A 72,089-nucleotide genomic window follows, 5' to 3' on the forward strand; every position below is an offset into this window, starting at 1 on the left:
CCTCTTTTCATGCCGGGCTGACAGGATTGCGGGCGGCGTGGAGCGCGGAGAAGGAGGGACTGGATGATGAGGACTGGGAGGATATGTGGGACAGTTCGTTTCAGCCGCTTATAGCGACCAGGGATGTTTTGATTCAATTTAAAATCCTGCATAGAATATATTATACTCCTCAGTGGTTACACCGTATTTACCCCAGTGTCTCGGCTTCTTGCTGGAGATGTTCTTGTGCTTCTACAGGCTTTTCCCATATTTTCTGGAACTGCCTGCAGATCGCCTCCTATTGGTTGGAGGTGACTCGCTTTATCTCTACCCTGACTTCTGCATCGATTCCTTTAATGGTGGGGGTTTGTCTCCTTGGCATGGTAGACCAGTTGGCGACAGCCAGGGCAACACGCACCCTTATAGGTATCCTGTTGTTCTATGCAAGGAAGGCGATAGTTCTCAAATGGAAATCGCACCTCCCCCAGCCATGGGTTTTTGGAAGGGACTGGTTAATGCTGTAGTGCCATTGTACAAGGTGAAATATATCTCCAGGAATTGCCCTAAGAAATATGAAAAAGTCTGGCAGGTATGGGTTACTTCTACATCTACGGTAGACAAGCAGGACTTGGAGCCGGGCATGGCCTGAGGCTCCGGTGGGGTGGGCCACGAGGGGAGAGAGAATAAGGATTCCTGACTTAGTTTTTGTATCACTTTTCGTATGCTGTCATCCTAGGATGGGCACTGAGCAGTTCATTTGTGGGAGGTCCTGGTTGGCCACCACCAGTCTAAAACGACACTTTCATTATCACTGTCCCCTTCTTCATCAATTACACTTGCAGATTTTGGGCTAGAGCTTCTGGAAGGTCGAGACCGTAGTCTAGGGGCCTTAGGAGCATCCTCCTTTTCATTCCATTCAGACAAGGTTCTAACTGCTTCAGAAATAGGCAATAGAGGATTCCTGTGCCAAGTCTTAAGCGGTCCTACCTTATCCTCTGGGTGAATTTGGTAGACAGGTAGCCCAGGTAGCTTCCTGTGAATGACAAAGGGCTGAGAACGCCAACAAAGGGCTGAGAACGCCAGCTATCAGCCAACTTATGCTTCCCAGGCACCCACAAATTTCTCAGAAGCACTTTATTACCGGGCTGCAGAGCTTTCACTCTCACTTTCAAATCAAAGTTCCTCTTATTCCGTTGTTCTCTACCTGCCAAGGCTTCCATCGCCTTCTCATGAGCAAATTTCAAATTTCGCCGAAGTCTGTCGACATAGCTCCTGTAGGAGGCCTGCGATGTATGATCCACAGAGGTACTAAAAGCTAAGTCGACAGGCAGTCGAGCTTCTCTCCCAAACATGAGGAAATACGGGGAAAACCCTGTGGAGTCGTTAACAGTAGTATTGTAAGCCTGAATTAGGACTGGAACATATTCACTCCATTTCTGCTTCTTTTCCAGAAGTAGTGTCCCCAACATATTCAGCAATGTTCGATTGAATCTCTCCGGCTGAGGATCCTCCTGAGGGTGATAGGGAGTAGTTCTGGATTTTTGTATATTCAGCAGCCCGCACAATTTTTTTATCAGCTTACTTTCGAAGTCTCTTCCTTGATCAGAATGTAATCTTTGTGGCAACCCGTAGTGGACAAAGAATTTCTCAACTAACACCTTGGCCACCATACTAGCCCTCTGATCCCGAATTGGAAAAGCCTGAGCATATCAGGTGAAATGGTCGGTCACTACCAAAATATTTCCATGCCCACCCAAATCTGGTTCGAGACACAGGAAGTCTATAGACACCAACTCGATGGGACCATGACTTCGTAGATGACCAATGGCAGCCGCTCGATGTGGTAGAGTCTTCCTCTGGATGCAGTGTATACACGAGTGGCAGTAAGCTTCCACTTCCTTTCTCATGAATGGCCAATAGAACCTATCCCTGACCAACTGAAAGGTCCTGTCAGGCCCTAAATGTCCATGTGAGTCATGTAGAGCTGCAGGAACAGTCAGCCCGTATTTTTCTGGCAGGAATAGCTGACACACTCCATCTGACTCTTCTACAGCGTTTATCCGATAAATTACTCAGTCGCTTAGCTTTATTCGTTCCCAGTCCCGATGGACTACCTTGGCCTCCACTACAAGACTCTCAAATAGGAGTTTGGGATTATTGGCCTTCAAAGCTTTTTGCATTACTGCTCCCAAAGGATCTTCTCTCTGTGCTTTCCTCACATCCTCTTTTGATAACTGAGGAAGTTCTTCACTTGAGTCAAGTCACAATAACTTGAGTCAAGTCACAATAACACTTGCGCACCCCTGAAGGGGAAACTCCAACTACTTTGGCTCCCATGGCTCCCTTCATGCGGTACTCAACTCCTTGGCAGGTGGCTTGCACTCCCTCAGAGGTGAGATGCACCCACTCCTGTTCTTTGTTCTCAGCAGGATGAGGCCGCCTAGACAAAGCATTGGCATCTAAGTTTCCTTTGCCAGGTCGATACTTTAAGCTAAACTGGAACTCAGAGAGGGCAGCTAACCACCTATGGCCGGTGGCGTCCAACTTGGCAGTCGTCGGTAAGTATGTCAAGGGGTTGTTATCAGTTTTGACAACGAAGTAGGCCCCATAGAGGTAGTCCCTCAGCTTATCCACTACAGCCCACTTAAGGCAACAAAAATAGTGAATATGTGTATATCTGGTGACCACTGAATCACAAACATATGGATAAGTAAATAAATGAATAAACCTAAAACAGTAAAAACACTAGATGACCAGACAAAAAATAAAGTGCAATGATTGTGACCGTAAATCACAAACACATGAATATTAGGTGAACAATAAATCAAATAAGGTTAGTCCATAATAGAACTTAGTAGAGTCCCAAAAATAAATTCCAGAATCAAAGTAATGAGTGAAGTGAATGGAAATGATCCTGTAATGCAAATCACCATGGTGCTCCCACACAAGTGACATGCATGTCTCCTTACCAGATTCTGGTATAAATGAGCCTCTATGTATGGTTCCTCACAGCGCCACTCTGAAGAGATCCCAACTCCAGCAAACCCCCAGGTTACGGCCAGAAGTGGATAGTAGTGCCAGTATTGTCCACAAGATGGAGCTCAATACACCATAAAGAAAAAGTGGACTAGATAGTGTGATACCGTACAGCATTTATTAAATAAATATAAAATAACACTCACATGATACAGATAAAAACTCGCATGTTCAAGAAGCCGGCCGGCTCTCGTGTAGCCCGTCCTCAGGGCAGCGCAGTGACGTCAGCACGCCGTACCCTACGCACTCGGCTGCAAAGACTTCATTCAAAGGACTGGCTATCTGAGAGAAATTCTTAACAAACCTCCGGTAGTAAGAGCAAAAACCCAAGAAGGACCGTAACTCCATCACATTTGTAGGTCTAGGCCAAGTAGTAACAGCCTCCAACTTCTTCAAATCAGTGGATACTCCTGCAGTGGACACCACGTGTCCTAGATAGGTGACAGAAGTCTGACAGAATTGGCATTTCTCCAGGGACAACTTCAACCCTTCTTCATAAAGCCTTTAAACACCTTCTCCAAATGGGCTTCATGCTCCTCCAAAGTCTTCCCAAAGACAATGATGTCATCGAGGTAGACCAGAACATCAAGTACATGTCTCCCACTGTATTCTCAATGAGCCTCTGGAAGGTCGCTGGGGCCACGGCCAATCCTTGGGGCATACGATTAAACTCGAAGAAGCCTAAAGGGCTAATGAAAGCAGTCTTTTCTCTTTTTTAAGGATGCATGGGTATTTGAATATACCCACTCTTCAGATACAAAACGCTGAACCATTTAGCTCCTGACAGGTACTGCAAAGCATCTACTATCCGAGGGGTGGTATATTGATCTGGGATGGTTCGATGGTTTAGGGCAGTGTTTCTCAACTCCGGTCCTCAGGGCACACTAACAGGCCAGGTTTGCAAGAAAACTGAAATACATCACAGGTGATATCATTTGCTGCTCAGTGATTGCAGTACTCTAGTCTGCATCTCCCCAAGGTGATACTTAAAATCTGGCCTGTTAGTGTGCCCTGAGGACCGGAGTTGAGAAACACTGGTTTAGGGTAGGGTAATCAATATACATCCTAATGGTTCCATTCTTTTTGCGTACCACAACTATGGGGGAAGCATAGGGACTACAGGACTCCCGTATAACTCCTGACCTCTTCAGTTCTGCCAACTGTTCACGGTATAACTCCTGACCTCTTCAGTTCTGCCAAATGTTCACGGAGATCTTCTAAGTCACTCAGAGGTATTCTTCAAGCTCTTTCTCTGAAAGGCTTGTCCTCACTGAGGCGGATCCGATGTTGGGCACTTTTAGCACAGCTTACATCGTAATCGTTTCTTGAAAATAATTTCTCCCACCAAGACAACTGGGTCTTCACTTGCTCCCCCCACTTGAAAGGAACAGCTGGGCAAGCAGGGGAAGTACCCTCTGACTTCTTCTCTCTACTCCTCTCTTCCTTCAGCTCAGAAAGGCTAAGTGGGGAGGCAGCACTCACATGTCCTAACACCATCCTGAGCTTCGAACGCACAGGCTGAGTGGTAACATTTCGGATACTTACAGGGATCTTCCCACCATTTTTCTGTAGCACTTTGGTCGGGACCACTTCTGGCACCAGCTCAATCCCGCTGTCCTCTGCCAACAGATCCCCTTCCACCATCACAAAAGGCCCCGGTTGATTCCGTGACAACTTCACCACAGCCTTCATGCAGGTTCTTTCTCCTGGCTGTAACACCCGCTCTTTGGTGTCCAGCCTCCAAAGCTTCCCCACTTCTTCAATTGGGGTCTTCTGCTCCTGCAGCACTAATTGGAAAGCTGTCCTTAGCTTAAGATGCACCTCTTCCCCTGTAGATCCTTGGGCCGCTAAAGGGATGAACATCCGTCGAACCAAACCTGTGTTTGTGCCAATTATCAAGGACTTTTGTTTAGAACCTGGGGGTCGAGGGCACACCACGGCCAAAGTATCGAACACTTCCATCTTCGCCCCTTTTGTTGGTTGAAGTGATATCTTCAAAGTAATATACCCCATCATAGGGGAACTTTTGGGCCCCTAAACCCCAGATCTGCAGTTCTTCTAACTTGCACAAGGGAATGTGTCTCAAATGCTTCCGGTAGAAGTAATTGTATAGCAATGTCACTTGAGCGCGCGTGTCCAACAAGGCCTTAGTATAAATGCCTTCCACTTGCAGTGCTACCACCGGGGATGGCCCCACTAGGTTCTTGGGTACCACTTCTCTGCTGGGCTGGAACAGTTTTCGACAGACCTTGTTACTGGAACTCTTCGCCTTCTGGGGTCTGGTTCTTTCAGGAAGCTCGATGGTTTGCACCTTGACAGATCTAGTCTTTGGGGTTCTAAACTCTCTCGGCGGTAGGGGAGTGGAGGTACCGACCCCCTGTGTCTCTTTACCCCACTCGAGGGATCCCCACAAAAATATGGAGGTATTGGGGACAGATGGGGGGGCACATCCCATCTGATTGTGACCGTAAGTACTCTGAAAACTGCTGGAACTCGGACTTTTAGCGGGACTCTCAACTGGCTCCTTCACTGAGGTCCCCTGAAGTTTTCCGCCTTCTTGTTAAGAAAGAACTTCTGTATAACCCTCAACAACTCCTCCATTGTTTCATGACTAAGTCCTGGCTTCGGGCATTGGGCCCTGAAATGCCCCTTCTCTCCGCAGGCAAAACACCCTCTATCCCGAGGGGAGAAAAGATTGGATCCTTTAGATCAGTGGTCCTCAACTCCGGTCCTCAGGGCCCACTAACAGGCCAGATTTTAAGTATTACATTAGGGAGATGCAGACTAGAGTACTGCAATCACTGAGCAGAAAATTATATCACCTGGGAAGTATTTCAGTTATCTTGCAAACCTGGCCTGTTAGTGGGCCCCTGAGGACCAGGATTGAGGACCACTGCTTTAGATGTAAATGATCACAAAAATCGGCGCTAATTCATAAATCATAAAAGATGTGAACACAATAAAGTGTATATAGTGCAAATATTCAAAAAAATTGGCACTAATTCATAAACAATACAAATAAGATAGATCCAGCAATGAATATATGGTGCAAATAGATCCAACAAGAAGCATAATGTGTCAAAGTATGAAAATAAAGGACACCTATGATACTGTGATTACAATAACGTATAAATTGTGCACAAAATATCAAACTTGCAGAAAAAAATCAGAATACAAATGGTGACATGTGATATGTGTGCTCCACAAAGGTGATGATAATAATAAGTGCACTAAATCCGGTAATGTCCAATAAATAATAATAAAGGTGCACAGAAAGTAAATCAGCCAAGAAATGACTTGAAATAAAGCTAGAAAAAAAGTCCACAAAAATAGTGAAGAATGTGATGTAAAACAACGTTGCCAGAAGATGTGTCACTGCAAAGGGTTACAGTGAATGTGTGCAATGGCCTCTATGCACACTCACAGAGAGCGTGTTAGAACCTCCTAATGTATATCCTGGACCTCTTATGATGTAGAATGGATCATGGATTATGGGATACAACACCTCTCCCCCCTCCGTGGGAATCACTCCGCTATTAAGGATAATCAGCCTCTGGATATATCCGAGATCTCTTATGGTGCAAGATGAATGATGAACTCTGGGATAAAGAGCCTCTCTCCCCGTGTGGCTAACCAGATAATCAGCTGCTGGTATATTTCCCAAGTATATGGATATTGTCATGTATGGGGGAAATCAAAAAAAGGCCATCATGGTGCAGTATGTAAGGTATAACGATGTTTAATAATAAAAATACACTTACAATAAAGTAAAGGAACACAAGCAAGTAAATGTAGACCGCCTATGCGTTGTAAATCCCGACTTCAGGTTACGGCCGTAAACCGGAAGTGACGTCACCTGGCTCCTCCAGACGCGTTGCGTCACTACACACGTGACTTTGATCCCTTCAGAAAGTCATGTGTGTAGTGACGCAACAGGGATCTCAGTCTCTGTGTGTTCATATCCTGCAACTTCCAGGACCACACTTTGATCTAAACCGGCTCCTTGATACTGTTCTCAGGACCGAGCAAGGGCAGGGTTCATTGCTGCTCCGGCTGCTGGCCCTCTGGGAGGGGCATCCAGGACGAGCCCCCAAATATAGCCCTGCCCCCAAGGGGGATGGCTTATTGCATGGGTATCCTCTTCACTTCTTCGGCCCTGAGCCTGCTCCAACCCAACTGACACTATTTGTTCTGTCATTCTGAATGATTGAGACCACAAGTATTGCAGTGAAATATCTGCTTTTGACTTTTGAAATAAACAAGAGTATACAAACAGAATCAAAGATAATGCAAATGTTGCCAAGGAAGTAGATCCTGAATTCCCAACCAAAGATTTAGGTTTAGTTCAGCACTCAGGATCTGGAACACAGGCCGCACATACATATGCAAATAAATTCGTATGTATGCTAGAGGACTGCATTCAGTACAAAAAAGATACATCGAATTGTATTAGTGTACTTGGAGAGTGACCACAGATTAGAACAACTACACTTAGTAACTTAATGTAGAATAAACAATATAACAATGCTAGATTACTATCAGGGTGCACTATGTGTACTAACAGGGGCCCCTTTATGCTGAATTGCAAGAGTCTCCTGAAGAGTGAGGCCTCACTAGTCTTCACCAGGAAGGAAATCCCAACAATCCCAGGAAAGTAATTTTAATCCAATGAAGGTAATGATGATTAACTGTATTCCCCAAAGCAATCAATAATTGTAATCCACAGAGATGTAAGCAAACAGACCCTGATGCGTCCCAACAACTAACAGCCTAGGACTGAGTGGAGGGCTTGAGGCCTAGTTTACCCACCTTGCACTATATGTATAACTGCAGTGTCCAGTGGTTTAACTGTATGTCAGTATGGCCTTGTTGAAGCAAACAGTTTGGTAGTCCTGCCCTAACTCAGCCTAGGTCTGTGAGTAATGCAGATGTAGATACTGGATGTCTCTCACCCAAACCGGGAACTCCACTCTGCTCAGTGTCTCCTTCTGCCTGCCAGCCACCTTCCACTCGGTCACGCTACCGAAACACACACTCACACCGCCCGCTTCAGCTGTCCGCCACTAGGCCTCGGCCTATTCTCCTGCGATCCGCAGCGGCTCTTCCCCTTCCTTCCAGTGTGCTTTCCTCGAGGCAAGAGAGCGAGAATAGATCCCGCCCCCTTTTATAAAGACACTCCCAGCAAGCTCCGCGCATCCCATTGCTCCCTGGGAGAAGAGTCTCTCTCTCACAGCAGTCTATGATCCTGGCTCCTCCCGGACTACATCTCCCATAATTCCAAAGTCACTGTCTTTGCAGAACTTTAATAACAGATAACAGCTTGAACAATGTCAGCCAAGCGATACGGCTACATTATACTTATCTTTGCATGTGCACCTTTTATTTGACTTAAACACGCTGGACAGTCCATCACGCCAACCACGTTTGAAGATAACCTATATACTCCTGGAATAAACGCAACTGACCAATGATGGTCCCCCTCCCACCCTCATATGACCAACTCGAAGCATACTAACGCTCAAAGGGAGTCATTGGAGTCAGATAAGTCAAGCTTAGGGAACCCTACCTCTTTATGTACTGCGAAAAAACGTAAGGTCAAGCTAACCCTATTGTTACGATCCGGCCACATATATTATTGTTATGTCTTTGTTAACTCGCGGCAGTGGCAATCATTCAAATGTTACTGTTTTACTTATTCTCTTCCTGTTTTTCCCTCTTTATGATATATGTGATGAAAGGATTTCCCGGATATATTGTTGTTCCTGTGTGATACTGTTCTATGTTTGACACTTGTTTATAATGTTCTATTACGATCTTTTCAATAAACTTTACTTGATGGAAAAAAAAAAAAGAATACTGTGCGCCTAGCTGTGAAATACAGGGCACTGTACACCTGAAGGAGCATCAAGAGAAGCATCACAAGTCTGTGTCTCCTGAGAAGCACCAAATATTTGTGCCCCTTGCAAAGCACCAGAAGGCTGTGCCTCATGCACCGGGAGAGGTGCCTGACCTGCAACATTCTGTAATTGCTGGTTATTCTGAAAAGCACCTGCAAAAAGAGCCCTGGCAATGAGAGAGAGGGAGCCCTTTGTTCCCCCTCTGACAGACAAGCAAAGGCATTAGCTAAAGAATTAAAAATAAAGCCTAGGTCGGATAAAAAAGAAAAGGAGTTCTCACCAGATGGGTTGTCCGAGGCAGCACTCTGTACTTGAGGAGATGCAGAGCTTGGCTATTGTAGAGAAGCTAAGGAGGGTAAAGCTGAGGCACCTTTCTGGTATTTAGGACGAGAACCAGAGGCACTGAAATCTTCCCTGGGATAAGGAACCGCTGGGGCTGCTGTCTTCTTCCTTCCTTTTCCTCCTACAGGTGGGCAGGAGCTGCTTGCAGAATCAGAATCTCAGAGTCCTTCCACAGGACCGGCATGGGTGTCAGAGAGGCGGGTCGACTGGATGAGAAAGGGGGGTCTTCAGCTAAGCAACACCTTAGCCACTCCTCACCACCAGAGCTTTCAGCATTTTCCAGCAGCCTATGAAGGAGAGAAACCATGCTGACAAGCGGCACACAGGAGCACTCTTCAGGTGGCTGGCAGCTACAGCAGAGTCCGGCTTCTTATAGGCAGGCAGAGGGCGCAAAAAACAAACTGCCAATTCCAGCCAATGGGAAAGAGAAATGGACAGAGGGCACACCAGCCTAGCGCATTTTGGAGGTCTACATCCTTCCATGGCCTGCGGCAGCTGAGGATGCCCAGTGGAGACCCCTGGTGGTCCCTCATTGCTTATTGCCCGTGTTTCATAATTGTTTTGTGAGTATAATGTGTATATATGTCTATCATTGTTTTAAAGATAATGCGCTAGGCTGGTGCGCCCTCTGTCCATTTCTCTTTTCCAGTATCTGCTTTGGGTTACCACGACCTGTTGAGAGTGGCAGCACAGCCTGAATTTACTACAATTTGACCTGAATTGCATTTTCAGGATTCCAGCCGCAAGGCCACCCCTCAAGCGCAGGAGTCATTTGCTCTTTGTACATTTCCAGACAATGGGAGCCGGTTGCTAGGGAAGATTCCCCCAAAAGTACCTGCCGAGAGAAGCGAAGAAAACACCCCTTTGCCCTGCCCATGAGGACCCCCGGGTAAAGCCGGGGACCAAACATTATACTGGTTCTGCAAATAATAAAGCATCCCATGTTTAGTCTCTGCACATAGCAGAAAAAGAGCTGAAACCATTACTCTTACTTTAGATTGGGATCACCAAAATCCTACCTTTGCAAATCCGGTAAGATGCACTAACCAACACCTTCCATCCTCCATTTCAATGAGTTTGGGTGGGAGGAAATTCCTGAGTGTCCTCTAAGGTATAAAGCTAAGATCTAAAATCAGACCTGGGTCAAATCTGAGCAATTTTTGTGGTCTGTGAAAGCTTGTGTGCCAGTCTGCTGGAAAGCAAAGTGTATTAACAAAGGGTGTTGATTCCGATTGTTTCCTGTGTCTGAATTACGTATTTTTGTTATTTTTATGAACATTTGTCAGTTTACTGATCAATTTCTAAGGACAATCAATTGATGATGATACCTTGTGCATCATCTGGCCTCCCTTATGTCTGTACCCTTTATACCCCAATCTGTGACACTGAGAATAGATTACGCTTTTTTCTTACTGTGTCTGAAGGACAGAAAGTGAGCAGAAATTATGTTTGGGGGATGAGGGGAGTGATAAAAAAGAAAAAACTCTATTTAACTTCCCACACTCTATGATAAATTAGAAAACCTTTTTTCTGTAGCTCCACTTTAAGGTGAAGTATAACAGACATTTTTTTCATAATGCCAGTAAAGATATATTTGGCTAACACATTTGTGATTTATTATAGTATTCCATTAGAAACTCTAATAGGAAGGCATGGGTACTCCACAAACATGTGCCGTGGCTTGTTCAAGACTTACTACCCAGAATCCTCCTCTGTAAATCAGTCAAATTTTAAACCTTTCATTAGTTGATCAAGAATTTTCTACTTAATGTTATTTTGACACTTATAGATGACAGCATTAAATTATAACCATTAGCCTCTTTGCCGCAACAAGTAAAAGTTTTTTTATGTCAAGCTGTGAACAAATGGTCAAGTGACACTGTGACTTAAGAATGTCATTTCATAATCGGTCAGTCATTTGTGTGGGGGAGAAGAGACTATTACTGAATACTCATCTAGGGAATTCTAGGAGGTTATGATTTAGACCAACTGATATTATGAAGTTACAAGAGCAATTTTCAGAACATTAAGATTATTTTCTTCACAAAATAACCTTCATGTAATGTAAGGTCAATATCAGAGTTCTTTGTATTTCATTTTTTTCATTGAAATTTCTCATTTTTTTCCTTATTAAATAATATCTTAAAGCTGCAGGAGAATTACTGATACTAATAAATGTTTCGAAAGTTGACACTATATTGTCAAAAGTATTAGGACGCCTGCCTTTACATGCACATAAACCTTAAAGTGGAAGAAACCTTTCCATTTAAGTGTTTCAAAAAACAGTTACATTTCTGGAACGTGTCTGGAATGTAACACTCACATTGGTTGTGCTCTCAACCAAACTGTCAAACCATCCAATGGCTGGTGTCATAACTGATCACATGTGCAGCATTATGGCAGTTGTAGATTAAACAGAGGCCAATATGGCAGCTTCCTTGGCTGAAAACAATTGGAGGGTTTACTTCCACTTTAATGGCATCCCAGTCTTGACTGTAGGGTTCAATATTGAGTTGGCCCACCCTTTGCAGCTATAGCAGTTTCAACTCTTCCAGGAAGGCTGTCCACAAGGTTTGAGTGTGTCTATGGAACGGTTTGACCAGTTTCTTTTAGAAACGCATTTGTGAGCTCAGGCACTGATGTTGGACGAGAAAGCCCGACTCGCAGTCTCCACTAATTCATCCCAAAGATGTTCTATCAGGTTGTGGTCTGGACTCTGTGCAAGCCACTCAAGTTCCTCCCCCCCCCCCCCCAAATTTCTCATCCATGTGTAGCACTACTCCCAAGGGAGCTGCTGAAGAAGGGTTCCCCTGGGTTACCATTCGCAACAACAGAACAGTCAGACATGTTTCCAAGTGATTTTACCTCAGACAAGGACTAGTCCAGTTTCTTGGTTTTTAGGTTTTATTAGGAACTTGGATAGGAGAAGGGATGAGTGGGATACTCCAACAGAACTAAACTATGCACAATGAGCAGGACGATCTGATAAATGCTGATTAACACTGGTTAAATGCTTATTAACGCTGGATAAATGCTGATTAACGCTGTTTGAGCCAGTCACGGCTAGGCCGCTTACTGTACTTCACCTTTGACTGTGAAAGAGTCCTAATAGCTTCCCAAGGTACTCCTTTCCTTAGGTAGCTGACTTTAATTGCAGACTGCACTGCTGATCAACTTCAGGGCCCTTTCTGGTGCCCCCTTTAACCCCTAATCTTCAGGGCTTCACAACTTGGCACCCCTTTACTACAACACACTGGGTTAGCTGGCTCCTTGATCCCCTTGACCTCTCTGGAGTGGTCCCCTCTCTTAGGCAGACCCCTGGGCAGGTGCATAAGTACTAATGATACTGTTTTTCCAGAAGAATCCTGCCCAGCAGCTTCACTCGGTCAGCACACACTGGATCCTCTGCAGCACAGCTCTTCCCCTGGTCCCTAGGCCGACTGCCTGGACCACCTTCCTCAGCAACAGGAGGAGAGACAGCTGTCACCCTCCTCTAGGGACCTGGCTTCCCATCCAAAGACACCCTGTCACATTCTCCCTTAATATTTATGTGCAATCCCAGGATGCATTGCAGGAATGCCCTCCCACTGGAACTGACATAAAACAGGGTGTGCCGCTGGCTAGGTTTCTTCCACTGTCCAATACGGTCCCTCATTGGCTGCAGTGGGGACACTCCCTCAGACCCAGTGAATCACATTTAGAAACATGTGACAGGCTAAACTAGTAGATCAGACCCTCCTGATAAGCAGAACAGGGTCACAGATATGTTTTACCTAGCACCTACCTAGGAGGGTGCTACATATGTCTTTATGGACCTTGTCTCATGCTCCGCCTTCCACCATGCTGCCTTCACTGCCTCTCTCTTAGCCTGATCCCTCTACACTGGTGAGTGTATCTCCCCTGCATTCTCCTACCTCTGGGCTCTCCTCCTGACACTGATGCAGAGGGTGGCCCCGATTCCCTGCCTGCTAAACCACTCTGGTTCTGCTGAAATGGCAGCCCTTAAGGCTAAACCGGATGACTTAGGCCGGCCATACTCAAAGCAAATTTCTTTCCTGCAAGCACAGGTTGCCGGGACATTGTCTTCTCCCGGTGGGTGGGGGAAGCTGTCCCCAGTGGGAGAGGACAGTGATTATTGCTAGAGGCTATAGTAGCCACTAGCGATAATCACAAGACACAGGCTGTTTGTACCCAAGTTCATTGACCTATCAACTTGGTACATTCAGCCTGCCCATTAACAGTTCCAATCTCAGCCGATTTCTGCTGAACTTGCCGAGATTTGAACAGTGTATGGGCGGCCTTAGAGAACCGCTAATGATCTTTGCTTTGTTGGCTTCTGGGAACACTCAGAGGGAGCTCACCCAAAACAATTTCTCCAATCATGGCTATGAGAGGTACTTGGAACTGATTCCCTACCCTCCACTTTTGCCATCAAAAGGGTGCACCGCACACCCTCATGCCCTCCTCCATTGGACTCCTCTCCATGCTCCATTATTGCACAGATCATCCACTTCCAAAATAGGGTCAGTATTCTTTGTCTGGCAAAAGAAAAAGGAGTGCTTCATTACAATGGTAATACCATTTCTAACTATCCAGATTTTTCCGCAGAAGTTCTGCGTCAGCGTACTTCTTATGGCTGTAAAAGATTGCCTTCAAATAAGGTCTTCTATTCGCTATGCTTTTTTCATCCAAGTTATGTGTTACTCATGAGGGGAAGGCTCACTTCTTTACCAAACCAAAAGAAACCATGTCCTGGATGGATGATCATTATAGGCCTGCACCTCGCCAAAAGCCGTACTGGGTCCTTAACTTTTCAGGCACATGCCTCATTTTGTTGTCCTGCTGGTTGGCACTACCTGTATTACTCTGCACCTGTTGTGCCCTTACCTATTGATATGCCTTTTTAATGGGACGGTTATGCTGCATGCTTTGTGGCTCTGGGATATATTGGCCCTCCAGATAAGGGCCTTGATGTTGGAGTTGCCTAACTGCCCTCTTACCCTGCTGGTCACCTTACTGACACCCGACCTGTGATCTGCACTACTATCAAGCGGTTTACCATTCTATTGAAGGACTCTCTGGTCTAGATGACTCTGTTTGGCTTTCATGCACTCCCTGACCTGTTTGTTCGATGGACACTGAGCTTTTTGTTTTGTTCCTGGGACTTAGGTTCTTCGTGATGGAAGAGCCGGGTGGGTCAGGAAAGATTTGGGGTTCTTTTTTTTTTTTTTTTTTTGCAGGCAGTTCTTCTTTTTATGCTTTTTTTTCCCCTTTTTTTTTTCCTTTTTTTTTTCCTTTTTTTTTTGTCTCACGTGTTCTGCTTTTGAATAACTTGCTGCTGTTTCCTATGTTAAAGGCATTCCAGACAGTGTTGCACTGGTAATGTGTGCTTCCTTATGATCGTACTTGTTTCTCTTTCATGCTACCAATGCCCCTTATTCCTGAGGAATATCTATCCTGTTAGCCAAATCTCTTCCTGGTGATGTTGTGCAGATATCTACAAGACCCAGAAGGGAAATTTATTATACTGACTTTACAGATTGCCTCTGTTATAATTACATTAGTGAATTTATATGTTCCACCACCTTTTTTTCTTGGATCTGTTAACCAAGTTTTTCCATAAAAAAACAAAGGGACCACAAAAAAGTGCTGAATGGAACCACTGATGGCAGCTATGTGCAATGTAGCCAATTCTTGCGACACCAGCAAGGATGGAGTTCCTCTAGCGCGTGGTCAGCTGTATGTCTGCTGGGCTAGATGGTGCTTCGGTGGTTACTGCCGTTTTGCTCAGCAACAAATGGCAATAGCCAGATGGAGAGGAAGCCTTGATGGAACGGAGAGGGGAGTCACCGTGCTTGTCTGGGGGAGTGCTGGAGGATAAGTCAAGGGATCACAGGAAATGAAAGGCAGCTATGCTGTGGAGGACAGTGGAGCTGATGAGTGGCTTCGTTGACAGCGGGGAGACAGCCCGGGCATGATGTCATGTGGAACCATTTACTAGTGCCCTTTATTTAAACATATGGAGGGACTTCCGGTTCCGGCGCCTGATGCGATGACGGGGAAATGGCGGCTCCGGTCTCATCGGCATATTAGGCCCACTTGTATCACCTTCTAGGCCGGCAGGGACACTCTTCTGTGCTCCCCGCACCTCCTGCCTGCATTGGTATGGATCGCTTCGTTACTCACGGCAATCCGCCGCCTGGAGATCCCCGCTCAGCAGCGGTCGCTCCGGCGCTCCGGCGCCGCAGGAATCCAATATGGCGGATGTCTCCTCCAGGGCTGATGCCTCACTTTCCCTCCGCTCTACCACAGGAGGAAGAACAATATGCCAGGATTGCTCAGGCAGTGGCAGCGATCCTATCCCCCACCATCACATCAGCCGTAGATAGAGCTGTCACTGCAGGAGTCATACAGCTCCGCAAGGAAATGGGAGAACACTCTAAAAGAATTACTGATATCGAATCACGTTTATCAGATGTGGAAGAAGAGATGCAGGCCAATATGGCTAACGATCAACGCTGCTTACAGACTCAGAACTTTATTTTGGAAAAACTTGACGATTTGGAAAATCGTTCCCGCCGGAATAACCTCCGCTTTATCGGCATTCCGGAAACTGTCACCACTGCTGCTTTAGAGGACTATTGCTCTTCCACAATTCCCCAGGCCTTGGGGATCTCTGCTAAATGTGTTGTGGAACGGGCACACCGCCTGGGTCCCCCCTCCAATGATAGGCGCTCCCCGCGCCCGGTTATTGCCCGCTTTCTTAATTACTCCGACAGGGTTGCTGTTCTGAAATCCTTCAGGAATGCAAAATCTTTACAGCTGGATGGTCACAAAATTCTGCTTTTCGCGGATTACTCTCAGGAGGTCGCAAGGCGGTGAAAGGCGTTCCAACCAATCTGCTCCGCGCTTTTCCACAAAGGCATTAAGTTCACTCTGGCCTATCCAGCTGTTCTCCGTTTCACCACTTCCACGGGAGAAGCTAAATCTTTTTCACACCCGGAAGAAGCGACCAATTACCTGCAGGCATACCTGCATATCCAATTGGAGACTCAGGCCCCAATGTCTTCTTCCCGGTCCCCGGGATCCAGAGACTTGCGCAACCCCAGAAAGGACTCCCCTAAGAGGCCTCGTTATGCTCCTAAGTAGCGTTGGGGCAACTTCTAGGATCTTCATATGGATCTTACTATCCTAGCACAATAATTACCGCACCCGGTGCTGATTGGCCCTTTCGGAGCGAATTTATACTGCCTTACCACATATTATTATCTGTGTTGAGTGCCGGTCCGCACTCTCCAGACTGTTGTTATAAGCGATTCTGTATTTCTTTATCTGTATTTGGGATACACCCAGTTATGCTCTCCCACTAATGTTTATGTTCTTTCTTGCTTTCGTCCCCACAGCCTTACCGGAGCTGCAATGGTATGTGTAAACCTCCTCAGTTCCCCAATTGAATACCATGACTTGCAAGTTTTCCGTTCCTGGCACTGCAGTCTAAGCGGAGGAGCGGGAGGTGTCACATCCGATCCTCTAACCACATCTGCCAGGAGGTGGCCGCCTCTGCAACTCCGGTAACGTCGTTGGGAGATGACGCCCCATCAGGAAAAAGGTGAAGTCCACTAGAATGATGGTATGCGATGTTCTGATTTTTACCCTTTTGTTTGCTAGCTTTGTTCTGCTAGCTGTAGTTGTACCCTCTTACCCCTCAGGGAATACCACCTGGCCCTATACACCTGTCGAGACTCGGTGCGCTTTTTCACTAGATTCACTACTACTGACACACAGCTTACTCCCTACCTCTTACGCTCCCCACCTATGCAAACTCTATCCTCTCCTAGCCCTCCCTGACGATCCAACATAATATGAAAATAGTGTCCTAAGACACCTGAAAAGATTACGAGCTGATATTGCCCTACTCCAGGAGACGCATTTAGCAGCTGTCGATTTCCACAGGATGCGCAAATTATGGGTGGGCCAGGTCTATGGCTCGGCCTCTGAAAAGCAAAAGGCAGGGACCCTCATACTCATCCACAAAAATTTCCCTCATGAGGTGCTGTCGGAGGAATCTGACACTTCAGGGCGTCTGACGATCCTCAAGCTAAAAGTTAACTCATCTACTCTAGTCCTCACCAACATCTATGCCCCCAATTCCCCTACAAAATCCTACTTCTCTGAGCTGTCGTCCACATTGGCTCCGCATGTGCACTGCCCCCTCCTGTTGGGAGGCGATTTTAACGCGGTCATGCACCTGGTGGAGGACAGATGGAGGGGCTCGCAATCCAAACCACCGCCTCACCCTGACCACACTCCCCTTTCTGAATTTGCCTCCTCTATCCACCTTACCGATGTCTGGCGGCTGTCCCATCCTCTCGGGAAGGACTATACCTTCTTCTCCCCTCCTCATGACAGTCTCTCTCGAATAGACTACTTCCTGTGTAACAACCTGTTTTTAAAACACACTGCCGACCCAACCATTGAAACAATTGCCATATCTGACCATGCACCCATCACTGTATCCTTCACCGACCCGGCTATATCCCCTTCCCAGACGATTTGGCGATTTCCCTCTTACCTCTCTGACAATAAGGAATTACGCGACATTCTAGACTCCACATGGTCCTCCTTCCTACTAGATAACACAGCACACTCTGAGAATCCCATTCTGTTGTGGGAGACGGGTAAAGCAGTGCTCAGGGGTAGGATCATCGCTTTCGCGGCGGCCCACAAACGAGCTACCAACGCTGGCTTCCAAGCTGCCAGCAAGGCTCTACGCATAGCCCAAGCGCAACTGGCACATGACAATTCCCCCTCCACCCGACAGGCCTGGAAAGAGGCTAAGTCCAAATTTGATCTTTGGGCGGAGGCCGGGGAGAGGTTCCACCACTCTCTCCTCGACCTCCGACTCCACAAATTCGGCAACAAATCTGGGAAACTCCTTGCTCATTTGTGCAAAGGTCCACGTTCCTCTACACATATATTGTCCGTCAAAAAACCGGCCGGGGGTCTATCCATGGATTCCAAGGAAATTAATTCAATTATCAAGGGTTATTTTGCTTCCCTCTATGGTCCCGACCCCATCGACCCATCTAAGGCCAAATCCTTTTTGGACAAGGTACAACTTCCCACTTTAACCCCGTCTGATCTTCAAAAACTCAATGCTCCCATTTTGTTGGAAGAAGTCCAATCGGTCATCAATTCTCTGTCCACTGGAAAAGCCCCGGGTCCGGACGGGTATACCTCAGATTTTTATAAACTGACTAATTCCTTCACCCCCCCCGCCCTCACCAATGTTTACACTCACATTATGAACGGAGGTCCCTACTTACCCACGGGCTTTCAAGCTCACATTAAACTTATACCTAAACCGGGGAAAGACCCTTCGGAACCTAGTTCGTATCGCCCAATATCCCTGTTGAACCTAGACACCAAAATTCTTTCCAAACTAATAGCTAATAGACTGGCCGATATCATGCCTTCCCTGATCCTGCCCTCCCAGTCAGGTTTTACTAAGGGCCGCTCGGCTACTTCTAACATCAGAAAGGTTTTGACAGTCTTGCACAAGGCCCACATGGATCCCGTAAATGACATGGCTATAATTACATTAGATGCAGAGAAGGCCTTTGACAACGTCAGTTTTTCTTGGCTCCGGATGGTCCTGGAGAAGCTCGGCTTTGGTGGCTCTTTTCTGCATCTGATCTCTGCCATGTACTCTGCCCCTCGAGCAAGTGTAGTAGCCTGCGGCCATGTCTCGGATTCCTTTCCTCTCTACAAGGGCACCAGACAGGGCTGCCCGCTCTCCCCATTGCTCTTCAATATTGCCATTGAACCCCTCTCTCGCTATTTGTCCTCACACCATTCCCTACACGGTATACATATGGGTGACCAGGAGATTCGCACGGCATTGTTCGCTGACGACATACTGATATTCACCACAGACCCGGCATCCGATATCCCTCTTATCCACAATATATTTACGAATTTCCGTGACTGTTCTGGACTCCGCATCAATTTCGCTAAAAGTGAAATTCTCCCATTATTCCATTCTGCTAACCAACCATGGTTTAAACACTCAGTATTTTCCATTGCTAAATCACACATTAAATACTTAGGTATTAAAATAGGTAGATTGCCATCTTCTATATACACTTTGAACTTCCCCCCAGTGGTGGAGGTAATTAGGAGACAACTGGAGTCTTGGTCAGAATTGCCCCTCTCCCTCCTGGGCCGATGCCACTTGTTTAAAATGGTCAGCTACCCAAAATTACTTTATCCCATGCAGACCATCCCCCTTCTTCTAAAACATAAAGACGTCCAGATTCTCTATAAAGCACTTTCACAGTTTATTTGGCACAACAAGCGTCCCCGCATTTCAATGAAAAAACTCCAGCAGCCCAGGAGGGGAGGGGGCGCCAATCTTCCAGATGTGAGGTTGTACAATCTGTCTTGTCTCTTGAGGGTGGGGATTGATTGGATAACTGAGATCCCTAGGTTTTCGAATGTAGCCCTTGAAACACAAATGGTAGCACCCTATACTCTGGGAGCAATCCTCCACTGCCCACTATATGCCTTACCAACCAGCATCAGAACCAACATTCTCTTACGGGACACTATAATAGCCTGGCGTGAAGTCAGCAAGAAAATAGGATTATCCCCATATTTCTCCCGACATCTGACCATCATGGGACACCCACTATTTCCACAATCCAGACAATACCAGGCCTTCGCCAAATGGGCACTTGGCGGCCTTACTCACTTTGCACAACTTTTTGACCCGCTTTCTGGTCTCCCACGCCCCCACTCGGACATCTACACCACCTACAGCATTCCACGACAGCACTTCATTCATGTGCAACAGGCGATCTCCTTTGCCAAAGACCTCTTGCCCACGTCAGTTCAAACGTTTTAGAGACTCCTTGCTGGATGTGCTGTTGGTAAAACAGAAACTTAAACTCTCTGACGTATATAAACCTTTGCTGGACCTCCGATCACCACAGCCTATCTCACCAACCGTTTCTCCATGGAATAAAGACTTTGATGTCCCCAACATAGGGGAGCACATCCTACGGGGGTATAACTCGACATGCAAATACATTGTAAACGAATTCTGGAGGGAACAACAACTAAAAATATTACACAGAGCCTACTCTCCCTTTTCTTTCTCAGCAACTACAACGGCCGCCCAGTCTTGTTCTTGGTGCCTAGCCCACAGGCCTACCCTGGCTCATAGACTGTGGTCCTGCCCACACATCTCTGCATTCTGGGAGGCAGTGCAACACCTGATCTCCACCACCACAGGCTTATCACCGACGAATAACCCTCTCCTCCTGCTCTTTGTAAACTTACATGGCCCTACTCTGGAAGTGGACCCCTCCCAAACACAAATCCTCAATGCCTTCAAGGCCTGGATATCGACATGTCTTATGATAGCAAGGAGAGCTATACTTCGGAAATGGACAATTCCTCACCCCCCTACTACTCAGGATGTTATTCAGGAACTCGCCAGGGTCTATGCCAGGGAACTTTTGGACTCCAAGCTCCTAGCGGGCCCTACTGTTCGCTTCATGTCCAAATGGTCCCCGTTCCTGACGGTTTATCCTCAGGCCATCCCCAACCCCAACTGACGCTTGAGAGGTATTATGTTAGCTGTGTCACCCTGTGAATGTCTCCAGGTTAACAACTTGGCTCATCTCTCCCTGCCAAGGTATTCCCCCCCCTCCCCCTTCCCCCCTCTCTTCCCCCCCATTTTGGTTTGTAATATGGATCCCCCAAGTTATAGCCCAAGGGCTTTAGTGTCTTTAACATCTTATGTATAGTAAGGATTCATTGAGTGTCCTGTATGTTTATTCTTTGTGAAACTGTTAAACTCACATAAAATTTGGTTAAAAAAAAAAAAACATATGGAGGAATTACAAGCTGCCAGGCTGAAAATAATTAATACAGTCCCTACCCAGCCTAATCCTGAGACCTGGTTACATAAATGTAGGGAGTATGAGCTCCTCCTCTTAGATCATACTAAAAAGTAAATGCTTTACACTGCCCAAAAAAATCTTTGAACATGAAATCTTTGAACAAAATGTTGAATATGTTTACTTTATTATCTGGCTAGATTGATTTGATTCCTACTTCTATTCCCCATATCCAATTATGGAATGGTCTAATTGGTACAACTCTGCACAAGGTTCTTGATGCTTTCATGTCCTTCTACTCCTCCCTTTATACCTCCATGGTTCACTGTACTGATAAACAGTTGTTAGATTATGTGACTCCGATACCACTTTCTTCCTTGACCTATCAAAAACAGGAGGAGCTGGACACTCCCATCCCCATTGAAGAGATAGAACTTGCCATCTCGCAACTACCTGCTCAAAAGGCTCCTGGCCTAGATGGCTTTCACAGCCAAATAGTACATTGAATTTAAACACTTTGTCACGCCCCTCATGGCTGAGCCTGATGTGCAGAGGGAAGCCTCTCATAAGCCCCAATTTGAGTGCCACAGACGAACCGTGGGAGCCACATAGGATCCAGTGGAGTAGAAACACAGATAGGTCACCTTGGCAGAAGACGCAAGATAACCTGAGGTGCAGAATCTAAGCACTCACAAGTGTTCACCAGAGCTCCTGATGGTGGAGATGGACTTCGCTGCGTGTTAGCACCAGGTCACGGTCCTCAGGGTCGCCCCACCAGGGGTTGAGCAAGTCCAGATGCGTTAGCGGATGAACAGATCGGGATAAGGCAAAAGCGTAGTCACAGGAGACAAGCTGGGTCTACAATCAGGATACAACAGGTTCAGGTTCAGGAATACAGGAGCAGCTGCAGAGAAAACAGCAAAGGGAAAGTGCGCCTGCTGCCCTTACATAGGCCACTAGGCACCAAACATAATGGTTATTGTGTGTGTGTGTGTGTGTGTGTGTGCGCCTTCACGCATACGCATGCGCACTGGCGAACGTTTGTTTGCGGCTAAACGGGCACCTCTGAGATGTTTCAGAATTATGCCTGGTGTGTTCCTGACACCCTTGTTGAGCCCCTTTCTTCTTTGTACTTTTACAGCAACACTGGATGTTCACGTTCTTCCCCCATCTATGAAGGAAGTGCTGACTATTCTTCTTTTAAAACTGCAGAAAAACCCCTTATAAATGTGACTCATGAAGGTCTATCTGCTTAATCAATGTAGATGTTAAAATTTTACCTAAGGTCCTGGCGAATCATCTGAGTGCAGTGGTTGCGAGATTGGAGAAGGGTGACCAAGGTGGTTCAATTCTCAGTCATTCAACCATAATTAATATTCATAGGCTTTTCTAAAATTTGCAATATCCTCATGAATGCCCATCCCCTCGAGTTCTTGTCTCATTGGACACTTGCAAAGCCTTTGATAGTGTAGAATGGCAGTATCATTTTCAATTACTGCAACGGTATGGATTTGATCCTCGTATGATTGCCTGGATACAAGTTTTATATACTGCCCCTTTGGGCAGAAACAGAGTAAATTCCTGTTTTACGGAAGCCTTTCACATACAGCGTGGTACCCGAAAGGGTTGCCCACTATCCCCCCTGTTATTGCAGTGAGTATTTGCACTTTTCCATTTATTTGAGGTCTTCCCATTGATACGATTAAAGAGCATATCTCTCTCTGTGCTGATGATACTTTAGTTTATTTAGCTGATCCCGGTGATTCCTCTCCTCTTTGTTACAGGGAATTCAGATTTTTGGTGAATACTCTGGAAATCCAAGTGAATTGGGAGAAACCCTTTCTATTTGCTTTGGGCCAAGCTGCTACAGCAGTGACACATTTCGACTCCAGGTTTCAAGTGGTTACCTCGTTCCAGTGTTTGAGTGTTAAGGTTCAAATGCCCTTGCATTCTTACATTGCTAATAATTTGTGTCCTTTTGGTATCTCAATTAAAACATCAAACTGAGCAGGAGATAGACCTACCATTGGACCTTAAGGACATTTAATATTCTTAAAATGATTTACTTACCTAAAGTGTTATACTTTTTGGCCATTTCCCCCAGTAGAATACCCAAATCTATTTTTAAACAAGTTGACACTTTTTGTACAGCATTTCTCTGGTGCTGTAAAGTACCTAGAATTGCATTTGAGGTTTTAGGACTACAGTACCAACCCAATTTGTAGGACCTACTACTACGGAAGCGGTTATTGCCTCCTCCATGGAAACCCTTCATAATATTATTCATAGAAATCAGGTACCTGCTTGCCCGGGCACTAGGATTCTAAACACCTCACTCTCCTTGTTCGCATTATACTGACCCGCAATTCTAAGGACCCTTGGTCAAAATCGCCCAATAATTTACTTTGGTATAATCTCACCTTGGATGAGCTCTGCTCCTTACTAGACCCACAAAAGGTGGGCATCACACGGGTTAGATTTCTTTGTTAGCTTTTTACTACACAGGGCTTTAACTCATTTTCTCACCTGAAATAAGAACTTCATTTACCCCCCCATTATCTTTTTTTAATATTACCAGTTAAGACATGCCATACAACGCAATTTGGTTCACTGGATAATTCTTTGTGTACCTCCTTTGGAAAAATTGTTACGTCGCTCTGACCCTATTAGGCTCATGTCTGGGTATTACTTGATGCTTCAAACTGGATCCAATCCTAGGTTTACTACTGTTTTTTTTTTTTTTTGTTTTACTATGTATGTTTTTTTTTTTTAAACTCAATACAAACTCAATTTTTGTATTTGCAGCTGTAAATGAACATTGTGTGGTCGATTTAGTTCATCGTTAAAAACTAATATTTCCAAGTCCTTCACTAAATGTGTTTTCACATAGAGATATTTATCAGTGCATGTATCATGTATCTATGATATGTCTCATGTTACCCATTTATCTTCAAATCTGCTCCTCTCTCACTACCTGGAGTGAAATTTCTGTGGGTCTAGTGCAGGCTCTACAGTTATTGCAGTCTCTGCATGTTTACTCTGTTTTCTTGATTAAAAATTAAGTAATCTATGTCACTTTAGTTTAAGATCTCTTTTTGTATCTTTCGCAGTGTTAAAAATAATTTCCAAGCTATTTTTGGTATTTTTGGTTTAAGAATTTATGCTGTTTCAGGTTTATTTTCCTTATCAAAACAGAAAACAACAGCAAATGACAATAGCCGCTAGCAATACAAGACATATTATTTGCGTTTATAGGTAATTCTTTCAACAAACTTGAAGCGCTTATGTCTCTAAAGCCTGGTACACATGGGCCGAATGTCAGGCCATGTATATGGCAAGAAATCAGGTGCGCTTTCTTTACATATTCTACAACATACACTCTAAGGTAGCAGCACACCCTATATTGAATCAGCGCACTTTCCTACCCACCACATGTATATGGCACCCTATCCGACAGAAGACGGCTGTTTGGCCTGCTTCTGTCAGACGAGCATGCTGGGAAATCAGCAACCGACTGACCGACCATTGGCCACCACCCTGTTAGAACACAACAGCTCAGTAGGGATGATCGAACGGTTCGGGTCCACCATCGGTTCGGCCCGAACATTGGGTGTTCGAGGTTCGGCCGAATTTAGAACTTTTTGCCCAAAAAGTTCGGAATTCGGCAACCAGAACCAACCAAAATGCAATGCTTCAGGAAATGGGCTTTAAAAGCCCGTGATTGGACCAGAACCATTAGCAAAAGCCAATTGAGGGGACAGGAGAATGCTAGGAATGTGATTGGAGTGACTAGGGGGTCCCTAGACCAATCATTAGTGAATACGCCCCCCAGTATATAAGATCGCCCTGCCAAATTCCTAGCATTCTTGTACGGGACATGGAAGAGAGTGGAATGCTGTTCTGTTCTAATGTATTACAAAGTGTCATTTAGCTATTTTTAGTGTGAGGAAAGGGATATCTAGTGTAGTTAGAGTGCTCCTTTACACTTAAGTTAGCTTCAAAAATTTAGTTTCTGTAGGGAAAGTGTTAAGTGTAAAGGGACCGTAGTGTAGTGTAGGGTTAACTGACAGTGACTGCTATGGAAGGGTGACAAAACCCTTCCATAGCAGGGTGACCGCTATAGAGAAATGATCATTTCTCTGAGTTGCTTCGGGACAGGAATATGGCTTCTCACCAGCCAAGCATTTTTCATGCTGCAGGGGCTGCCACTGCCAGTGCTTTTTTGAGGACATGTTTGATGTCAGACATGACATCTGAACATGTGTATAGGGGGTATATATACACATATATGTCTGTATATATACCCCTAGACATATATAGGTGTGATAGTAGCAGAAATATATGCTTGCGCTAATGAAATCATTTACAGTAATATATTTCTGCTACTATCACACCTATATATGGCTAGGTGTCTATATACATATAATTATGTGTGTATATATACCACTATACACAAGTTCAGATGTTTTGCCTGCCTCAAAAAAACCCAAAAAAATGCCAAAAAAATGCCCAGGTGTGTTTTTGCTGGCATTTTTTGGGGGGTTTTGGAGGCAGGCAAAACATCTGAACTTGTGTATAGTGGTGTATATACACACATCCATATATTTATATACACACCTAGACCTATATAGGTGTGATAGTAGCAGAAATATATGCCTGCGCTAATGAAATCATTTACAGTAATATATTTCTGCTACTATCACACCTATATATGACTAGGTGTCTATATACATATAATTATGTGTGTATATATACCACTATACACAAGTTCAGATGTTTTGCCTGCCTCAAAAGAACCCCAAAAAATGCCAAAAAAACGCTAGCGTCAAAAACAAAATGCCCAGGTGTGTTTTTGCTGGCATTTTTTGGGGGGTTTTGGAGGCAGGCAAAACATCTGAACTTGTGTATAGTGGTGTATATACACACATACATATATTTATATACACACCTAGACATATATAGGTGTGATAGTAGCAGAAATATATGCTTGCGCTAATGAAATCATTTACAGTAATATATTTCTGCTACTATCACACCTATATATGGCTAGGTGTCTATATACATATAATTATGTGTGTATATATACCACTATACACAAGTTCAGATGTTTTGCCTGCCTCAAAAGAACCCCAAAAAATGCCAAAAAAAAAACGCTAGCGTCAAAAAAAAATGCCCAGGTGTGTTTTTGCTGGCATTTTTTGGGGGTTTTTGGAGGCAGGCAAAACATCTGAACTTGTGCACAGTACCACTATACACAAGTTCAGATGTTTTTCCTGACTGCAAAGATCCCAAAAAAATGCTATTAAACCGGCAAGGTGTGAAAACCGAGAAGAGAAGCCAACCCCCTGAGCTGAAAGTGTTCTAATACAAACAATCCTTTTTTTTTTATGGTTCTGGACATGCTACAGAGCTGAAACTTCACAGGTACACCTTTTAGACCCCCCCCCAGATACGAAATCACACAAAAAAAGTTCTTAAAAATTGTCATTTTTGATAAAAAAGCCAATTATTGAAAAAAAAAAAAAAAAAAAGAGATTTTTTGATTTTTACACTTTTTAGACCCCCCAGATACGAAATCCAAAGTAAAAATCATTTTTTTAATTTTTCAATAATTGGCTTTTTTTTATCAAAAATGACAATTTTTAAGAACTTTTTTTGTGTGATTTTGTGTCTGGGGGGTCTAAAAGGTGTACCTGTGAAGTTTCAGCTCTGTAGCATGTCCAGAACCAGAAAAAAAAGATCATATAGGTGTAAAAGGAGGGTCCCACATCCCTGTTCTACTGAAAAATTATCTTTTTTTTTTTTTCATGGTTCTGGACATGCTACAGAGCATGGTTCGGCTCGACCAGAACACACGAACTTCCCGAAAGTTCGGCCCCGGATTTCAGAACCTCATTGAAATCAATGGGACCCGAACTTCGGTTTCAAAAAACACCATTTTGAAGCCCTAAAACCCAATAAATGCCCCTAAAAAGTGCCTAGGGTTCTGGGTCATACCACAGGGACTATTAATCACACAAAAAAAAGTTCTTAAAAATTGTCATTTTTGATAGAGAGCCAATTATTGAAAAAATTATTGAAAAAAAAAAATTAGATTTCTTTGGATTTAGTGTCTGTGTGGGTCTAAAAAGTGTACCTGTGAAGTTTCAGCTCTGTAGCATGTCCAGAACCAGAAAAAAAATGTTTGTTTGTATTAGAATTGCAGTAGAGCAGGATAGTGGCTCCGCTATTTTCACACCCGGCTTTTTGTTGCAGGCGTTTATAGGGCTTTTTTGTGGTCGTGTTTGGAGGCAGCATGACATCTGAACTTCTGTGTAGGGGTATATATACACACACACACACACACACACACATGTATGTGTATATATACACATACACATATATAGGTGTGAAAGTAGCAAAACCCTATGCCTGCGCTAATGAAATAATTTGCAGGCATAGAGCTACACTCCTATCACACCTATATGTGTGTATGTGTATAAATACATATAAGTGTGTGTGTATATATACCCCTATACAGAAGTTCAGATGTTATGCCTGCCTCCAAAGACGCCCAAAAAATGCCCAAAAAAAACGCCTGCAATAACACACCTGGGCGTTTTTTAGGGCATTTTTTTGGCATCTTTGGAGGCAGGCATAACATCAGAACTTCTGTGTAGGGGTATATATACACACACAGTCAATGTTCGGGTCGAACCGATGGTCGACCCGAACCGTTCGATCAACCCTATTGTTTACACAAGCGGGAGGATTTCCACACTAGATCCCCGACGATCGGGGAAGAGCAGCAGTGATCACCGCCGCTCCTCCCCTGGCCCGACTCCCGCTGTAACTGAATACATCGGGAGCGAGCCTCCGGCGGCGCTCGCACCGCCGAGAGAGGGGAACATCTGGTGACTTAGGTCTACGTCGCCAGACGATAACGAGCCACTTTGCCGCAGTACAGTCAACGGGACTGGTCGGCAAGTGGTTAAACAGTACTTACTGATAAAGGTGATATACTAACAAATGAGACATAAAAATTTAATAATGCATTCATTCTCATAATCTAAAAATGAATGAGTATTCAGATTTGTCACATGAAAAAGGTAGGCAAACCCCTACATTTACCAGCACTTCAAATCCATAAAATTAGATTCAGGTGTTCCCGGTTAGGTGCCAGTGCTTAGATCCACCCTGAAGAGTGTGCAGGTGGAACCTGTCTTATTTAAACCTCAGATATCCAGGATCCAGTGTTCTCTTTTCCATTGATCTGTACGATGTCATCATGCCAAGATCAAATATGCTCTCTAAGGCCCCCAGAAAGAAGTTTGTGGATGTCTATGAGTTTGGCAAGGGATTTAAAAAGATCGTCAAGTCATTCACAATATGGAAAAATATCTACAGGTGGCAAAGATTTTTAAATGACTGATATTGCAAAATTTTTTATATTTTTTTACTTATGAATTTCACACAGTGTAATGATACATTTTAAAGAAGAAACATACAGTAATTGGCACACATCAAGATTATGTTTGTAGAGAACAAGTGGATCAACAGCACTGAACATTGCTAAGCCCTTGTGCGGTTGCAGCTCGGTGCAGCACATGTAATTATTCAAATATGTTTAAAACCATTCCTGTCACTGTGAAATGTTAACTTATCATGTGTGTACCATATTTTATGATTTATGGGGAAGGTAAGAGGAAAATATAACAAACACAAAAAAATTTATTTTTGGACAAGGAAAAAAAGAGAAAGAGGATGGGGAGATGAGGAGGGGGGAAGAGGTAGGAAGTGGAAAGTGTAGGGGTGGCTAGGTTGCATTGTGAGGGGGTGAGAGAGTAAAAGGAGGGTGGTAAATGGGGTTAGATGAGCCCTGATCTAGGAAGGGGAGTGTAGCTCAGTTAGCTGGGTGGTGTACAATAGTGACATCAGGCAGTTACAGTGCATACAATGTTTGGATGCGGGATGTAGTAGAGGATAAATGGAGATTGTATTCAGAGGATGTTTTATATTCCAAAAATAAATACCGTGTTCATCTAAATTGTTCATCCCAAGGTCCCCCGATGTCATTGTATTGTTAATTCTCATAAACCACTGTATGATGGGGGGGGGGGGTATACATGCCTTGGCAGCATTGAATAGGTGAATGAACTGAGAATTTTGTAGTGTTAAAGTCTGTAAGCCTTGCTGGGAACAGGGGTGACGCAGAAGAGTACATTTTGGGCCCCTTTTACACTGGTGGAGTTACCACTTGCTGAGCAAGTGGATGACAGGTCCATGTCAGCTCAGCTGATGCAAAGCGGAACCAGACACAGCCCGTTACCTGAGACATAACCAAATATAGTGATAAAAGCCTTCTGACAAGGGAGGCAATATCAACAGAACCATATTCTTCAATGTACCTAAAATACTCAAAAACACTGATTGGTACAAAAAAGTTCCTCAGAATAGACTTACACAGGAAATTCACTATATCATTAATGAGGCATATAAACAGGACGTTATTCCCAAAACCACCTGGGACTTTCTAAAGGTAGACTGGCCACAGACTCCCACTCTATGCTCTACCCAAGTGCCACTAAATAAATTAAAATTTATTAAAATGTATTAAGAATAAAAGAATATAAGATCCACTTACAAGTAAAGCACTTTTTGCCAAAAAACGAGCGTATCCAAGCAGGGACTCATACACATTATGTCCTGGGCGAGACTTCGTCAGCGGGGCTGGAGTCACATAGTCACCCTCTACTACTAATATGAGCGCCGCTGCCATAGAAACGAAGGACTTCATAAGCGTCGTCACTGGCTTTAAATAGCACGCGAACCTCGAAAATGACAGCGGCAGTATAATATTTTAAAATTATTGTATGTAACCAGTCTTCATGCTGGTATCCCGCTGCCTACTATGAGGGCAGCTACTAATATCATGAGTACACCAGTGCCTAATTCATGGCCAGTGAACCGGAAATGGCTAGCGGTGTGTCCAGGTAGTTAAAAAGGGCTGCTCCAAAAGGAGTGAGGACTTTAGTTTCATAGACCCAAAAGGATTCCCTACGGCTCAGTTGCCTAGTGAAATGCCCTCTACACCAGTGTTTACTGACCTTTTCAATACCCCAAAATTTCAGACCTCTAGGGTCCCTATTGTGACGATGCCTAAAATGTTTGTAAACACTATGCGTCTTGACTCTAACACCCCTTTTTACATTTTTCACATGTTCCCCCTACTTTAAAGGAAAAGGGGATCTAATAAGCGCTAATACCTAGATGTGAAGCTGCTAGCACAAAATAACTGATATACAAGTCATAAAATAAAAAAAATGAGTGCAGCGCTATAGAAAAACACGTGTAACCATATTAATATCAAAAATAATGACACAATAATTGAACCAACTGAATGAATCAAATAAAGTCCATGTGAAGAAGTGAAATAAAATATAAAGTCTCAAATTGTGATGAATCTTTGACAATGAACACAATAGTGACCATTTAGTGAAAAGAACGTCCCATCACCAAGAAAACAAATAAGTTGGGCGCTCACCAGATTCAGTGGGTTTTATGTTGCTGTACGACAAACAAACCAACCAAGCTTTAAAGGAAAATCCAGACTCCTCCTAAGGATGTAACCGTGGATGGGGTTCCAAGCTCGTGTGATGGTGGGGAGAGGGATGGAAATCTCTCATAACCAGATGACATGGAAGCCAAGAAGAAAAGTGCACATAGCGTAATATTGCTACAACAAACTTTTAATGAAAATAAAGAGTTGCACTTACAATGTTCGCATGGTAACAGGCAATAAAATAAAGAAGAGAATCTACTGCAAGCTACTGACGCGTTTCGTCCACTTAGACATCATCAAAGGATATTGCTCGTTGCATAGGAGGATAGTAACAGCTTATATAGTACCGTGTATGAGGGTGAAATGGTCTGCAGCTGTCAAATTCGCGCACTGTACCGCCACTTCCACCAAAATGGCGTTTAAATTATATTTAGGGCCCTGGATGTTCTGCCCACATATTGGAGGCCACAATCACACTCCAACATCTACAGGACACCCTGAGTGCCACATGTAATAAGATCCCTAATTCTATAACTTTAGTTAGTAGCTGCGTCAGAAAACTCTTTCCGCTTTTTAATATTGCACTCTTGCAAGCTGTACAATGGCCACAAGCATAAAAACCAGATAAAAAGGAAAATATTTTATTATCCTTCCTAACAGGGGGGTCCTCGACACCTGGGGCAAAAATATCCCTTAAAGTGGGGCTCAACTATAGATAAATCCTGGGGTAGCAGGAAGAACTGGGCCAAAACCCTATCCTTTTTTAATATATTCCAATGCTTGGCTATTCTCAATGTTTTATAGTACATGATAAGATACATTATAGTCCAAGATAAGTTTATGATCATTTTTTATTTTGCTCACACCAGTTTGAAGATCAGAGACTAAAATGTTTCTGTCCCATGTCCCTGACTCTTTGAATCTCATTATCAATAGCCAATTTAGTATACCCTTTCTGTTGAAGTTGGATAAGTTGTCCCCAAGGAATGTTACATAACCATGTTTTGTGGTGACAACTATCAAGAGCATGATAGCAATTTATAAATATCTCAATGGTGATCTCGGCATAGAAAAAAATCTATTCAATCAGAGGGATTGCATGAGGACTCGAGGGCATTCAATGCGATTTAGAGGAGAAGCGCTTACTGTTAGGGCTACAAGATTGTGGAATTCTCTACCACAAGAGGTGGTTTCTGCAGGAAGTATGGTGGCTTCCAAAAGACTCTTAGATGTGCATCTCAAAGATCAGAACATTCAGGGGTATGTGAGATGACTACAGCCATACCTACACAGGTTAAACTGGATGGACCATTGTCTTTATTCAACCTCACCTACTATGTAACTATGTAACTATATGTAAGAGGAATGTTACCATTCCTATCCGGGGGCTTAAAATAATTGCAAGTTTTAAAAAGACTGTTATCCTTATAAATCTCCAAATCCAGAAACACCATCCTATCCAAATTAATATTCTAAGTTAGAGAAATGTTTTTATTGTTATTAGGTACTGTATTACGATGAAACCCTCTAGACTAGTCATGTCACCTTCCCATACTATAATCAAATCCTCTACATACCTTTTTATAGCACACAAGTTGAGCAGGACGATCAAAAAATACCTCCTCCTCCTCCCAATGTGTCATAAAAAGGTTGGCAACACTTGGGGCAAACGGAGCCCCCATGGCCACACCCCGTACTTGCAAAAAATATTGTTGGTCATACCAAAAAATGTTTTTACAGAAATCAAGACGGCTCAATAAATACCTTTAATGACTTCTAGAGTTGAATAATGCCCATTTTAACTGATACAAGAACATCTTGGTGACTAATGATGGTGTATAATGAGCCCACATCAGCAGTAATTAAAATACTCCACGGTGAGCAGACTAATGTATCAAGGACCTAAATAATATGTTCAGTATCTTTCAAAACTGCTTGTGTCTCTAACACCAAAGGCTTCCAAAAATGAATCAATGTATCGACCGAGCTGGGCTGTGATTGAGTCAGTACTGTTAACGATTGTTTTCTACCTGGAGGGTGTTGCAAATCGTTATCAATTTTAGGCAAAAAGTATATGAAAAAGTATATACAAAATAACATATCGAGATAAAGCCCCTCTTTATTACTTAAAATGTTTCTCTTTTTTTCCTCTACCATTTAATTACATAGTTACATAATAACATAGTAGGTAAGGTTGAATTAAGACAATAGACCATCCAGTTCAACCTGTGTTGGTGTACGTGTGTCAGTGTCGATAATTATTTCCTATACCCCTGTATATTGTTTTTCACTAAGGTGCACGTCCAAAAGTCTTTTAAAAATATCAATACTCCCTGCTGACACCACCAATTGTGGAAGAGAGTTCAACTTTCTTATCGCCCTGACTGTGAAAAACCCTCTGCCCAGCTTTAGGTTAAACAGCTTCTCCTCCAATCTCATTGTGTGGCCTCATGTCCTCTTACACTCCCTGAGACTGAATATTTTTTTTCCTATGCTGGGATCACCATTGAGGTATTTGTAAATTGCTATAATATCCCCACCATAATTAGTGTATCCTTAATGTCAACGGGTCTGTGGTAGTGAGCCCCTATAGATCCCCAGCTCAGGATTCCCCAGGGCGCGCAGTCTAAGCCCCAGCCTGCTTCTTCACCAGGGCCCCTGATGGTGGGGATGGACTTGAAGCAGACTGGAACCAGGTCGCGGCCCCCAGGTAGGCCCAGCTGAGAATGTGGAGACCGCTGGTGTGTGCAGGGTAAACAGGAGACTATAAGGAGATCCAAGAGACAATCCAAGGTCAGGACAGGCAGCAGACAAACGTAGACGGCAGACAGGCAGCAGACCATTTGACTGCGGATGAAAAAATGAGGAGAAATCCAACTTGATTCCAAATGACGTGGCCAGGGCTCTCCAGAAGCGGGCCGTAAACTGAACTTCTCTATCTGAGACAATGTGTGAGGGCATACCATGGAGACGAAAGATTTCCCTAATGAAGATGGAATCCAAAGTGACAGTAGAGGGTAGGCCTGGAAGTGGAGTTAAGTGACACATTTTAGAAAAGCTGTCCACCACCACCCAGATAACGGTGGAGCCCGCTAATGGGGGTAGTTTCGATATAAAGTCCATAGAGATGCAGCGCCACGGTACATCTGGAACAGGTAGAGGTAACAGGAGACCTGCTGGAGCTGAAGTAGAAGACTTAGACTGCACGCAAATGGAGCAAGCCTGGACATATTCCTCAACATCCTTCCGGAGTGAGGGCCACCAGTAGTAACGCAGCAGGAAGGCACAGGTGTGTTGCACACCAGGATGTCCAGAGAGTTTAGAGTCATGTGTCCATTTCAGAAGCTTGGGGCGAAGGGAGGGCCTCACAAAAGTCTTTCCGGGAGGGATATGTGGAGACTGAAGGTGAGTGGAGGCCAGGAAACAATTGGCAGGAATAATATGTTCAGGTTCAATATGACACTCTGAGTCAGCAATGTCAAATGATCTGGACAAGGCATCCGCACGAGCATTCTTGGAGCCGGGCCAGAAGATGATGTCAAAATTAAACCTGGCAAAAAAGAGTGCCCAGCGTGCTTGCCAGGGATTTAAACGTCGGGTGGACTGCAGATACTGGAGGTTCTTATTATCGGTATAGATCAGAATACGATGAGGAGACCCCTCCAGTAGATATTGCCATTCTTGCAGTGCCAGCTTGATAGCCAGAAGCTCCCAATCCCCGATGGTGTAATTTTTCTCTGCATCAGAAAACTTCTTAGAGAAAAAGGCACAGGGGCGGAGCTTACTGTCATGCCTTTGGAGAAGGACGGCCCCCACTCCCAAGGACGAAGCATCTAATGAACTGGCGATAGAAATTGGTGAATCCCAAGAACCGTTGTGTTGCTTTTAGACCAGAAGGCTGAGGCCAGTTGGAGATTGCCTGAAGTTTGGCAGGATCCATAAGCAGCCCTTTATCTGTGACTATGTAGCCTAGGAAAGGAACTTGAGTTTGCTCAAAGAGGCACTTCTCCAACCTCACATACAAGCGGTGGTCCCAAAGACGTTGAAGAACCGTACAAACATGCTGGCAATGAGTGTTCAAATCTGGAGAAAAGATGAGTGTGTCATCCAGATACACGATGACACAAACATATAGGATATCAGAAAAAATGTCATTAACAAAGTTCTGGAAGACAGCTGGGGCGTTACACAAGCCAAAAGGCATTACGAGATATTCATAGTGCCCATCTCTGGTGTTAAAAGCGGTTTTCCATTCATCCCCCTCTCGAATCCTAATCAAATTGTATGCTCCACGCAGGTCCAACTTGGTGAAAATATGAGCATCTCGTAGCCTGTCAAAAAGTTTGGAAATCAAGGGTAACGGGTACCGATTCTTAATGGCGATGGCATTGAGACCTCTATAATAAATGCAGGTCCGGAGTGTACCATCCTTTTTCTCCACAAAGAAGAACCCAGCCCCAGCAGGAGCATTGGATTTACGTATAAATCCTTTTTGCAGATTTTCCTGGATGTACTTGGACATGGTTTGGGTCTCCGGGATGGAGAGAGGGTAGACTCTACCTCGGGGTGGTGAAGCCTCGGGTTGGAGGTCAATCGCACAGTCGTAGGGACGATGAGGAGGCAAACTGTCAGCAGCTTTTTTGCAAAAGACATCTCGGAAGGCCAGATACTGCCAAGGAAGAATTGGAGAGGTAGAGACCTCAGCCACAGGTACACGGAGAGGTGGAGACACCTTAGGGAGACAGGTCTGATGGCATTGCGACCCCCAAGATAACACTTGGCCAGAGTTCCAATCCGGATAAGGTGAGTGTTTCTTCAACCATGGAAGTCCAAGAATGATAGGAGTAGAAGACTTGGGAAGTATCAGGAAGGAGACTTCCCCCCGATGAAGGACACCGACATGCATGGTGATGGAGGCTGTTCTGAAGCGTAGGGGTCCTAAGGCCAAGGTCGAGCCATCCACTGCCGAAACAGCTAGAGGCATAGCCAGGGGAACTAGAGGAATGCCCAGTTTAGTGGCCAAAGACTGCTCAATGAAATTCCCGGCTGCTCCAGAGTCTACATATGCAGAAACTTGATATGAATTTAGGGCCCAATGAATAGAGACGGGTATAACAAATCGAGGGTAGGTGGCAGAGTTCAGATTCTGGTCTAGATCGCCTCCCTCTGAGCGACCTAGACCCAAGAGTTTCCCGGACAGACGGGGCAGGATTTTATCATATGACCACCAGCTCCACATTAAAGACACAGGCCAAGTCTCAGGCGACGGGACCTCTCTTGTGGAGCGAGACGTGTCCGGCCTAATTGCATGGGTTCTTCAGAAGCCAATACTGCGGGAGAGATGGGTTGTTCCGGAATGTTCTGGACAACAGGAGCAAGGTGACCCAGTAGGGGGTGACGTGACACAGTCCTTTCCAGATCTCGCTCCTGGAAGCGGACATCAATTTGGATGCTAAGGGAAATCAAGCCATCCAAGGTGGTGGGTATAATTCTGCCAGCTAGTTTGTCCTTAATACGATCTGCAAGACCTTGCCAAAATGTTGCAGTAAGAGCCTCATTGTTCCATGCCAGTTCCGAAGCCAAGGTGCGAAACTGAACTGCATATTGACAAACAGTCATCTTTCCTTGACGAAGAAGGGCTCCAGAAGCAGATGAGGCCCTGCCAGGCACATCAAAGGTATTATGGAAAGCTTGTAGGAAGGCAGAGAGACTGGAAATGGTAGGATCTTGACGCTCCCACAGCGGCGAGGCCCAAGCCAAAGCTGGTCCCGACAGGAGTGAAATCATGTACGCCACCTTGGAACGATCAGTAGGAAAGTAATGGCCTGCTAGCTTGAAGTGGATTGAGCACTGATTGATGAATCCCCGACAAGCTTTGGGGTCCCCAGAGAAGCGAGATGGCGGAGGCAGCTGGAGTTTTGCAGGACTGACCTCTGCTGGAGGGACTGTGGAAGCGGAAGCAACAGGGACGGACACAGGAGCTGGAACGGAGGAAGCGGGAGTAGGAACAATCTGCAGCTGATTCAAACGGGACGAAAGAGCCTGCAGACACTGCATAATCTGTTCTTGATAAGCCTGCTGAACGTTAACTCTCTGCTCCAAACTCTGAAGTTGATCCTGAAGTGCCTGCGGTGTCTCAGACGAGCTCATGGCTTGAGCAAACTGTCAACGGGTCTGTGGTAGTGAGCCCTTATAGATCCCCAGCTCAGGATTCCCCAGGGCACGCAGTCTAAGCCCCAGCCTGCTTCTTCACCAGGGCCCCTGATGGTGGGAATGAACTTGCAGCAGACTGGAACCAGGTCGCGGCCCCCAGGAAGGCCCAGCTAAGAATGTGGAGACCTCTGGCGTGTGCAGGGTAAACAGGAGACTATAAGGAGATCCAAGAGACAAGCCAAGGTCAGGGCAGGCAGCAGACAAACGTAGACGGAGAAACAAAGCCGGGTAGGTACACAGGAGATCAGATACAATAGCCAAGGGATACACGGATGGGAGCTCAGAGAACAGCGAAGTTGCTCAAGCAAGGAACAGTGCACTGAGCATGTGTGTATATATAGGAAAGCAAACAGGGAGGTGACCCAGGAAGTAATTGACAGGAACAGGATATAACTCACAGTGGAGCAGGCGATGCCCATAGGAAACAGAGAAGCCCAAACACCACATGTGAAGGTAGGCAAAACAGAAGCACTGCAGCAAGGAGGTAAGAATATACAGACAAAACTATAGGCTAACTTGTGACACCTAAACTGTAATACTGGGTTGCAGTTCAACAATTTGTAAGTATCTCAGTGACCCACCAGGTGGCTCATTTCCTCCTTATAATACTCCTTACTCAAAATGACCAGACCTCCTCCCTTGTCCACTGGGTGGATAACCACCCTCTTTCTTGCTTTCTAATGTTTCCATTCTGTTTTTTATATAAACTGGATCACTGATCTTTTTAATCTTTAGTTTATCCAAATAATCTAAAACCATATTTTTAAACACTTCTATATGTTTATTATTAAAATTTGGGGGATAAACACAGATTTATTCCTGAGGTTGAAAGAAGTTCCCTCAGCCTGAGTTGAAACCTCATTGACTGGGTTAGATAGAAAGTATATTTTGATTGTAGACTCCTCACATATTTCTGTATATTGATGTATGTCTGAAATGTATTGAAATTGCGCAGCGGGGAAAATTTAGGACCCTTATCCAATACCATCATCTCATCATCAGTGAAAGACATACCACTAAGATTGTAAATAGCAGTGCCTACTGAAGTCATAAATGTCCCCCCGACAAATGGCTTGTAGTCATAGATGCAGAGTTGTATAAAGTACTCGAAACCCATACTTGAGTAAAAGTACAAGTGCTCGATCAAAAAGTGACTTGAGTAGAAGTGGAAGTGCTCGATCAAAAAGTGACTTGAGTAGAAGTACTAAAGTATTCAACATTTTTTGTACTTAAGTATTGCAAGTAGTTTTTTTTTAAATTTTGCTACTCAAGTACTGAAAGTAAAAGTACAAGTACTGTGTTATGTAGTTATTAAAGAAAGAAGTCAAAAGTTTGAACATCATATTGTTTTTTATTATTTCAAATGCAGCTTTTATTTATACATACAGTAGCTTTTATTTTCGTATGCACTGATAATACACATGTTTTGAGCTTCATGAAACCTGCCATCTACTGTTCTGGCAGTGGTAATTTTTATAATTGTAACGAGTAACTATGCAGCACAAAAAAAAAAATATTGGAGTAGAAGTATTGAAATCATTGAAAAAATGTAGTGAAGTAAAAGTGGAAGTAGGAGAAAAAAATTCTACTTTAGGAAAGTACAGATACCGCCTTTCGGTACTTAAGTACAGTAGTGAAGTATGTCCATGGATCGTCCTCTGTCTCTGGAATTTCATCTACAGTTTAAAGAGGGCCTCTACTTTCATGATGAGCAGATCTTTGTTCAGGAGCAATTTCAGACTACAGTTCTTTACGTGGGTCAAGATCATCCTCTGGCAGGCCACTTTGGAGCCTTTAAGACTTCAGACTTAGTTCTCCACTTATTCTGGTGGCTGGGCCTTGTGAAAGATTGCAGGGGTTTGTTAGAACCACTTCTTGCATCTAATGAATTATGGAACATGATCTCCATGGACTTCATTGTGGAATTAACCCCATCAGAAAGATTTTCCACTAACTTTGTGGCGGCCCCTTTATCAAAAGAGTAGTACGGTTATACAACGTTCCCAGTAACATTGTCTGACTGTGGCATTCAATTTATTTCCAGGTTCTAGAAAGCCTTGAGTGAGGCTTCGGTCATTGAACATTGCCTATGTTCTGCATACCATCCCCAAACAAAGGCCGGATCGAGAGGATGAATCAGACTCTGGAACAGTGTCTGCGCTGTCTTTCTTTTTTTTCACAAGATGATTGGGCAACTCTTCTTCCTTTATTGGGGTTTGCCTATAATAACTCAAAACACTCCACCACTAAACAGTCACCTTTCTTTGCAAACTATCAATTCAATCCTTGGTTTTTGTCCGAAGATCTTCGAGAATCTTTAGTACTAGCTGTACAGGATCGCCTGGAATTCTGGAGGTCCAATAACCATCTCCTACAATAAACTTTTAGACTACGAGCTAACTTTGCCTAGGAACTTAGGGATTCACCCTGTGTTTTATATCTCCTTATTAAAACAGACTGTTTGCAACCCGTTTCCTGATTGGAAAATAGAGGCTCCAGCTCCTTTACTCATGGAAGTTAATAAAGAATATGAGGTTCAGGGCTACAGTCCAGAGGATAATTCCTGGGAACCTTTCTGTAACGTTTATGCTCTATTGAGAAATGGGTTATGGTGGACACCCCAAGGTTGCCCCTACGGGGGAGGGTAATGTCAGAGGGTAATGCCTGTGAGATGTCTGGCTCACAGGAATGCGCATGCACGAGGCATTTTCTGCAGGATGGAGAACAGGCGCAAACAAGAGCGTAGGAATGGATTCCCCCATAGAGCATGTTGGCACAAAACAGCCTATTTAAGCTGTTCCCTGCATTCTTCCTATGTGTTTTCCTTGCTGATGACCTGGCTTTCTCCTGACCTGACATGGATCTCGCTTCTGATTTGTCAATTAGCCCCTAACCAGGACCCTGTTCCTGACTTCGGCTTGCTTACATTTCGGTACCTCGCTGCCCTCCTGTTAGGTTATAGGTTACACTAAAGATGGCACCCAATCGGCGCCAAAAGCATAATAGAAAATGGCTGCTGCCCTCATTATGAGGCCAAACAGCCTGCCCACACCTAAAATGGCAGCCGCGCGGTTTTGTGCCAAAAACGGCCCCCACACACCGTGTACTGTACCCCAAATCGTTGCACAAGCACCTCTGGGATATAGGAGACCCCCACAACCCCCCCTACAGCGGTGGAACTGCCACAGCGCCCCCGCATGGACTGGGAAGGGACACACAGGGACCGCACCTACAGACATGAGGGGGACATCACAGAACCCGTACCGAACTGCCGTCCCCATAAAACCCACATACACACCCCGACAGACATGTCAGAGACAGAGGGGTATCATGGTACTCACCGGTCAAGCAAAAACGTGGGCACTGCTCTGCGACAGGAAGCCTCCCACCCTGAGTGGGGGTGCCGTCAGCTGAAGGGGATGCTAGCAACACGCGGGCGTACCGCAGTTGAGACATCCCGGCGAATATAGCAACTTCGCAGGCTCGACCCTGAGATCAGGGACGTAGTCGTTTGCGAGGCCTGGGCGTACCAATAACCTGCTAAAGCTTGATGGCAGGCTGGGATTCCATAAGGCTAGAATAACCACTGTGATTCCCAGCTCCGCAAACGCTGTAGTCTTCCGAAGTCCGACTAACTAAGCGCAGGAACAAATAAAAGCTATCTTTTAAAAGAAAAAAATACTTTTCTAGAGAGAAAACATAAAAAGAAGAAAAAAGCTGAGACCGCAGCCCCAGCCAGGGAAAAGCCAGCCTACTCCAAAGCTAGGCAGCAGTAAACTGAATTGGGAATGAAGCTAGTTGGGGGTATTGACCAGTGGGACAGCCCCCTGTAGGTGTGTCTATGCAAAGTTTTGTGGATATTCTAACAAAATCTTCTGCCTAGCTTACTCCTGAGGAGAAGGCCAATACCCAGACGTGCAGATTGTATGAGGACTTTAATTTTTCAAGTTCTCAAGTTCAGGTCCAAAAGACTTTAATAGAGTTTTCGGCTCGGGTCCGAACTTCTTACATGTTCGGGAGTTCTGGTGCGAACTGAACTGAAGGGTGTTCGGCCCATCATGAATGAGGAGATCAAGAATAATACCATTCCATAATATTTATACTATCTCCTACATATCTATCTAGGTACCATTAAGGATATATAGATATACTGTATATATACATTGATCAGCCATAACATTATGACCATCCACCTAATATTGAGTATGGCCCCCTTTTGCTAAAACAGCCCTGACCCATTGAGGCATGAATACCAAAGTAACATCCACATGAATGGCAGGGCAAGGTTTCTTAGCAGAACATTGCCCAAAGAATCACACTGCCTCTGCCGACTTGCCTTCCTTTACTGCAGGGATCCTCAAACTACGGCCCTCCAGCTGTTGCCGAACTACACGTCCCATGAGGCATTGTAAAACTCTGACATTCACAGACATGACTAGGCATGATAGGAATTGTAGTTCCTGAACAACTGGAGGGCCATAGTTTGAAGACCCCTGCTTTACTGCATCCTGGTGCCATCTCTTCCCCAGGTTGGTGACGCATACACACCTGGCCATCCACATGATGTAAAAGAAAACATGATTCATCAGACATTGCTCCATAGTCCAGTTCTGATGTTCATGTGATGATTGTAGAAGCCTTTGGCTATGTACATGGGTTACCATGGGCTTCACAGCCCCATACACAACAAACTGTGATGGCCATTTTTTTCTGCTTTCACCACATCAACTTCATGGACAACATGTTCAGTTGCTGCCTAATATATCCCACCAATTTTCAGATGCCATTGTAACATGATATTCCCTTTACCTGTCAGTTGTCATTATGTTATGTCTGATCGGTGTAGGTTTCCTAATGACACTAATATTAGCATCTTCAGATATACCATTTAGCTGAGGACTATATTTGTACTCTGGGAATCCATTTTAGTTGGGTTCTATCTCTGATCCTCTCTCGTATATCCTTTTCTTATTATATATCTTTTTTTTTCCTTCAAACAAGTTTTGATGAGAAAAGTATACCAATACAAAAGGTCAACATACAAGGGATAATTGAACATCTAAGAGATATACATTGTGGATGTCAGCAATTACTGGAACATATCAAAACCATTTAAATAGCCAATGGTCCTAACTAGAGTTGAGCGGACACCTGGATGTCCGTGTTCGGCGGGTTCGGCCGAACTTTAAAAAAAAGTCCGGGTCCGTGTCCCGGACTTTTTCTGAACTTTACCTGGACACCGAACCCCATTGAAGTCAATGGGGACCCGAACTTTCAGCCACTAAAATGGCTCTAAAACACCAATGGAAAGGGCTAGAGTGCTGCAAATGGCAGCAAAACTTAGTTAAGAGCATGGAGAGTGCTCTGCAAACAAATGTGGATAGGGAAATAACTTAAAACAACAAAAAAAAACTGAAAAATAAAACAATGTTCTTCATCTGTGAAGGACGAGGCCCATATGGAGTAGGAGGGAGGTTGAGGTGGTGGTGGATGTGGCGGTGTCATAGGCGTGCGTACAGGGTGTGCCGGGTGTGCCTGGGCACACCCTAATCACCTAGGGCACATTAGCATTATCGCTCTGTTTGCCAGTGAGGAGATGGGAAAGATCTCCCTCGGACCTGCTCTGCCATAAGAGAAGTGCCACACACTTCTATTTCACTTTGCCAGCAGGGAGAGTAATGTACCGGGCCATGTACATGTAGGCAAACACATTCATGTGTATTTAAACTTTGGGGTGCACACCCTATTGCAATAGGCTGCGCACACTTATGGGCGGTGTAGGTGGAAGCGGCGGTGGAGGAGGACGAGGTAGCCAACACTGCTTTTTTTCAGTCATTTTAAATGAGGGTACACCCCAAAAGAGTGTGAAAGATCAAAAATAGAACAATGGCTGGGTAAGGTCGATATCCATCTCTATTCTGCACAAGGTACGGAAAAGTCCTGTGGGATCCATGCCTGGTTCATTTTAATGAACGTGAGCTTGTCCACATTGTCTCTGGACAGGCGGCTGCGCTTGTCTGTGATAACGCCCCCAGCCGTGCTAAATACAAGTTCAGATAATACACTGGCTGCAGGGCATGCCAGCACCTCCAAGGAGTAAAGGGCAAGCTCAGGCCATGTGCACAATTTGGAGACCCAGAAGTTGAAGGGTGCAGACCCGTCATTCACTACATGTAGGCGTGTGCACACATACTGCTCCACCATGTTGGTGAAATGCTGCCTCCTGCTAAGACGTTCCATATAAGCTGCTGGTGCTGCTGTTTGTTGTGGCGTGCTGACAAAGCTTTTCCACATTTTGGCCATGCTAACCCTGCCTTATGAGCTGCTGGTGCTGCTGTTTGTTGTGGCGTGCTGACAAAGCTTTTCCACATTTCGGCCATGCTAACCCTGCCTTCTGAGGGGCTGGCGGTGCCCTGGTTGCGTTGGCGACCTCTTCCTCCTCCTCTGCCTTGGCCTTGTGCTTCCACTATGGCCCCGCTGTCAGGTGGGAATGCCAGCAGCATCGCGTCTACCAGCGTGCGCTTGTACTCGCGCATCTTGCGATCGCGCTCCAGTGAGTGAATTAAGGACGGTCCATTGTCCTTGTAACGGGGATCCAGCAGCGTGGCCACCCAGTAATCAGCACAAGTTAGAATGTGGGCAACTCGGCTGTCGTTGTGGAGACACTGCAGTCTGCAGCATGTAATCGCTCATGTGTGCCAGGCTGCCCAGAGGCAACGAAAGGCTGTCCTCTGTGGGAGGTGTATCGTCTGTGTCCTCTGTATCCCCCCAGCCACGCACCAGTGATGGCCATGAGCTGGCCTGGGTGCCACCTTGCTGTGAACATGGTTCCATCTCCTCCTCCATCTCCTCCTCCTCATCCTCCTCATCCTCCAGAACTGTGCCCCTGTTGGACAATTGTGTCCCTGGCGTTTGTGTGTGCAGGAACCCACCCTCGGAGCCACTTGCGAATGACTGCCTTGAAAGCCTTGGAAATGTTACCTCTTCATCCTCCTCCTCCTCATCCTGTACCACATCCTCTTCCATCATCGCCCGAATCGTTTTTTGAAGGAGGCATAGAAGTGGGAGAGTTAAGCTGACAACAGCGTCATCGGCACTGGCCATGTTGGTGGAGTACTCAAAACAGCGCAACAAGGCACACAGGTCTCGCATGGAGGCCCAGTTATTGGTGGTGAAGTGGTGCTGTTCCGCAGAGTGACTCACGCGTGCGTGCTGCAGCTGAAACTTCACTATGGCCTGCTGCTGCTCGTACAGTCTTTCCAGCATGTGCAAGGTGGAGTTCCACCTTGTGGGCACGTCACATATGAGGCGGTGAGCGGGAAGGCCGAAGTTACTCTGCAGCGCTGACAGGCGAGCAGCAGCAGGGTGATAACCCCGAAAGTGCGCACAGACGGCCCGCACTTTCTGCAGCAGCTCTGACATATCGGGGTAATTTTTAAGGAACCTCTGCACCACCAAATTCAGCACATGCGCCAGGCAAGGGATGTGCGTCAAACCGGCTAGGCCCAGAGCTGCTATGAAATTTCGCCCGTTATCGCACACCACCAGGCCGGGCTTGAGGCTCGCTGGCAGCAACCACTCATTTGTCTGCTGTTCCATGCTCCTCCACAACTCCTGCGCGGTGTGTGGTTTTTCCCCCAAACAGGCAAGTTTTAAAACTGCCTGCTGTCGTTTACCCCTGGCCGTGCTGAAGTTGGTGGTGAAGGTGTTACGCTGACCGGATGAGGAGGCGGTAGAGGATGAGGAAGCGGAGTAGGAGGAGTTAGGAACAGGAGGCAAACTGAAGCGCCCTGCAATCCTCGGTGGTGGAAGGACATGTGCCAAATTGCTATCCGCCTCCGGCCCATCCACCACTGCATTTACCCAGTGTGCCGTTAGGGAGATATAACGCCCAGTGCTATCCGCCTCAGGCCCATCCGCCACTGCATTTACCCTGTGTGCCGTATCAGTAGTTAGGTGGACCTTGGCACAGATGGCGTTGCGCAGTGCACACCTGATTTTTTCCCCCACTTGGTTGTGCAGGGAAGGGATGGCTTGCCTGGAAAAGTAGTGGCGGCTGGGCATGACGTACTGTGGGACAGCCACCGACATAAGGCTTTTAAAACTGTGCGTCTCCACCAGACGGAATGACAGCATTTCAAAGGCCAAGAATTTTGAAATGCTGGGTAGGGGGGTACTTCCTCTGAAGTGTTTGGGAGATGGAAAGCTGAACGCTTCCACGGGACATTGTGGAGATGGTTGGTGACCCAGGTGGCGGTGTTGCTAACAGATTGTCTGTTTGCGGTGTGGCAGGTGCCGGAATCACTACAGAGGTGGATGGAGAGGCCTAGACTGCAGCAGAAGAGGAAGCAGGAGGAGCCAGAGACCTTTCTTGGTTTTGAAGGTGTCTACTCCACTGCAGCTCGTGCTTTGCACTTAGATGCCTGATCATGCAGGTTGTGCTCAGGTTGAGAAGGTTTATGCCTCGCTTCAGGCTCTGATTGCACAGGGTGCAAACCACTCGTGTCCTGTCATCAGCACATTTTCTGAAGAACTTCCACGCTAGAGAACTCCTTTGAGCTGGCTTTGGTGCACTCGGTCCCTTGCTGCGTTGGGCAGTAGCAGGCGTAGTGTCAAGGGCACGGGCGCTCCGCTTCTGCACCCTGCTCCCTCTTCTGCTGTGCTGGTGGCTCTGTGTGACCACCGCCTCTTCCTCCAAACTACTCAGGTCACCTGCATGACCTTCATTCCATGTGGGGTCGAGGACCTCATCGTCCTCCACATCATCTTCCACCCAGTCTTCACCCCTGCCCTCCTTGTCGGTCTCCACAATTCTGAGTGCCGCAGCAGTTGGCACCTGCGTTTCGTCATCATCGGAGACTTGCTGTGATGGTACTTCCATGTACTCATCTTGAGAAATAAGTGGTTGGGCATTGCTGCACTCAATCTCTTCCACTTCTGGGGCAGGGCTAGGTGGATGGGCCTGGGAAACCCTGCTGACAGAGTCATCAAAAAGAAGAAGAGACTGCTGCATGACTTGGGGCTCAGACTGCTTGCCTGATTTGCAAGGGGGTGAGGTGAAAGACGGTTGGACATTGGATGCAGGTGCCAACTCTGACCTTTCTGCAGTAGACTGGGTGGGAGACAATGTGAAGGAACTGGAGGCAATGTCAGCAACCCAATCTACTATCGCCTGTACTTCTTCTGGCCTCATCACTTCTAGAGGCGCATGATGCCCTACCAAATACTGCTGCAGGTTCTGTCGCCTACTCACACTTGAGGAAGGTGTTTCACTATTGCGTGTAGCTGGCACAGATCGACCACGTCCTCTCCTTGCAACAGGAGCTCTACCAGCAGCACCACGACCCAGGCCACGGCCCCTATTTGACGGTCTCCTCATATTTCTGTAATTTATGATTTTGACCTAGAAAGGTGTTTATTGAATAGCGGAACAAAACAACAACAGTATCGCACAGGTGTATCTCACAGTCAAATATGCAAAGTATGACGCAAATTTAATTTTTTTCACCCCAAAAGGGTGTATATTGAATAGCGGAATAGAAAAAAGGATATAAAACGGTGTATCTCACACGTATAAACACAGACTAGGCCCCGATTACAATTTTTTGTACCCTAAAGGGAGGATGAGGAAGAGGAGTAGGAGGAGTTCAGAACAGGAGGCAAACTGAAGCTCCCTGCAATCCTTGGCGGTGGAAGGAGATGCGCCAAACAAATTTAAAAGGTGTATCTCACACGTACCGATACAGACAATGCCGTAATTAAATTTTTTACACTCCAAAAGGGTGTATTTTGAATAGCGGAATAGGAAAAATTTTATAAAACGTTGTATCTCACACGTACAAACACAGACCAGGCCCCGATTACAATTTTTTGTACCCTAAAGGCAGGATGAGGATGAGGAAGAGAAGTAGGAGGAGTTCGGAATAGGAGGCAAACTGAAGCGCCCTGCAATCCTCGGCGGTGGAAGGAGATGCTCCAAACATATTTGAAAAGGTGTATCTCACATGTACCGATACAGACTATGCCGTAATTTAATTTTTTACACTCCAAAAGGGTGTATATTGAATAGCGGAATAGGAAAAATTTTATAAAACGGTGTATCTCACATGTACAAACACAGACTAGGCCCCGATTACAATTTTTGTACCCTAAAGGCAGGATGAGGAAGAGGAGTAGGAGGAGTTCGGAATAGGAGGCAAACTGAAGCGCCCTGCAATCCTCGGCGGTGGAAGGAGATGCGCCAAACTAATTTAAAAAGGTGTATCTCACATGTACCGATACAGACTATGCCGTAATTTAATTTTTTACACTCAAACAGGGTGTATATTGAATAGCGTAATAGAAAAAAATTTACAAAACGGTGTATCTCACACGTACAAACACTGACTAGGCCCCGATTACAATTTTTTGTACCCTAAAGGGAGGATGAGGATGAGGAGTAGGAGGAGGTCCGAACAGGAGGCAAACTGAAGCACCCTGCAATCCTCAGCGGTGGAAGATGCGCCCCCCAAAATTTGGAAGGTTTATCTCACACGTACCGATACAGACTATCCCGCAATTTAATTGTTTTTACCCCAAGGGTATAGATTGAATAGCGGAATAGAAAATATGATATCAAAAGGTGTATGTATCTCGCACATACAGACCCAGACTAGGCCCCGATTTACTATTTTTTGTACCCCCAAAGGCAGGATGAGGAGTAGGAGGAGTTCGGAACAGGCAGCAGGCACACTGAAGCACCCTGCAATCCTCGGCGGTATGAGATGCACCCCAAAAATTGGAAAGGTGTATCTCACACGTACCGATACAGACTATCCCGCAATTTAATTGCTTTTACCCCAAGGGTGTAGATTGAATAGCGGAACAGAAAATATGATATCAAAAGGTGTATGTATCTCACACGTACAGACCCAGACTAGGCCCCGATTACTATTTTTTGTACCCCAAAGGCAGGATGAGGAGTAGGAGGAGTTCGGAACAGGCAGGAGGCACACTGAAGCACCCTGCAATCCTCGGCGGTATGAGATGCACCCCAAAAATTGGAAAGGTGTATCTCACACGTACCGATACAGACTTACCGATACAGACTATCCTGCAATTTAATTGTTTTTACCCCAAGGGTGTAGATTGAATAGCGGAATAGAAAATATGATATAAAATTGGTGATTTTCCAATAGCACATGTGAACACAGCAGTGTCTTATATCAGTCAGCTCTGCTGCAGGCTATGAAGGGAAAAAAAAAATTCCCCTTTAAGTTTGTAATTTTTAAATAGATTAGTACAGACTATGCCACAATTAATTTTTTTAACCCAAAAGGGTGTATATATTGAATAGTGGAATAGAAAAAAGTGTATAAATTTTAAAATCACTAGCACATGTGAACACAGCAGTATCTTATATCAGTCAGCTCTGCTGCAGGCTATGAAGGGAAAAAAAGAAAATTCCCCTTTTAAGTTTGTAATTTTTAAATAGATTAGTACAGACTATGCCACAATTTAATTTTTTTAACCCAAAAGGGTGTATATTGAATAGTGGAATAGAAAAAAGTGTATACATTTTAAAATCACTCAATAATAGCACATGTGAACACAGCAGTGTATTATCACAGTCAGCAGCACTGAAGGAAAAACGCTGCACACAACTGACTGATAAAAAAAAAAAATTTCTCCCTCCTCCTCAGCGGGCAAAAAGATTGTGTTCACACCACCCCACACACAGCAAAATCGATGTAGAACACTGACCCTGCCTATTCTCCAGCCTCGCCCTAAAATGCCCTAATAACTCGCCCTGCCTGCAGCACTCCGACCTGTTCCTGAATTATTTTCGGACACAATATAATTTTTGACTGTCTGTCCCTAATCAGCAGCCAGCACGTATGATGTGTGCTCTGTCCCTATACTACAGCAGAATGACGCAGCGGCGCTCGGTCTCGAACTTATAAAGACATGGTCACATGCTTCAGATGGCCAATCACAGCTTTTAATACATTAGTAGGCATGACTGGGATGGCTTAAGGCACACCAGTTAAATGCTTGTTGATTGGCTGTTGAAAGCCCGCCATTAAAAGCGCGCCATTACATACAAACCCGGAAATAAAATGACCGAACACGGATTTTAAACCCGAACATACAGTAAAGTTTTCAGGTCCGTGTTCGGGTAACAAAAATCCAATTATTCGGTACGAACACGAATAATACAGTCCGTGTTCACTCAACACTAGTCCTAACATTTAACAGGAACCTAGACAATAATAAGAACTATGGATTCAACCAGACCAAGGTCTATGACATGTGGTGTATGTTTAATAGTACAGTACATGTTTTTTTTCTTCTGCCAAGACTAGCCCAAGTAGGCTAATATACATGTTCGGTTGTCTAATTAAATATGGAAGGGTTGGGTCCTAGAAATAGGTTGTGTCTGCTTGGGAAGTGTTCAAGACTGGATAAATTTGTAGTATTGGATGTAAGGATGACGGCTTACCTTGTAAGGTAAAGTCATTTAAAAAGGTATGTATGTTAGAAAGGATGACAAGAATGGAAAAAAAAAAAAAACATAAAACAGAAAAGGAGATAGGAAGGGAGTAATTATAGAGAGAGACCCAAGGGAGTCATCTCCTCGGTCTCTACATGAGGCAGCGTATAATTAGAAATCAGTGTACAGATCCGCTCATGAGAGATCTCCTCTAAAGGGGTCCTCCTAGGCTCATCCCTTGGGTAGGGGTGGAAGGTCCTTTGTTTCAAACTGAACTTATGAGCCAAGTATGAGTATTAGTGGAAGTAGTCAACTGGTTAATGGGGAGGGTTGGCATGGTTTAATCCCATCAGGGTAGAATATGTATCTGTGGCACAGAAGTGGGTCCTACAAGCCCAAATTTGTGAGAATTTTGCTGAGGAGTCCCGTGCAATATGAATCAGTTCCTTCATTTCTGCTATTTTACCAATGCGAGTAAGCCATTCAGAGATAGTCAGAATGTGGGGAGATCCCCAATGTGATGGGATGCACAACTTGGCAACATTGATCATGCGTACAACCAGGGATTTATGGTACGAGTGAACGGATGTAGTGGAATCAAGAAGAATGAACTATGCTGGGGTATGTTCAAGGAAGTATGTAGAAATTTATGAAGTTAATTCATGGACTTGCGTACAAAATGGTTGTATTAATGGGCAAGACCACCAGATTTGTATTAGGGTGCCCTGTTCCCTGGAACATCTCCAGCATTTGTGGTGGTGTCTAGGGATGATCGAACTTTTGAAAAGTTCGGTTCGACCAGAACACCCGAACTTCACGAAAGTTCGGTTCGGATTTCAGAACCCCATTGAAATCAATGGGACCCGAACTTCTGTAATCAAAAAACACCATTTTTAAGCCCTAAAACCCAATAAATGCCCCTAAAAAGTGCCTAGGGTTCTGGGTCATGCCCCAGGGACTATTAATCACACAAAAAAAAGTTCTTAAAAATTGTCATTTTTGATAAAAAAGCCAATTATTGAAAAATTAAAAAAAAAAAAAAAAAAGAGATTTTTTTTATTTTTACTTTGGATTTAGTATCTGGGGGGTCTAAAAGGTGTGCATGTGAAGTTTCAGCTCTGTAGCATGTCCAGAACCATGAAAAAAAAAAGATAATTTTTCAGTAGAACAGGGATGTGGTTCGGGAGCCTCCTTTAACTTTAACACCTATATGATCTTTTTTTCTGGTTCTGGACATGCTACAGAGCTGAAACTTCACAGGTACACCTTTTAGACCCCCCAGACACAAAATCACACAAAAAAAGTTCTTAAAAATTGTCATTTTTGATAAAAAAGCCAATTATTGAAAAATTTAAAAAAAAAAAAAAAAAAAGAGATTTTTTGATTTTTACTTTGGATTTAGTATCTGGGGGGTCTAAAAGGTGTGCATGTGAAGTTTCAGGTCTGTAGCATGTCCAGAACCCCCCAAAAATTAGCATTTTCTTATAATTTTTATTAGAACAGGAATACGGCTTCTCTACGGCGCTTTTTCTTGCATTTATCGGGCATTTTTGGAGGCAGGCATGACTTTTTTTGGATTTAGTGTCTGGGGGGTCTAAAAAGTGTACCTGTGAAGTTTCAGCTCTGTAGCATGTCCAGAACCAGAAAAAAAGATAATTTTTCAGTAGAGCAGGGATGGTGGGACCCCTCTTTTACACTTATATGATCTTTTTTTGGGGTTCTGGACATGCTACAGAGCTGAAACTTCACAGGTACACCTTTTAGACCCCCCAGACACAAAATCACACAAAAAAAGTTCTTAAAAATTGTCATTTTTGATAAAAAAGCCAATTATTGAAAAATTAAAAAAAAAAAAAAAAAAAAAAAAAAGAGATTTTTTGATTTTTACTTTGGATTTAGTATCTGGGGGGTCTAAAAGGTGTGCATGTGAAGTTTCAGCTCTGTAGCATGTCCAGAACCAGAAAAAAAAGATCGTTTGTATTAGAAAACTTTAAGCACAGGAATATGGCTTCTCTGCTGTAACACCTTGCCGGTTTAATAGCAGGCATTTTTTTGGGTTCTTTGCAGTCAGGAAAAACATCTGAACTTGTGTATAGTAGTACTGTGCACAAGTTCTGATGTTTTGCCTGCCTCCAAAATTCCCCAAAAAATGCCAGCAAAAACACACCTGGGCATTTTTTTTTTTGACGCTAGCGTTTTTTTTTGGCATTTTTTGGGGTTCTTTTGAGGCAGGCAAAACATCTGAACATGTGTATAGGGGGGATATATAGACATATATGTCTGAATATATACCCCTAGACATATATAGGTGTGATAGTAGCAGAAATAAATGCTTGCGCTAATGAAATCATTTACAGTAATATATTTCTGCTACTATCACACCTATATATGTCTCGGGGTATATATTCAGACATATATGCCTATATATACACCCTATACACATGTTCAGATGTTTTGCCTGCCTCAAAAGAACCCCAAAAAATGCCAAAAAAAACGCTAGCGTCAAAAAAAAAATGCCCAGGTGTGTTTTTGCTGGCATTTTTTGGGGGGTTTTGAAGGCAGGCAAAACATCAGAACTTGTGCACAGTACCACTATACACAAGTTCAGATGTTTTTCCTGACTGCAAAGAACCCAAAAAAATGCCTGCTATTAAACCGGCAAGGTGTTACAGCAGAGAAGCCATATTCCTGTGCTTAAAGTTTTCTAATACAAACGATCTTTTTTTTTCTGGTTCTGGACATGCTACAGACCTGAAACTTCACATGCACACCTTTTAGACCCCCCAGATACTAAATCCAAAGTAAAAATCAAAAAATCTCTTTTTTTTTTTTTTTTTTTTTAATTTTTCAATAATTGGCTTTTTTTATCAAAAATGACAATTTCTAAGAACTTTTTTTGTGTGATTTTGTGTCTGGGGGGTCTAAAAGGTGTACCTGTGAAGTTTCAGCTCTGTAGCATGTCCAGAACCCCAAAAAAAGATCATATAAGTGTAAAAGAGGGGTCCCACCATCCCTGCTCTACTGAAAAATTATCTTTTTTTCTGGTTCTGGACATGCTACAGAGCTGAAACTTCACAGGTACACTTTTTAGACCCCCCAGACACTAAATCCAAAAAAAGTCATGCCTGCCTCCAAAAATGCCCGATAAATGCAAGAAAAAGCGCCGTAGAGAAGCCGTATTCCTGTTCTAATAAAAATTATAAGAAAATGCTAATTTTTGGGGGGTTCTGGACATGCTACAGAGCTGAAACTTCACATGTACACTTTTTAGACCCCCCAGATACTAAATCCAAAGTAAAAATCAAAAAATCTCTTTTTTTTTTTTTTTTTTTTAATTTTTCAATAATTGGCTTTTTTATCAAAAATGACAATTTTTAAGAACTTTTTTTTGTGTGATTTTGTGTCTGGGGGGTCTAAAAGGTGTACCTGTGAAGTTTCAGCTCTGTAGCATGTCCAGAACCATAAAAAAAAAGATCGTTTGTATTAGAAAACTTTAAGCACAGGAATATGGCTTCTCTGCTGTAACACCTTGCCGGTTTAATAGCAGGCATTTTTTTGGGTTCTTTGCAGTCAGGAAAAACATCTGAACTTGTGTATAGTGGTACTGTGCACAAGTTCTGATGTTTTGCCTGCCTCCAAAACCCCCCAAAAAATGCCAGCAAAAACACACCTGGGCATTTTTTTTTTGACGCTAGCGTTTTTTTTGGCATTTTTTGGGGTTCTTTTGAGGCAGGCAAAACATCTGAACTTGTGTATAGTGGTACTGTGCACAAGTTCTGATGTTTTGCCTGCCTCCAAAACCCCCCAAAAAATGCCAGCAAAAACACACCTGGGCATTTTTTTTTTAACGCTAGCGTTTTTTTTGGCATTTTTTGGGGTTCTTTTGAGGCAGGCAAAACATCTGAACTTGTGTATAGTGGTACTGTGCACAAGTTCTGATGTTTTGCCTGCCTCCAAAACCCCCCAAAAAATGCCAGCAAAAACACACCTGGGCATTTTTTTTTTTGACACTAGCGTTTTTTTGGCATTTTTTGGGGTTCTTTTGAGGCAGGCAAAACATCTGAACATGTGTATAGGGGGTATATATAGGCATATATGTCTGAATATATACCCCTAGACATATATAGGTGTGATAGTAGCAGAAATATATTACTGTAAATGATTTCATTAGCGCAAGCATTTATTTCTGCTACTATCACACCTATATATGTCTAGGGGTATATATTCAGACATATATGTCTATATATACCCCCTATACACATATTCAGATGTCATGTCTGACATCAAACATGTCCTCAAAAAAGCACTGGCAGTGGCAGCCCCTGCAGCATTAAAAAATGCTTGCTGGTGAGAAGCCACATTCCTGTCCCGAAGCAGAGAAATGATCATTTCTCTATAGCGGTCACCCTGCTATGGAAGGGTTTTGTCACCCTGCCATAGCAGTCACTGTCAGTTAACCCTACACTACACTACGGTCCCCTGACACTTAACACTTTCCCTACAGAAACTAAATTTTTGAAGCTAACTTAAGTGTAAAGGAGCACTCTAACTACACTAGATATCCCTTTCCTCACACTAAAAATAGCTAAATGACACTTTTAAAGTAAAATTAACAGAACTGCTTCCACTCTCTTCCATGTCCATTATAACAATGCTGGGAATATGGCGGGGGCGATCTTATATACTGGGGGGCGTATTCACTAATGATTGGTCTAGGGACCCCCTAGTCACTCCAATCACATTCCTAGCATTCTTCTGCCCCCTCAATTGGCTTTTGCTAATGGTTCTGGTCCAATCACGGGCTTTTAAAGCCCATTTCCTGAAGCATTGCATTTTGGGCGGTTCTGGTTGCCGAATTCCGAACTTTTTGGGCAAAAAGTTCTAAATTCGGCCGAACCTCGAACACCCAATGTTCGGGCCGAACCGATGGTGGACCCGAACCGTTCGATCATCCCTAGTGGTGTCTAGAATAAATTTGCTGAGTAAGGCAGGTGTTTGATACCACCAGGTGAGAGTCTTATAATTATTCTCTTGGATCGTATCATTGAGTGAACCTTTATGGGCTATAGTGAAAATATGTTCCAATCGTTCCTCTGTTAAATCTACTTTGCTGTTACCTTTCCCAGGTGTGGCATGCCTTCTCGGATTTGGGCGAAATGGAATCAAAGAGCATGGTATAGATATTAGAAATCATGTTTTGGGGTGAGTTTTTGAAGCATAGAAATGTAATATCTTATTTTATTAATTCATATTACTATAAGCTGCTAGATAGTTTTGCCCATTTATCAATAGTGCACTTTTTCAGGTTAATTTATGCATCATATATACAGAATATGAGTTTTTTTTTACATGCTGTATGCTTTTTGTATTTTATTTCTTATACATGCCTTTTTGTTTGTTTTTTTCTTATACATGCATTTTTATTCATACTACTATTAGCGTCTAGGTAGTCTTGCCCACAAATACATACCAATAGAGTATTCTTTTAGGTTTAAGATTGCAGTTTTTATACATGCGTTTTTTTTTTAATTGTATTTTTTTTTTTTTTTGGAAGAACAAACTAAAGAAAACATAAAGAACAGAACAAAATATGACATAGTACAAAAAAAGATGTCAAAGGTAGCACTGATCATAAATAGGGATGATCGAACTTTTGAAAAGTTCGGTTCGGCCAGAACATCCGAACTTCCAGAAAGTTCGGCCCGGATTTCAGAACCCCATTGAAATCAATGGGACCCGAACTTCGGTAATCAAAAAACACAATTTTAAAGCCCTAAAACCCAATAAATGCCCATAAAAAGTGCCTAGGGTTCTGGGTCATGCCCCAGGGACTATTAATCACACAAAAAAAAGTTCTTAAAAAATTGTCATTTTTGATAGAGAGCCAATTATTGAAAAAATTAAAAAAAAAAAGATTTTTTTTATTTTGACTTTGGATTTAGTATCTGGGGGGTCTAAAAAGTGTACCTGTGAAGTTTCAGCTCTGTAGCATGTCCAAAACAATAACAAAAAGAGATTGTTTGTATTTTGTCACTTATAGAGCAGGGATATGGCTCCGCTCTTTTCACACCTTGCCGGGTTAGTAGCAAGCATTTTTTTGGGCATTTTTTGGGGTCTTTTGAGACAGGCAAAACATCTGAACTTGTGTATAAGGGGTATATATAGACACATACTCTTATATGTATATTACACTTACACATATATAGGTGGACACATACTTAATCATTTCATTAGCACAAGTATAGTGTTCTGCTCTTTTCACACCTATATATGTGTATGGGTATATATACATATAAGTGTGTGTGTGTGTGTGTATATATATATATATATATATATATATATATATATACCCCTATACAGAAGTTCAGATGTTTTGCCTGCCTCCATAGAACCCAAAAAAATGCCTGCAAGGACAAACCTGGGCATTTCTTTTTTTTGGCGCTGGCATTTTTTTGGGTTCTTTGGAGGCAGGCAAACATCTAAACTTCTGTATAGGGGTATATATATACACACACACTGATATGTATTTTACACTTACACATATATAGGTGTGTTAGGAGCGTAGCCATATTAGTGCAAATTATTTCATTAGCAAAAGTATTGTGTTGTGCTACTTTCACACCTATATATGTGTAGGTGTGTATATATATCCCTATACAGAAGTTCAGATGTCATGCCTGCCTCCAAAGAACCCAAAAAAATGCCCAAAAAATGCCTGCAAGAACAAACCTGGGCATTTTTTTTTGGTGCTGGCATTTTTTTTGGGCATTTTTTTGGGTTCTTTGGAGGCAGGCAAAACATCTGAACTTCTGTATAGGGGTATATATATACACACACACTTATATGTATATATACCCATACACATATATAGGTGTGAAAGGAGCAGAACAGTATACTTTTGCTCATGAAATAATTTGCACTAATATGGCTCCGCTCCCAACACACCTATATATGTGTAAATGTAAAATACATATAAGTGTGTGTGTATATATATACCCCTATACAGAAGTTCAGATGTTTTGCCTGCCTCCAAAGAACCCAAAAAAAAATGCCCAAAAAAATGCCAGCGCCAAAAAAAAAATGCCCAGGTTTGTTCTTGCAGGCATTTTTTTGGGCATTTTTTTGGGTTCTTTTGAGGCAGGCAAAACATCTGAACTTCTGTATAGGGGTATATATATATATACACACACACTTATATGTATATTACACTTACACATATATAGGTGGGTTGGGAGCGTAGCCATATTAGTGCAAATTATTTCATTAGCAAAAGTATAGTGTTCTGCTCCTTTCACACCTATATACAGTATGTGCAGGTGTATATATACAGACATGGGTGTATGTATATATACCCCTATAGACATGTTCAGATGTCATGCCTGACTCCAAACATGTCCTCAAAAAAGCACTAGCAACGCCTGCAGCAAAAAGAATGCTGACAGGAGCGGAGCCATATCCCTGCTCTGAAAGTGACACAAGAGAAACGATCTTTTCTCTATAGCGGTCACCCTGCTATGGAAGGGTTTTGTCATCCTTCCATAGCAGTCACAGTCAGTTAACCCTACACTACACTACTGTCCTCTTACACTTAACACTTTCCCTACAGAAACTGAATAAATTAAAGCTAACTATAGTGGAAAATAGCACCCTAACTACACTAGATATCCCTTTCCTCACACTAAAAATTCCTAAATGACACTTTGTAACAGTTTGTAGCAGAAGTAACAGAACAGCATTCCACTCTCTTCCATGTCCCTGTATAAGAATGCTAGGAATTTGGCGGGGGCTATCTTATATACTGGGGGGCGTATTCACTAATGATTGGTCTATGGACCCCCTAGTCACTCCAATCACATTCCTAGCATTCTTCTGCCCCCTCAATTGGCTTTTACTGATGGTTCTGGTCCAATCATGGGCTTTTAAAGCCCATTTCCTGAACCATTGCATTTTGGTCGGTTCTGGTTGCCGAACTCCGAACTTTTTGGGCAAAAAGTTCTAAATTCAGCCGAACCTCGAACAGCCAATGTTCAAGTCGAACCGATGGTCGACCCGAACCGTTCGATCATCCCTAATCATAAAATCTCTGCAGGTTTCACAGATGTAGAATCATCAAATCAGTACAATAAAACAAGGAGGTCAGAGCTCAAATTACTCACAAACTAGGCTCATGAAATCAATGAACTATTGTGGGTATGGATTCAAGAAAAGTTATGCACAGGAAATGTGTACTAAAACATAGCAAATGGCAAATAGGAAATTGCAATTTTAGAGGCACAAATCATGGCAGAGGGGCACCAAACTCTGACTGATCCCAGCACTCCCAGATTTTATTAAATTGTGGAATAACATCATGCACAGTATCAGTGTGGTATTCCATTCTCCGGATTTCAGCTATGAGCTTGAGAAATCAAGACCAAGACGGAGGTAGTACTTGACAACCAGCAAAGCGGAATAACTCTCCTGGCAGCCAAGAGAATGTAATAAATCAATTGTTTAAAAGGCTTGGCAATGCCGGAGAAGGGAAGACCCAGTAAGTAATGAACAGGATCAAGCGGAAGAGACAAATCTAGCACTTTCTGAAGCAACATCTTAACCTTAGTCCAAAAGGGATGTATTATAGGAAAATATGAAACAGTGATCCTACCTGAAGTTCACAATGCCAACACATGGCTGAGCATGTAGGATCCTGCCTATGTATGACCTCTGGAGTCATATACCAGAACATCCGGATTGTAAGAGTAGTCTCTCTCTGCACCACACATTTGGAGGATTTAAAAGCAGAAGTCCAGATCTTAGTCCACATCTGAGAAGTAATAGGTCACTATACCAGGTGTGCCCATTTGCACATGTAGGAATGAGAATCTTCATCTTCAGTAAGAGGAGTAGCTTTATGGAGAATGCGGTATATAAAAGACACTGTGTAACTGGTGGGGACCCTGGGCACACAGGTATTCAAAAGAAATAGGTTTATCTAAAGTTAAAGATAGGGACAAAGAATAGAAAAAATGTCTGACTTGTAAATTTAAAAAAAACGTGTGTAGGGAGACCAAATTTTTCCCAAATCTCATCAAATGTGTACAACCTACGAGTGACTGGGTGTACCAAATTTTAAAGTTGAAATAGGAAAGCATGCATCCACGGCAGTATGCGACCAAAAAAAAAAAAACAGTTTGGTAATATCGGATTGTATACATGCGTTTTCATGTATGCGTTTCTTTTATTTGTGCATTTTGTATATATACAGTACATGTGTATTCTATATGTATTAAAACAATGAATAGTCCAATATACAGAAACACATGTAGCACATCAAACAAAAAGTTTGTTTGATGCGCTACATGTGTTTCTGTATATTGGAATATTCATTGTTTTATATGTAATTTATCATTAATGTTTAGCTTGCATCATTTGAACAGTATTATTATTATTTCTTTATTTACCGCTATACGCTATATACGATAGGTCTAGTGGCGCTGTGGTAGGAATTTTCCTTTCTTTGCTGGCCGTGTTCACTGGATATTCCTTCGTTATATTCTATATGTATTCTCTATACATTCTTCATATTGGTTTTGTTAGTCTCTGTTTTCTGTTATTATTTATTATTATACTATACTTATTATATTATTGTGAGTGGTGTCGGTCCACTGGGCTCAATAGTTCCACAATGGCATTACATGCAGGAGATACGGTCTTGTGTTTTTGTCTTTTCCCTTTCTCTCTCTCCACCTTTGCACTGCCTCTTGATTGCTGAGTGCTTTGTTATTGGCTGAGCCTGGGATAACCCCCCCCCCCTCCTGTTAAATAGAGCATTCCTGTCTATAATTTTCAATAGTTTAATTAAAAGATCCAATAGGAGTCCTGAAACGCATTACCATAGCAACCAGCCCATCCCAGGCATGATTTCACATCCTGCTCTGCGTTCTACAGTGGCTCTCCTCACATCCTGGGACATTGGACTTGGGTGTCTCACTGACAAAATGCGGTTTATGATCACAAGCGAATCTTCCGGTGGATGGCTTCCATCCAATGTGGCCTAGCTACATATAAGCTCTTTGATTTTACATTTCTGCGAGTTTGCATTTGGCTTTTTATTTGTAATAAACCTATTGATGCTGCACTTAGCTGGCTTTTCTGTTGCTTTTTGTAATTTCAGAGATTCATTCCGGTCTCCGGTGGAGCTGCCTATTGAAGTACTACACACTTCCTATGGGATTTTTAAGACCTTCTTATAAACATTTTATTAACTACCTATGCTACACAAGTTTATCTTTACATTTATCTAGGGGGTGAAGGCTAATGTATGTGGATGGTGCATTAGCATTTGTTTGCACCACAATTGAATTTGTTGTTTGGCCACAGTAACAGCAGACATGTTTAGCATGCATGCAAACACAGCATTGGAGAGGAAGAAACACAAACCAACTGTGAAGCACAATAGTGGAAGTTTATATTTTTGGAGTTGCTTTGCTTCTTGAGTGGCCCGACAAGCTTGTATCATTTAATGAACTATGTATTTAGTATCATATCAAAGTGTGCTATCTGAAAGCTAAACTGGAAATGGGTCTTTCAGCACAAAAACGATCCAAAGCGCAGTAGCAAATCCACCCAAAATGCATCAAACAAAATAAATGGTGGGTTATGGCTGTCAGGGTACCAGGAAACCAGATCACAAAGGATGCAGGTAAAATAAAGCAGTTTATTGGAGCAAACATTAATAAGCGCACAGCAAGAGTGAGGAAGTGAGAGCAGGAACAAGCCATGGTCGAGTCCAGAAGCGGGTAGTCTGCCAATGCGGGTTTAAGAGCCAGGAGAGACATCAGCCAAGCCAGGTCATACACGGAGGAACACAGAGAACAGAAGACTGCAAGCAGAGATGCACCTTGGAGCACAAACGCAAGGGCAAGGACTACAACCCATCAGATGATAGCTATACTCAGGTGTGTAGCATCATCACTGTGCGACACCCAGGCAGCAGGCAAGTGATGATGCAATCAGAGTTTATAAGAGGCTGCAGTCTGCAAATGTCCAAGATGGCTGCCAACAAGAGGGCAAGGTAAGACCTTGACAATGGCCTAGGCAGAGCCCTGATTTAAATTTCCATTAAAACATTTTGTTGGGGGATCGGAAAGGGTAGTCTTGCTTTATTATATAATATAAGAAGATGCGCCCACAACCTTAAATAAACCGAAAGGCATGTCGTCCATAAATGTAGTGGTAACAGGGCCACATATACAGTATACACCAATGATCCAGGGGAAGCCTGGCCAGGTTCTAGAGATCACCAACGTTAAAAAAAATTCTCCTGCACTCAAGTGGTGTATGATGAGGGAAAAATAGGTGTTCAATGGACTTTTTTTGGTATCACTTGTGCTTTTGCTGCCCCCACAGGACCAAAATGATGTACATTATACTCACAAAACAATTGTAGATAGCACACATGTAAATATGATCAAACAAAGGATCTCCAAGGTAGCCAAGGCACTGTGTGGTGCTGGATAGCGTGCAGATGTCTACACGGATCTGTTAAGCCTGACACGTTTTGATGGCGAACCCTCTTCCTCAGAAAAGTTCACGCTATTCAGCACCGTGCAGTGCCTTGGCTACCTTGGAGATCCTTTGTTTGATTAGGTTTACATGTGTACTATCTACAATTGTTTTACATAGTTACATAGTTAGTCAGGTTGAAAAAAGACACAAGTCCATCTGGTTTAACCAAAAAAAACAGTATTGAAAACCCAACCATACAATCCCATATGCACAATCCTATACTTGTTGTTGATCCAGAGGAAGGCGAAAATAAACCCCAGCAAAGCATGGTCCAATTTGCTACAGCAGGGGAAAAAAATTCCTTCCTGATCCCCCGAGAGGCAATCGGATATTCCCTGGATCAACTTTACCTAAAAAAAAATGTTAATACCCATTTATATTATGTACACCTAGGAAAGAATCCAGACCTTTTTTAAAGCAATCTAGTGAGCTAGCCAGAACCACCTCTGGAGGGAGTCTATTCCACATTTTTACAGCTCTTACGGTGAAGAAACCTTTCCGTATTTGGAGATGAAATCTGTTTTCCTCTAGACGTAAAGAGTGCCCCCTTGTCCTCTGTGTTGACCTTAAAGTGAACAACTCAACACCAAGTTCACTATATGGACCCCTTATGTATTTATACATGTTGATCATATCCCCCCTTAATCTCCTCTTCTCAAGAGAGAATACATTCAGTTCCTCTAATCTTTTCTCATAGCTGAGGTCCTCCATGCCTCTTATAAGTTTGGTTGCCCTTTTCTGCACTTTCTCCAGTTCTCCAATATCTTTTTTAAGAACTGGTGCCCAAAACTGAACTGCATATTCCAGATGAGGTCTTACTAATGATTTGTACATGGGTAAAATTATATCTCTCTCTTGAGTGCATGCCTCTGTTAATACAAGAAAGGAATTTGCTTGCTTTGGAAACAGCAGCTTGGCATTGCATGCTATTATTAAGCTTAGGATCTACCAGAACACCCAGATCCTTCTCCACTATGGATTCCCCCAGTTCTACTCCACCTAGTATGTATGATGCAAGCATATTCTTAGCCCCCAAGTGCATAACTTTACATTTATCAACATTAAACCTCATTTGCCAAATAGTTGCCCATTGAAACAGTGCATTGAGGTCAGCTTGTAAGTTGGAGACATCCTGTAAAGAAGTTATTCCACTGCAAAGCTTGGTGTCATCTGCAAAGACTGAAATGCTACTTTTAATCCCAGACCCTATATAATTTAAAGAGATATTAAAAAGTAAGGGTCCCAACACTGAACCTTGGGGTAAACCACTGATAACTTTAGACAATTCAGAGTAAAAATCATTAACCACTACTTTCTGAATTCTATCTTTTAGCCAATTTTCTATCGAATTACAAACTGATCTTTCCTAGCCAGTAGACTTTACCTTACACATTAGCCGTGTGTGGGGAACTGTGTCAAACGCTTTTGCAAAATCCAAGTATACTACGTCCACAGCCACCCCTCTGTCCAAGGTTTTACTTACCTCCTCATAAAAAGAAATCAGGTTTGTTTGACAACTTCTGTCTCTCATGAATCTATGCTGTCTGTTGCTTAAAATATTTTTTTTCCAGCAAGAACTCATCTATGTGGTCTTTTTATTAAACTCTCCAATATCTTCCCGACTATAGAAGTTTAACGAACAGGTCTATAGTTACTTGGCAAAGACTTTGATCCCTTTTTAAATATAGGCACCACATTGGCCCTACGCCAATCCCGTGGTACTATTCCAGTCCTTAACGAGTCCCTAAAAATTAGAAACAAAGGCTTAGAGATTACAGCGCTCAATTATTTTAGGATGCGTGGGTGGATGCCATCTGGTCCAGGCGCTTTAGCCACCCTTTTTCTGTCTAAATATTTCTGGACCATATCACTTTTGAGCCATTGTGGATCATTTGGGGCTGTGTCAATACCGTAATCATTATGGTCATGAGTAGAGTTGAGCGGACACCTGGATGTCCGTGTTCGGCGGGTTCGGCCGAACTTTAAAAAAAAGTCCGGGTCCGTGTCCCGGACTTTTGACGAACTTTTCCCGGACACCGAACCCCATTGAAATCAATGGGGACCCGAACTTTCAGGCACTAAAATGGCTCTAAAACACCAATGGAAAGGGCTAGAATGCTGCAAATGGCAGCAAAACGTTGTTAAGAGCATGGCAAGTGCTCTGCAAACAAATGTGGATAGGGAAATAACTTAAAACAACAACAAAAAAAAACAGAAAAATAAAACAATGTTCTTCATCTCTGAAGGACGAGGCCCATATGGAGTAGGAGGGAGGTTGAGGTGGTGGTGGATGTAGCGGTGTCATAGGCGTGCGCACAGGGTGTGCCGGATGTGCCTGGGCACACCCTAATCACCTAGGGCACATAGCATTATCGCTCTGTTTGCCAGTGAGGAGGTAGGAAAGATCTCCCTCGGACCTGCTCTGCTCTATTTCTCTTTGCCAGCAGGGAAAGTAATGTATCGGGGCCATGTACATGTAGGCAAACACATGCATGTGTATTTCAACTTTGGGGTGCACACCCTAATGCAATAGGCTGTGCACACCTATGGGCGGTGTAGGTGGAAGCGGCGGTGGAGGAGGACCAGGGCCGCATTAAGAGCATCATGGGCTTGGTGCTGAGGATTTTGAAGGGCCTTAAGGGCTGTGCTTTGGCATGCACCCAGAGGAGGAAGAGTGCAGCCATGCATGCCTAATTCAACATGGGATGCTGTCTCTGAAGCCCATAAACACATCCATGCATCGGCAACTGTCCCTCCTTGTCCGGCCTTTGTGCTGTGTGGGGAGGTTCTGAGGGAGCTGCCTGGGGAAGCGAGCATAGAAGCCAGACTTCTGTGTTTACAAGTGACAGAAGAGCGGTAACAGTGAATATGGCCAACCCGGGGCCTATATAAAGGTAGGGGCCTGGAGCTGCAGCTTCAATAGCCCCTACGTTAATCTGGCCCTGAGGAGGACGAGGTAGCCAACACTGCTTCTTTTCACAAATTTTAAATGAGGGTACACCCCAAAAGAGTGAGAAAGAGCAAAAATAGAACAATGGCTGGGTAAGGCCGGTATCCATCGCTATTCTGCACAAGGTACGGAAAAGTCCCGTGGGATCCATGCCTGGTTCATTTTAATGAACGTGAGCTTGTCCACATTGTCTCTGGACAGGCGGCTGCGCTTGTCTGTGATAACGCCCCCAGCCGTGCTAAATACCCGTTCAGATAATACACTGGCTGCAGGGCACGCCAGCACCTCCAAGGCGTAAAGGGCAAGCTCAGGCCATGTGCCCAATTTGAAGACCCAAAAGTTGAAGGGGGCAGACCCGTCATTCACTACATGTAGGCATGTGCACACATACTGCTCCACCATGTTGGTAAAATGCTGCCTCCTGCTAAGACGTTCCATATGAGCTGCTGGTGCTGCTGTTTGATGTGGCGTGCTGACAAAGCTTTTCCACATTTCGGCCATGCTAACCCTGCCTTCTGAGGTGCTGGCGGTGCCCTGGTTGCGTTGGCGACCTCTTCCTCCTCCTCCTCTGCCTTGTGCTTCCACTGTGGCCCCGCTGTCAGGTGGGAATGCCAGCAGCATCGCGTCTACCAGCGTGCGTTTGTACTCGCGCATCTTGCGATCGCGCTCCAGTGAGTGAATTAAGGACGGTACGTTGTCCTTGTAATGGGGATCCAGCAGCGTGGCCACCCAGTAATCAGCACAAGTTAGAATGTGGGCAACTCAGCGGTCGTTGTGGAGACACTGTACATTGGTAGTTCATGTGGAGTGATCCCATGAGTGCCACATCCCAAATATAGAATCAAAAAATCGATTGGTTCCCCTGTGGGTGGGACTTTTTAGGCACTTATAATTCAGAAATTGCACATAGGTATAGATAAAAATATCACTTTATTGAAATTATTTATACAAAAAGGTAAAAACAAGGGCAAGCAAATTCATACGTCACATTACAAGATTGAGCATCCGCCATAGAATCCTCGGGTATACACCCGACGCGTTTCGGAGATACACTCCTTCTTCAGGGGTGCCCTGGGAGTGTGGTCTGTTAATAATTGGTATATATACACATATTATAGGTATTGTATATAGTTGACAAAAAAGATTAAATCAGAAAAATACACTTACATAGTTCACTGTAATGGTTGAAGGAAGAATGCCTGCCTGCGAGGCTAAAAACAGGACATCAACGGTGCCCATATAGATCTATGGTGTGCCGTTTGGAAGTAGTAGATTTTTCTTCATGTAATATAAGATTTTGATTTGTAGAGTTTAAATTTGGTCGAGATTGCTTGCTACCAGACACTTGCATGAGTCTGGGTGGGAATAGCTGAAATCCCAGAAGTGGCAATCCTGTTGGACAAGAAGCCAGAAAAAAAGGGGGAAGGTTCATGATATATATCATGTGCAAAGGTAAGGATGTAAAAAAAGGAGGAGTAAAAAGATTAATCAATCCAGAAAGCCTCCAGAGACGAGCAATGGTGGGTTCTCTGGGGTAAGGGGATGATCCAAAATGGCTCAGATGCTCTCACATTTAATGAAAAAACATAAAAAAAGGGAAAAGAAAACTGTAACCCATTATATATAAAATCTCTAATTGTAAGACAATGTGAAGTCAGCCTCCACTGAGTGACTATCAGAGTGGGTAGCAGAAAATTAAGCATGAAAAACCTTAACAATGGGTAGATATGTAGATAAGTGGGAGCAGTAGAGCCATCAAGGATACAAAAATACAAGCGCCTAGAGCGTAACAATACCTTCAGAGTCCAAACTCAGCAATGGATGGTTCCAGTGGCAGAGTAGATGTTATTCCATGTTCGGCAAAGGAGCATATAAGTCCGATGCCGGACATGTGTAATTTATAGGGAGGTGAACAATCAGCTGAGAGCAATCTCATCTGGACAGCTATTGCGTCCAGCTGGTTGCCTAAAGGATTTCCTGGGTCACGCAGGCCAGCATCGCCCCCAGCCGGAAACGATCCGGCGGAAGTGATGTCAAGTCACCGCCGCCGGAAATGATCCGGCGGAAGTGACGCTGGCCTGTGTGTCCCACCGACACGGTGCAGACTTCTGCCAGCGTGAGACCGCTAGGCGGGGTCTGTTGGGCAAGCGCCGATAGGCTCAACAAGTGAGCCAGGTGTTGCAGGCTGCTGCCACAATTTGCGGGCGCCACTGGGTGGCGTCCGCTTTGCCGTGCCGGGCTATTCCCGTAGCAATGCAGAGAATGATGAACCCTGCAACACAAGCTCGACAGAAATGTAGAAGCATGTGAAAAAGTAATCTATTTGTTAAATGGCCAGGAACTAGAGATTGTATGTCCAGAAAAAATGGGAAACTGCAATGTTAATCTCATAAAAAAGGGGGCAAAACTGCAGATTAGCTCAAGACAAATCTCTGTGTATGGGACCTGGCCACAAATCATTACAACAAACGTTAAAGACCATAGTTGCACTAGAAAGGCAGGTTGATGTTCCTGTGTACAAAGCAAGGCAAATGATTAGTGCAGTGGTATAATCACATAATAAAATAGAAAAAAGAAGGAGAAGAAGGGAAAGATGAGTGTGAAAAGGAATTTGATGTAGGGAAGGGAAGGGGAGAGGGAAAAAGGAGGAAATGAACGAAAAAGCAAACATGTATACAACAAGTTGCTGTTGTAAGTATTTAATACTTAGAACAGGACCAGAAAGTCCCCCCATAAAAGTGTGTAGTAGACCAAAATATATCCAGCAGGGGGCATGAGAGGGATTGACTATCTCTCCATGCCTCCTGAGGTAAATCCCTCAAGAAATGGCTTGAAAGATATCATATCATTCAAGCCTGGTGGTTCTGTTGCCTGCAGGCGGTAAATCCACCGCAGCTCAAGTTGGAGGAGGGTCTTGTGTCCCCTCCTCTTGAGCTGGGGTGGACTCTATCCAAAATCAGGAATTTGATTTTTGGAAAGATACCTGCATGTACCAAGCTGGTGTGTCGGCCCAATGGGAGGTCTGGGTCGCAGGTTCGCATGCTTTTTATGTGCCTGCAGGCCCGTTTGGTGAAATCAAGCTTAGTTTTGCCAACATAACAACAACCGCACTCACAGAGGAGTAAATATACCACCCCGTGAGTGCGGCAGTTGGCAAAATGTTGGGGTTTAAAGATTTGCCCATTGGGCAGAATGGGATTCTTTTTGGTATGCATGTATCTGCAATATTTGCAGGCGCCGCACATGAAAGTGCCTTTGGCCTTGCATGGGTCTCTACTGTTTTGAGCAGCGAATTCACTGCGTACCAATTGGTCTTTAAGGGCGGGAACTTTTTTAAAAGTGATTTGGGGGAAAGGGGGAACATGTTTGCCCACGATGGGGTCAAGGGATAACAAGTGCCAGTATTTACCCACGATTTTCTTGATGTCAACATGTTGTTCTGAGTATTTCATGATCATTCTTAATGTTTGGTCAGCTGGTCTGACCGTATTGGAAGCCAGGGCTCAAAATTTCAAGTCCTGAGCTACTAGCCCGGCCTTAAGAGTTACTCGCCACCAGTTGCCCCACCCAACTCCTACCCAGCTCCGCCCCTAATTCCGCCCCTAATTCCGCCCCTAAACACGCCCTCCTAGTTATCTCATTAAATAACACTGTTAAATGTTGTATGCAAAATTAGGTTACAGAAATGTTTATCAACAACAACTTTAATAATATGGGCACAGGCACTGTAAACATCATTACTGCCTTCCTAAGTAAATATACACTACATACAGAGTGCAGGGTTGAGAGGTGCACTACGCTAAATTATTGTGCAGGAGTGACACCTTCTTTCTGGGTTCTCACCGACCCCATCCTTAAAGCTCCACTCATACTTGTGTTCGTATGTGTTTTGTAAACGCATGCAAAATTGCATGTGCATGCATTTATAAAACATGCTAAAACCACATCACGTTTGCTGTGCCATTCGTTGTTAATGGCATCCCAAACACCACAAGCTGACATGTGTTTTTCTGCAATCAAAAATGTGAAAGCACTGTAAAATAAGTGGTGTAAAAAAAAAAACTGAATGCAGAAAAAGCTCAATGAGCTACTTTGCCTTATGTAGTGTATCCCCGTTTAAATGAATGGGCTGCCCTATGCATGTTGTGCATAAAACACTAGGTGTAAATGGGGCCTAATAGCAACCATTCAGAAGCCAGTACAGTTGATATGATAAGTTAACAGCCTGCACCCATCACCCCTGTACATTGCCTGCTTGTGCAAACTTACACACTCGGACTTATCTCTCTCTGTCTCTCTGATGGTCTCCCCAATGTCTCGGTTCTCACTTCTCCCCAGTAGGCTGTTACCTGAAGTTTGAGTTCTCGCTGCTGACTCTTCTTCCTCCTCCTCACTGCCCTGGGACGCGCATCTTCTCTGCCACCTCAAGTCCGGTATGTAAGTGAGGAGAAAATCCGCGGTGCTGTGCTGTGCTGGAAACTACATTTCCCAGTGTGCAGTGCGGCTCACAGAGCCCTCCATAGAGATGACTGGGGAGGCGGCTTGTCTAAAGCCGAGCAGACCCGCCCCCAGCCCGAGCCGAGCTATCTGATCCACCCGCCCCCAGCCCGAGCCATCCAATCCACCTGCCCCCAGCCCGAGCCGAGCCATCCAATCCACCCGCCCCCAGCCCGAGCCGAGCCATCCAATCCACCCGCCCCCAGCCCGAGCCGAGCCATCCAATCCACCCGCCCCCAGCCCGAGCCGAGCCATCCAATCCACCCGCCCCCAGCCCGAGCCGAGTCATCCAATCCACCCACCCCACCCTGAGCCGAGCCATCCAATCCACCCGCCCCCAGCCCGAGCCGAGCCATTCATCTAAGCCAAGCTAGAACACTCGCCCTCAATTAAATTTCTCTCGCAAAATGCGAGTGGGCGAGTGGAATTTTTGAGGGCTGTTGGAAGCTATAAGTGAGGTCCTGTCTTTCATCAGGGCCTTCCTATATGCCTTCTTAAGAGTGGTGGGAGGGTAGCCTCTCGCTAAGAGTCTTTGTCTCAGGTCGTCAGCTGCCTTCTGAAAATCTGTGAGGTCTGTGCAATTGCGTCTAGCCCGAAGGTACTGACCGTAAGGAATGGATTGCACTAATGTGTGTGGATGAAAGCTAGAGGCATGGAGGATGGTGTTGCCAGCAGTGGGCTTGCGATAAAGCCCACTGTGGAGAACACCATCCTCCCCTCTAGTGACTGTCACATCAAGAAAAGTAACACAGGAAATGTCACACTGCATTGTAAAGGTCAAATTGAAGTCATTTTTGTTCATTCTGTCCATAAATACGTCTAAAAGTTCCAAAGGTCCATGCCAGAGCATGAACACGTCATCAATGTATCGGACCCACATTCTGATTAAATATTAATACTTACAACAGCAACTTGTTGTATACATGTTTGCTTTTTCGTTCATTTCCTCCTTTTTCCCTCTCCCCTTCCCTTCCCTACATCAAATTCCTTTTTACACTCATCTTTCCCTTCTTCTCCTTCTTTTTTCTATTTTATTATGTGATTATACCACTGCACATCACTTCCGCCGGATCGTTTCCGGCTGGGGGCGATGCTGGCCTGCGTGACCCAGGAAATCCTTTAGGCAACCAGCTGGACGCAATAGCTGTCCAGATGAGATTGCTCTCAGCTGATTGTTCACCTCCCTATAAATTACACATGTCCGGCATCGGACTTATATGCTCCTTTGCCGAACATGGAATAACATCTACTCTGCCACTGGATCCATCCATTGCTGAGTTTGGACTCTGAAGGTATTGTTGCGCTCTAGGCGCTTGTATTTTTGTATCCTTGATGGCTCTACTGCTCCCACTTATCTACATATCTACCCATTGTTAAGGTTTTTCATGCTTAATTTTCTGCTACCCACTCTGATAGTCACTCAGTGGAGGCTGACTTCACATTGTCTTACAATTAGAGATTTTATATATAATGGGTTACAGTTTTCTTTTCCCTTTTTTTATGTTTTTTCATTAAATGTGAGAGCATCTGAGCCATTTTGGATCATCCCCTTACCCCAGAGAACCCACCATTGCTCGTCTCTGGAGGCTTTCTGGATTGATTAATCTTTTTACCCCTCCTTTTTTTACATCCTTACCTTTGCACATGATATATATCATGAACCTTCCCCCTTTTTTTCTGGCTTCTTGTCCAACAGGATTGCCACTTCTGGGATTTCAGCTATTCCCACCCAGACTCATGCAAGTGTCTGGTAGCAAGCAATCTCGACCAAATCAAAATCTTATATTGCATGAAGCAAAATCTACTACTTCCAAACGGCACACCATAGATCTATATCGGCACCGTTGATGTCCTGTTTTTAGCCTCGCAGGCAGGCATTCTTCCTTCAACCATTACAGTGAACTATGTAAGTGTATTTTTCTGATTTAATCTTTTTTGTCAACTAGATTGGATATGCAATACCTATAATATGTGTATATATACCAATTATTTACAGACCACCCTCCCAGGGCACCCCTGAAGAAGGAGTGTATCTCCGAAACGCGTCGGGTGTATACCCGGGGGTTCTATGGTGGATGTTCAATCTTGTAATGTGACGTATGAATTTGCTTGCCCTTGTTTTTACCTTTTTGTATAAATAATTTCAATAAAGTGATATTTTTATCTATACCTATGTGCAATATTGTAAAAGGTAACTGATGCTAAAAAACGTCAACCACCCGCCCGGCGCTAAAATATATATATAAATTAGTGTAAGGTATAAAGAAATAAATATATCTACTCAAATCATGAATAAATAGTAAATAAAATCATGTAGATAAAATCATGTAAAACTCTGTGCATCCTTTTAATGCACTAGCTGCCACTGTAAACGTAAAACTTGCAAAATCAAATGTATAATAATAGCCCAATCTGTGCGTCTCAGTTCGTTATATCATACATTCAGCGGCGCTTCAGCACACACAATGTATGTGTGCAAGTATATTAGTCAGTTCCTGCAGTGCTTCAGAGCCTGCAATTGCAAACTAGTCCCAACTCCACAGGATGTGCAGTCACAGCCAGCAAAAAGATTTCTCCTCTGATGTTCAGCACCAGTGATTGTACACACAGTATCACTAATCCTTCACCACACCGACTGTGCACCCCTATGAAGTGGCCACTCACCGAATTGCCCTTGAAATATCGCCTTTATGCATAAGCTGCATGAGCCCTTGCTTCTAGTCGGTCTGTCGTCGCTTAGGCACGTCCAGATCCTATCCGTCCACCAGGGGTCACTATCAGGCTGTATATCTCCTCAGTGCAATTTGTAAGCAAACTACATGAAGCAAGAGAGTAGTGTAATACTGTTTCGACTTTATTAATTAAATAAAACTTCCCTCCCCTTCAGCGTATATGCTTACATTTCAATCACCCTTTGCACGCATATCATAAACACAGAGGCTTTGAAAGGTACCGCCGCTCGCCGACCGCGAGCTAGTCCCTGCTGTGGATTACAGCGCTCCTGCGGCTAACAGGCGAGATCCAGAACAACAGCGGTATCCTCCCTTCGTCTCCTCAGCAGCAGCGTACGTGCATCCTGACCGGTTTCGTCTGGTAGACTTCAACAGAGGACTAACGTGCGCTGCTGCAATCAAGATTAATGTATGCAGCCGGAGGACCTCCCTCCCATCATGATTGGTTTACACCACTGATGGGTTCAAACACCTCTTCATTGCCATTACCTGGCCTGAAGGAAATTCAATATGGACATACCATAGAATCATTTTCTAAATACCGGAAAAACAAGATTAATCGATACAAAACAAAGTTTAATACCGCTATCAACTCTCTTATTACTGCAACCAGTATCTGAATGGGTATTCCCCGGGTTTGAATCACACAGAACCCCAGTTTTTTTCAGATTGGCCATCTTTGCCCGATCTGAGCATGTATGTTCAAAATTTCCAAACCTATCGATTTGTAAAAATTGGTCATGGAGTTCTTTCTACCCCTAATTCTACATGCCATCTTGCCCTATCCGGATGCATACATCTTAAGTACTACTAATATTTAAAACGGTTATGCTAAAATCGATATAACCAAAATTTGACACAAAAATAAACCTACAGCACCTAGTATTCCCAGGTGGTCTCCCATACAGGTACTAACCAGGCCCGACCCTGCTTAGCTTCTGAGATCAGATGAGATCGGGCATGTTCAGGGTGATGTG

This window comes from Pelophylax lessonae (genome assembly GCF_965119305.1).
Source record: "Pelophylax lessonae genome assembly, chromosome: 11".
NCBI classification, from domain to species: domain Eukaryota; kingdom Metazoa; phylum Chordata; class Amphibia; order Anura; family Ranidae; genus Pelophylax; species Pelophylax lessonae.